General features: G+C 45.0%; 2 protein-coding genes, 2 non-coding genes and 2 pseudogenes across 6 annotated transcripts; 4 read left to right on the top strand and 2 right to left on the bottom strand.

Annotated features, from left to right (window-relative positions):
* The first annotated feature begins 2,568 nt into the window (after positions 1 to 2,568).
* On the top strand, positions 2,569 to 7,460 carry LOC129012377 (small ribosomal subunit protein uS2-like; annotated as a pseudogene).
* A 6,822-nt stretch (positions 7,461 to 14,282) lies between these two features.
* Positions 14,283 to 14,385, top strand: LOC129013461 (small nucleolar RNA U13). Its single transcript, XR_008493934.2, has one exon. It is a non-coding gene; the product is annotated as a small nucleolar RNA U13 (small nucleolar RNA).
* An 8,845-nt stretch (positions 14,386 to 23,230) lies between these two features.
* Positions 23,231 to 23,816, top strand: LOC129013045 (high mobility group protein B3-like; annotated as a pseudogene).
* A 22,934-nt stretch (positions 23,817 to 46,750) lies between these two features.
* On the bottom strand, positions 46,751 to 56,775 carry EIF5 (eukaryotic translation initiation factor 5). Of its 3 annotated transcripts, XR_010123636.1 has the most exons (13): positions 55,676 to 56,775; positions 55,329 to 55,537; positions 53,996 to 54,275; positions 53,811 to 53,892; positions 53,076 to 53,248; positions 52,701 to 52,812; positions 51,451 to 51,596; positions 51,031 to 51,189; positions 50,590 to 50,751; positions 50,120 to 50,284; positions 49,360 to 49,494; positions 48,801 to 48,963; positions 46,751 to 47,759 (listed from the first exon to the last, which is right to left on the bottom strand). XR_010123636.1 is itself a non-coding variant. In XM_054449368.2 (12 exons), exons 3-12 carry the CDS (start codon positions 54,065 to 54,067, stop codon positions 48,874 to 48,876), a joined length of 1,296 nt encoding a protein of 431 aa, XP_054305343.1. In that variant the 5' UTR covers positions 54,068 to 54,275; positions 55,329 to 55,537; positions 55,676 to 56,775; the 3' UTR covers positions 46,751 to 48,873. The 3 variants fall into 3 exon arrangements, 2 of the variants coding, with proteins under 2 accessions (XP_054305343.1, XP_054305342.1); XM_054449368.2 differs by having other exon boundaries at positions 46,751 to 48,963; XM_054449367.2 differs by lacking the exons at positions 55,329 to 55,537; positions 55,676 to 56,775 and adding an exon at positions 54,742 to 55,117 and having other exon boundaries at positions 46,751 to 48,963.
* LOC129013439 (small nucleolar RNA SNORA28) lies at positions 51,957 to 52,082 on the bottom strand. Its single transcript, XR_008493915.2, has one exon. It is a non-coding gene; the product is annotated as a small nucleolar RNA SNORA28 (small nucleolar RNA).
* LOC129012376 (serine/arginine repetitive matrix protein 3-like) lies at positions 54,880 to 57,933 on the top strand. Its single transcript, XM_054447998.2, has 2 exons — positions 54,880 to 55,043; positions 55,117 to 57,933. Exons 1-2 carry the CDS (start codon positions 54,880 to 54,882, stop codon positions 56,693 to 56,695), a joined length of 1,743 nt encoding a protein of 580 aa, XP_054303973.2. The 3' UTR covers positions 56,696 to 57,933.
* Positions 57,934 to 60,948: the final 3,015 nt, after the last annotated feature.

Genomic DNA, 60,948 nt, shown 5'->3' with positions numbered 1-60,948 from the left:
AGAGGTGACATGTGCCACCTCTTAGCCATTAGGATAGCTACCAAAAAAACAGAAAATAACACATTTTGGCAAGAACGTGGAGAAATTGGAAACTGTGCACTGCTGGTGGGGATGTAAAATGGTGCAGCTTCTATGGAAAACAGTATTATGCTTCTTGAAAAAAATTAGAAATAGAATTACCATATGATCTAGTAATCCCACTTCCAGGTAGATACCCAAAAGAATTGAAAACACAGTCTCAAGGAAATATCTGCAGACTCATGCTCATGGCAGCATTATTCACAATAGTTAAAATGTGAAAGCAAACAAAGTGTCCATCCATAGATGAATGGCTAAACAAAATGTGGTATGTCCATACAATGGAATATTATTCAACCTTAAAAAGAGGGGAAATTCTGACATTAGCTACAACATAGATGAACCTTGAGGACATTATGATGAGTGAAATAAGCCAAACACAAGAGGACAAATTCTGTATGATCCCTCTTCTATGAGCTACCTGGAGCAGTCAAATGTATTGAGACAGAAACCAGAATGGTGGTGCCAGTGGGGAGGAGGAAATAAAGAGTTCCTGCTTAACAGGCAGAGTTTCCGTCTGGAAAGAAAAGAGACATGAGGACGGATTGCACAACAGTGTGAATGTACTCAATGCCACTAAACTGTACACTTAAAAATGGTTAAGATGGTTAAGATGGTTTTATGTTATATGTTTTTACCACAATTTTATGTATTCATTTTTGAGATAGGGACTTACTTCATCATCCAGGCTGGAGTGCAGTGGCACAATCACAGCTCACTGCAGCCTCAACCTTCGGGGCTCAAGTGGTCCTCCTGCCTTAGTTTCCCAAGTAGCTGGGTCCACAGGCATGTACCACCATGCCTGGCTAATTTTTTGTACATATTTTTTTTATACAGACGAGGGTTTGCCATTTTGCCCAGGCCGGTCTCGAACTCCTGGCCTCAAGCAATGCTTCCACCTCAGCCTCCCAAAGTGCTGGGATTACAGGCAGGAGCCACTATACTCAGCCTGCAATTTTAAAAACAAATAAAGAAATGCAGTGAAAGCTTCAGAAGCTTTGTCTGAAGCTGCACAACTAGTTAGAACAGAGCCAGAATGGGGGCCCAAATCTCCCAAGCTCCGGCAGACGCCCCCCATATACACTATCACCAGAAAGTATCTGGGTCCCCGATGGCAGCTTCAAGTACCTGCACTAGCAGTGAGATTGCCATCCTCCTGACTTCTTATGCAAAAAAATAAGCACCTGCTTTTTGCACCCACTACAGTTGGGTTGTGTGTTACTCGCCACCCAGCTTGATCCTAACCAGTACCATCATGCTAAGTGTCACATCTGCTGATCCACAGGCCCGTGCTCTCTGCACCACATCTAGTTTGGACGTGGAAAGGCTGCTGCAGTCTCGTCATCCCATCACAGCCCTCACAAACACAACTCCTCTACCAGAGAGTGGGAACTACTGGGACCCGGGAGCCATTCCTCAGTGTGTGTGTGTGTGTGTGTGTGTGTACGCAGATATGTTGCAGACCAAGAGCCGAACACTGAGAGTATGTAAAGCCACAGAGATGGAGAAAAGCAGAGTGTGATAATTATGAGACATTGCGGTCATCATGCTTGGTGGCAGGGGAAAGAGGAGGAGCCGGGCTGTAGGTGTTCCTGGGACACTCCAGGTAGGCCCCAGATGCTTTGAGTCTTTGGGAAATATGAGGTCCATTTGGATTCCATGCCAGGCTGCTCCCCCCACATCGGGGATGAGGGCAGACAAGCTGCTATTCTTTTAATTTACCTCTCCAGTCCCTTTCTTCACTCCAGCGGGATCCTGTTGCCCTCTGTGAGCCCTGCTTCAAGGCCCAGAAGGCACCCCAGGAATTCTCACTTCCAAGATTGTGTTCCTGCCATTCACCCACCTGCAAAGGCTCCCCTGCCTGCCCAAAGCCTCCCTGCTGTTATGCAGCCATCCTCTCATCCTGTCCTCATGCTGGGTCCTTGTCCTCGTCCTCGCTTCTTCCCTAAAGACTCTGCAGACCAGCCCCCGGTGTGGCCCACCCCTCCTTGGCTTTTCCTGCCTGAGGTCACAGTACATTTATTGAGCTCCAGCTGTGTACCTGGCACAAGACACCTATGCTAGGACCCCCTAACTCTCCAACAGCCTGTGAGATGTCAATGGGCACGTGAGAGGTGACTGACTGAGACTCAGGAGGGGCTGTAACTCTTCCAACGTCAGGAGCAAGCAAAGGGAGAGCCAGGACTGGGCTCCAAGGCCGAAACTCTGCAGTTGATCCTTTCATTCCTGGTCAGTGGAGAGCCCTCAAACCTCCCGTGCTTAGGTCAATGTGGGGCCCAGTTGAAAACTCAGTAGAGCTGCATCAGTGATTCTCCACCTTCTGGCTTCCAGTACCCCAGCCTTTCCAGATAGCTCTGGATGGAATGCCTCTCGAGAAGAACATGGGCGCCCCCGCCTTCCTAAACACACTATCCTGAAAAATCGTGTCAGCTTTTCCCACAGCTCAAAGGTGTCCTTTTACCATGTTCCATGCTTCACCGCAGTGTAGAGATGGCCCTGGAGGATGCAGGAGAGAAAGAGCCTTTTGCCCCTGCAGTAATTCACCAGCTCTCGGATCTGCTGAAGATGATTGATCCCCATCTATTTCTAGATCGGTCAGTTCCCATCTAGATCGGTCAGTCGCCTCTCACGCACACATACACAGTTGTCATTACCAGATTCTGGTAGCATAGCCCTCTGGAGCCTGCCCTGTCCCATGACCCACTCTGCTCTGAGCTGGGAAAACCCACTGTCTGGAACTATATCTAAAGGTCTAGGGAGACCACAGTGGTGAGGGAGAGGCAAGGGCTGTGGAGTTTGAACTCTGGCTATGACCCTGAATGCTGGGGGACCTTGGGCAAGTGACTTCATGTCTCTGAGGCACGGTTTCTGAACCAGTCAAATGGGAATGGTAATAGCTACCACTCACAGTTGCTCTGGAGGTCCATGGAGAAAATTCCCAGAGAGCACCAGCACAGCAGGTGCAGAGTCCACCCTTCCAAAGCTCAGAGGACTCACCACCTCCTGGGGGGCTGCCCTTTCCACCTCTCCACCCGAGAGGAGCACAGAGCTCAGAGTCTGTAGAACACAGATCAAGGCTTATTAGGCCACACAGGGTGGGGAGTTAGAGACTCACTCCTCCTCCCCGCTTTCCTCCTCCAGTTTTGCCTACCTCACTGAGTACTGAGCTCACGATAGGAGATGTAGAAGCCCTTGGTAAGGGATCCTGCAACACCAGATAAGGTGTTAGTGTTTTTATCATTGCCTCTGCTTTGCAGGCAAGGACTTGGAGATTCAGAAGGGCAAGAGGCTTTCTCAAGCTCACGGACAGAAAGCAGTGCCCTTAGACTCCAGTCTGCTGGCTCTGACACCCACTGGCTGCAAGGCAGGTGGGTAAAAAAGGATAGAGAGAAGGAATAAGTGGGTGAATAGACTACCCCGGCACTCCTGGAGCCTCATACCTACCCATTATTGCAGGGTTGACCTATTAAAGTAAGCACATCTCCCAAATACAAACAGATTTTTCCAAGACAATAAAGTCTAAGCCCTGCTTGAGGAAAGACCGTTTCCTCCATTCTTCAGGCTGCTGCCCTACCCTTGGAGCCATTTGGGCCTCATTGGGTGGAGCCATGAAAAGCCACATCGGCCTTCAGTGGCTGCCCCCCTAGTCCTCTCTCCTTCCTTTGTTCCTTCCATCCACAGTGTTTATTGAGCACCTACTTTGGGCAAAGCTATGTTTGAAGCATTGAGGACATAGCTGTGAACAGAGAAAGTTCTTGCCCACTCGCAGGTCACAGGACACACGTAGCAGAACTCATGCATAATATAATTTCAGGACGGGAGAACTGTAATTTAAAAATTTAATCAGGGGAGGGTGATACAGACTAAGCTCTTTGGCTTTAATTCAAATTTCTTTCTTTCTTTCTTTCTTTTTTTGAGATGGAGTCTCGCTCTGTCACCCAGGCTGGAGTACAGTGGTGTGATCTCGGCTCACCGCAATCTCTACCTCCCAGGTTCACGCCATTCTCCTGCCTCAGACTCCCGAGTAGCTGGGACTATATGTGTCCACCACCATGCCCAGCTAATTTTTTGTATTTTAGTAGAGACGGGGTTTCACCGTGTTAGCCAGGATGGTCTCGATTTCCTGACCTTGTGATCTGCCTGCCTTGGCCTCCCAAAGTGCTGGGATTACAGGCATGAGCCACCACGTCTGGCCTCAAATTTCATTTTTTCCTTTTGGTCATCAGTACACATAGTGCAAAATAAAAAGCTGCAAAGGAATACACAGTTAAAGCTTTTAACAGTTTATGTTTTTCAAACACACCATAAAGAGGGTAAAAATGCAAGCCTCAAACTGGGAGAAGTTATAACTGATAAGAATTTAAATCCGTACCATATAAGAAATGTCTATAATTGGCTGGCCACGGTGGCTCACACCTGTAATCCCAGCACTTTGGGAGGCCAGATCACCTGAGGTCAGGAGTTTGAGACCAGCCTGCCCGACATGGTGAAACCCCAACTCTACTAAAAATACAAAATTAGCCAGGTGTGGTGGTGCGCACCTGTAATCCCAGCTACTTGGGAGGCTAAGGCAGGAGAATCACTTGAATCCGGCAGGCAGAGGTTGTAGTGAGCTGAGATCGTGCCATTGCACTCCAGCCTGGGAAAAAGAGCAAAACTCCATCACAAAGAAAGAAAGAAAGAAAGGAGAGAAAGAGAGAGAGAGAAAGAAAGAAAGAAAGATCCATAATTTAATAAGATCAACAACCCAATAGAAATATAGGCAAAAGACAACAACAGGCACTTGGGGGTTGATAAATAATAAGAACAAATACTTAAAGTCATCTGTTACTGCAAATGCAAGCTATCTCAGTCCATTTTGGATGCTATAACAAACTACCATAGACTGGGTGGCTTAAAAACAGCAAAAATTTATTCTCCACCATTCTGGAGGCTGGGAAATCCAAGATCAAGGCCCTGGCAGACATGGTGTCTGGTGAGGGCTGGCTTTGTGCTCACAGATGGATAGCCATCATCTCACTGTGTCCTCACGTGGCAGAAGGGGCGAATGAGCTCTCTGGGGCTCTTTTCTAGGAGGGATCCACCCCCATGACCTCATTACCTTCCAAAGGCCTCACCTCCCAATACCATCAAACACTGGGGTTTAGTTTTCTTTTTTCGAGACAGAGTCTCACCCTGTCGCTGGAGTACAGTGGGGCTATCATGGATCACTGCAGCCTCAATCTCCCAGGCTCAGGTGATCCTCCCACCCCAGCCTCCCAGGCAGCTAGAACTACAGGCACTCACCACCATGCCCAGCAAATTTTTTTGTATTTTTTGTAGAGACGGGTTTCCACCATGTTGCCCAGGCTGGTCTTGAACTCCTGGGCTCAAGTGATCCTCCAATCTGAGCATCCCAGTGCTGGGTTTACAGGCCTGAGCCACTGTGCCCAGCTGGGGTTTAGTTTTCAACATATGAATTTGGGTGGACACAAATAATCTATAGCGCAAAGACCATAATAAGTTACCGTGTCCTGGCCACCAGATTGGCAAAAATGAAAAAGTCTGACAATATCAAGTGCTGCTGAGAATATGGAACAATGGGAACTTTTTGTTGTCTTCTAGAGGCAAGGTCTCACTCTGTTACCCAGGCTGGAGTGCAATGGCATGATCATAGCTCACTGCAGCCTCAAACTCCTAGGCTCCAGCAATCTTCCTGTCTCAACCTTCAAGTAACTAGCACTATGGGCATGAGCCATCATACCTGGCTAATTTTTTTAAAATTATTTTTTGTAGAGACGAGATCTCACTATGTTTCCCAGGCTGGTCTCAAACTCCTGGGCTCGAGCAATCCTCAGCCTCAGCCTCCCAAAGTGTTGGCATTACAGGCATGAGTTGCTGCCCCTGGCTTCAATGGGAACTCTTAGACCCTGCTTGGGAGTGTAAGTTCAAGGTAAGAGCAGAAAATAATGAAGCACAATGCAAAGATCACATAATCAACAAAGCCAAAACTTAGTTCTTTGGCAAAAGCCAGTAAAACTGACATTTTGGAGAACAACCTGACATTAGCAATTAAAGTTGAAGTTGTGTGGCCCCTACAACTGAGCAATTCCACCCAAAATATTTGCCCTAAAGAAACCCTCGGCTGGGCGCAGTGGCTCACGCCTGTAACCTCAGCACTTTGGGAGGCCGAGGCGGTGGATGACCTGAGGTCAGGAGCTCAAGACCAGCCTGGCCAACATGGTGAAACCCTTTCCCTACTAAAAATACAAAAAAATTAGCTGGGCATGGTGGCCCACGCCTGTAATCCCAGCTTCTCGAGAGGCTGAGGCAGAATCACTTGAACCTCAGAGGCGGAGGCTGTGGTGAGCCGAGATGGCGCCACTGCACTCCAGCCTGGGTGACAGAGTAAGATTCCATATCAAAAAAAAGAAAAGAAACTCCCGCTTTCCACGCTACCCATAGAGGGGTCCATACGGCGTTGTTCTGGATTCTCATTGTAACTTAAAGGGAAACTTTCACAAGGTCCGAGAGTTTGATGTCCTGCAAATGCAGGAGGAGCACGTCCTTAAGTTCCTTGCGGCAGGAACCCACTTAGGTGGCACCAATCTTGACTTCCAGATGGAACAGTACATCTGTAAAAGGAAAAGTGATGGCATCTACACAATAAATCTGAAGAGGACCTGGGAGAAGTTTCTGCTGGCAGCTCGTGCCATTGTTGCCATTGAAAACCCTGCTGATGTTAGTGCCATATCATCCAGGAATACTGGCCAGACGGCCGTGCTGAAGTTTGCTGCTGCCACTGGAGCCACTCCAATTGCTGGCCGCTTCACTCCTGGAAGCTTCACTAACCAGATCCAGGCAGCCTTCCGGGAGCCACGGCTTCTTGTGGTTACTGACCCTAGGGCTGACCACCGGCCGCTCATGGAGGCATCTTATGTTAACCTACCTACCATTGCTCGTAACACAGATTCTCCTCTGCACTATGGGGACATTACCATCCCATGCAACAACAAGGGAGCTCCCTCATTGGGTTTGATGTGGTGGACGCTGGCTCGGGAAGTTCTGCGCATGTGTGGCACCATTTCCCATGAACACCTGTGGGAGGTCATGCCTGATCTCTACTTCTATAGAGATCCTGAAGAGATTAAAAAAGAAGAGCAGGCTGCTGCTGAAAAGGCTGAGACCAAAGAGGAATTTCAGGGTGAATGGACTGCTCCAGCTCCTGAGCTGCTACTCAGCCTGAGGTTGCAGACTGGTCTGATGGCGTGCAGGTGCCCTCTGTGCCTATTCAGCAGTTCCCTACTGAAGACTGGAGGGCTCAGCCTGCCACGGAAGACTGGTCTGCAGCTCCCACTGCTCAGGCCCCTGAAGGGGTAGGAGCAACCACTGAACAGTCTTAAGCTTTTTTGCACGAGCTCTTCAGCAACATGGAAATAAGGTTGATGGAAAATAAACATCAGTTTCTAAAAAAAAAAACAAACTCTCAAACATATGCACGGGAACATGTTTAAGAATAGTCATAGCACTACAGTTTGTTATAGAAACACACTGGAAACAATTCAAATGTCCATTATCTGTATGAACACAGAAAATGGCATATTAGCACAAAGAAATAGTATATAACAGAGAGAATAATTTTTACAGCTACACACAATGTGAATGCATCTCAGTGTCATAATCTTGAGATATTATTTAAAAAACCAGAGCAATTCTTAGAATACACATAGCATGATTCAGAAATGAAAACGTGCAAAACCAAACAACATATTGTTTAAAGATGCAAACGTATAGAATGAAACTATTGAAAAAAACACAAGGGGATGAAAAACACAAAAATCAGGGTAGTGATGGCTGGGCACAGTGGCTTACACCTGTAATCCCAACACTTTGGGAGGCTGAGGAGGGCAGATCGCTTGAGCCCAGGAGTTTGAGACCAGCCTGGGCAACATGGTGAAACCCCGTCTCTACTAAAAATACAAAAATTAGCAGGGTGTGGTGGCACATGCCTGTAATCCTAGCTACTCGGGAGGCTGAGGCCCAAGAATGGCTTGAGCTGGGGAGGCAGAGGTTGCAGTGAGCCGAGATGATGCTACTGCACGCCAGCCTGGGTGACAGAGTGAGACTCCATCTCAAATAAATAAATAAATAATCCTTACTCCCTTCTCCCCTGTGGATCTGGTTTTACCTGGGAGTCAGTGCACCAGGGCATAGCTAACAGCAGACTCTCCACTGTCCTGGCCCTCATTATGGATTCCATACAGGAGGCTGATGGAGGATGGTCACCAGGAGATGGAGATTCTACCGTGACTTTGCATTTGGCTGCCACGTGGTCTTGCCTATAGCCTTCCTTCCCACCTTGAACTTGAGCTTCCTCATCTGAGGATCACAATGGTTCTGACTGTCCATCATTTTCCCCAGCACACATCAGCTGTCATCAATTTTTTTTTTTTTTATGCTGCTAGTATAATTTCAGGGCAAGGACAAGAGCAGAGTTGAAAGAGCAAAACCCTCAAAGGTCTAGCCCTTCATCTTGACAAATCCCTGACCTCACATGGACAGCTCAGCATGGCAAGGCAGCATGGAGCCTGGGAAGTTGTTAGAACAAGATTCTGTTCACTCAGCTCTGCTGCCTCCTCTCCCTCGGCTGTGACCTCAGACATGAGCTGGCCAAGGCTGGCCCTCTGAGTCAGCCCTGAGTCCCAACTATACGCCTTCCCCGTGGGGCTGCTGGCCTCAAAGCCTCCTTTAACAAAGAGGGCAGGAGGATGGATGACTCGGCATGTGTAATATACCCAAGTGCAGATGAATAATTGATGTGTTTGAGTATTAATAAGCAGGAACTGGCTATTTTAGCCAGTAAAGCCAAAAAGATATTCTGTTAAAGCAAATCCTCCAATCTACACCTAAGGCAAAAACACAAAAAACAAAAACAAACAAACAAAAAAACCCATAAACAACACCACCCTCAAACTTCCTAAAACCCCTGTTTTTAACAGAAACCTACTTGGAAAAGATTCTATTTTCATAAGCATGTTATTTTAAAAATTACAGTTTTAGGGTTGAAATGGAAAAAGGACTTAGTGTGTGAGTGTATGTCTGTATGTGCGTGTGTGTGTTTGTGTGTGTGTGTGATGGTGCCACTGTCTTCCACTCCTCAGGCCTGGCCCTGAGAAGCACACTGTCATTCCTGACTTTGTTTTTTGTTTGTTTGTTTTGTTTTGAGACGGAGTTTCGCTCTTGTTACCCAGGCTGGGGTGTAGTGGCTCAATCTCGGCTCACTGCAACCTTCACCTCCTGGGTTCAAGTGATTCTCCTGCCTCAGCCTCCTGAGTAACTGGGATTACAGGCACCCGCCACCACACCTGGCTAACTTTTTGTATTTTTAGTAGAGATGGGGTTTCACCATTTGGCCACGCTGATCTCAAACTCCTGACCTCAGGTGATCTGCCCACCTCAGCCTCCCAAAGTGCTGAGATTACAAGTGTGAACCACCGCGCCCAGCCAAAAACAATATAATCATATCAATAGGCACAGAAAAAGCATTTGACAAAATGCAACACCTTTTTTTTTTTGAGACGGAGTTTTTCGCTCTTGTTGCCCAGGCTGGAGTGCAGCAGCGGGATTGGCGGGATCCCGGTTCACTGCAACTTCCGCCTGCCAGGTTCAAGCAATTCTCATGCCTCAGCTTCTCAAGCAGCTGCGATTACAGGCACATGGCATCACGACTGGCTAATTTTTGTATTTTTAGTAGAAACGGGGTTTCACCATGTTACCCAGGTTGATCTCGAACTCCTGGCATCAGGTGATCTGCCTGCCTTGGCCTCTCAAAGTGCTGGGATTACAGGCATGAGCCACCATGCCCGGCCATGCAACACCTTTTTTTAGAGACAGGGACTAGCTCTGTTGCCCAGACTATAGTGCAGTGGCACAGGCATACCTCACTGTAGCCTCGAACTCCTGGGTTCAAGCAACCCTCTTGCTTCAGCTTCCTGAGTAGCTAGGAATACAGCCATGCGCCACCACACCTGGATCATTCTTTAAAAACAATTTTTTTAAAATTAGAAATGGGGCCTTGCTATGTTACCCAGGCTGGTCTTGAACTCCGGGCCTCAAGTGATTCTCCAATCTTGGCTTCCCAAAATGCTGAGATTATAGGTGTGAGCCACCATACCTGGCCCCAAGACAATTTCATGATAAAAAACAAAAAACCACTCTTAACAAACCAGGAATAGAAAGGAACTTTGCATAAAGGGCATCTATGGGCCAGGCGAGGTGGCTCACGCCTGTAATCCCAGCACTTTGGGAGGCTGAGGTAGGTGGATCACCTGAGGTCAGGAGTTCGAAACCAACCTGGCCAACATGGCAAAACCCTGTCTCTACTGAAAATACAAAAATTAGCTGGGCGTGGTAGCGCCCACCTATAATCCCAGTTACTCAGGAGGCTGAGGCATGAGAATCACTTGAACTGGGGAGGCAAAGGTTGCAGTGAGCCAAGATCATGCCACTGCACTCCAGCCTGGGTGACAGAGTGAGACTCAGTCTCAAGAAAAAAAAAAAAAAAGGGCAAGAAAAGACTGAATGCTTTCTTCCTAAGATCATGAGCAAGACAAGGATGTCTGCTCTCGATGTTTCTACTCAACATTGTACTGGAGGTTCTAGCTAGGGCAATTAGGCAAGAAAATAAAAGGCATTCAGATTGTAAAGGAAAACTATCTCTATTTGCAGATGTCATGATCCTGCATAGCATTAGGAGATATACCTAATGTAAATGACGAGTTAATGGGTGCAGCACACCAACATGGCACATATATACATATGTAACAAACCTGCACATTGTTGTGCACACGTACCCTAGAACTTAAAGTATAATAATAAAAAAAAAAGAATCAAAGAACATGCCCAGGAAAAAAAAAAAAAAGAAAATACTAAGAAATCCGGCCAGGCACGGTGGCTAATGCCTGTAATCCCTGCACTTTGGGGGGCAGAGGTGGGTGGATCACCCAAGGTCAGGAGTTGGAGACCAGCCTGGCCAACATGGCAAAACCCCATTTCTACTAAAAATACAAAAAAAAATTAGCCGGGCATGGTGGTGTGCACCTGTAGTCCCAGCTACTTGGGAGGCTGAGACAGGAGAATCGCTTGAACCTGGGAGGCAGAGGTTGCAGTGAGCCAAGATTGCACCATTGCACTCCAGCCTGGGCAGCAGATCAAGACTCCGTCTCACAAAAAAAAAAAAAAAAAAAGGGGGGAAATACTAAGATATCCACTAAAAAACTAAGAATTAATGAACAAATTCAGCAAGGTTGCAGGATACAAGATCAATATACAAAAATCAATTATATATATATACACACACAAATATATGTGTGTGTGTGTGTATATATATATATATATATATATATTTTTTTTTTAGATGGAGTCTTGCTCTGTTGCCCAGGCTGGAGCGCAGTGGTGCAATCTTGGTTCATTGCAACCGCCACCTCCCAGGTTCAAGCGATTCTCCTGCCTCAGCCTCCCGAGTAGCTGGGATTACAGGCACCTGCCACCACACCTGGCTATTTTTGTATTTCTACTAGAGTCAGGGTTTCACCATGTTGGCCAGGGTGGTTTTGATTCCTGACCTCAAGTGATCCACGCTCCTCGGCCTCCCAAAGTGCTGGGATTACAGGCGTGAGCCACCATACCTGGCCCAATTATATTTCTTTCTTTCTTTTTTTTTGGCGGCGGCGGGGATGGAGTCTCGCTCTGTAGCCCAGGCTGGAGGACAGTGGCATGAACTTGGTTCACCGCAACCTCCGCCCCTCAGGTTCAAGTGATCCTCATGCCTCAGCCTTCCGAGTAGCTGGGATTACAGGTGTGTGCCACCACAAGCGGCTAATTTTTGTATTTTTAGTAGAGACAGGGTTTCGCCACATTGGTCAGGCTGGTCTCAAACTCCTGGCCTCAAGTGATCCACCCATCTCGGCCTTCCGAAGTGCTGGGATTACAGGTGTGAGCCATCATGCCCAACTAAAAATCAATTATATTTCTATGTAGTGGCAATGAGCAAACTGAAAAAGAAATTTTAAAAAATTTATAAGATCATCAAAAGTAATAAAATACATAGAAATAAATGTAACAAAAGAAGTGTGCATTTATACTTTAAAACTACAAAATATTGTTGAAAAAATTAAAGACCTAAATATATGGAGAGACACCCGTGTTTATGGATCAGAAGGACTTAATATTGATAACATAGCAATGCTTCCTAAATTGATCTACACATTCAATGCAATCCTTATTAAAATCCCAGTTGACTTCTTTGTGGAAATTGACAAATTAATCCGAAAACTCGCATGGTAATTCAAGAGACTCAGAATAGCCAAAAGAACCTTGGGAAAAAAAAAAAGAACAGAGTTGGAGGATTCACACTTTCTGACTTCAAAACTTACTACCAAAGCTATAGTTATTAAGACCATGTGGTACCGGCAGAAGAATAGACATATAAATCCCTGAAATAGAATTGAGCCCAGACGTAAACCTTCACATTTGCAGTCAATTGATTTTAGAGAAGGTACCAAGGTAATTTTTTTGTTTGTTTGTATTGTTTTGTTTTGTTTTTTGTTGTTTTTGAGATAGAGTCTAGCTCTGTCGCCCAGGCTGGAGTGCAGTGGCATGATCTCAGCTTACTGCAACCTCTGCCTCCCAGGTTCAAGCAACTCTTCTGCCTCAGCCCCCCGAGTAGCTGGGATTACAGGAGCCCGCCACCATGCCTGGCTAATTTTTGTATTTTTAGTGGAGACGGGGTTTCATGGTGTTTGCCAGGCTGGTCTCGAACTCCTGACCTTGTGATCTGCTCACCTTGGGCTCCCAAAGTGCTGGGATTACAAGCATGAACCACCGTGCCCGGCCACCAGCGTAATTTAATGGGGGCAAAATGGTGCTGTGACAACTGAATATCCATGTTCAAAAGAATGAATTTGGACTCCTATCTCAAATCATATACAAAAATTAACTCAAAGTGGATCAAAGACCTAAATATGAGGCTTAAAATTATGAAACTCTCAGAAAAAAAGTAGGTGGAGGTCTTCACGACCTTGCATTAGGCAATAGTTTCTTAGCTATGACATGATGCAGATACAGCAGCCACAACAAAGTAGATAAAGTGGACATCATCAGAATGAAAAACTTTTATGCTTCAAAGGAAACTACCAAGAAAGTAAAAAAAGAAGCCACAAAATGGAATAAAAATTTTGCAGATCATAGATCTGTTACGGGACTTCTATCTAGAATACATAAAGAACTCTTACAACTCAATAATAAAAAGACAAAAAAATTAAAAGTGGATGAAAAATCTGAACAGACATTTCTACAGAGAAGACATACAAATGGCCAATAAGCATATGAAAAGATGTTCAACATTATCAGCCATGAGGGAAATGCCATCTAAACCACAATGAGATCTCACTCCACACCCACGAGAATGTCTCTCATCAAAACACCAGATAATACTATATCGCTGTTGACTGAATATAGAGAAATACATTGCTGGTATGTTAAATGGTGCAGCCACTTGGGAAAACAGATTAATAGGAATTACAGAAAGAGAGAACAGAGAAAACAGAGGGAAGAAAATTATCAGAGAAATAATAAATAAGGCTTTTCCAAAGCTGAAAAATCATCTCCAGTGACCAAATCAATGAGTGAAATTTCTTTTTCTTTCTTTCTTTTTTTTTTTTTTGAGACAGAGTCTTGCTCTGTTGCCCAGGCTGGAGTGCTGTGGCACAATCTCAGCTCACTGCAACCTCTACCTCCCGGGTTCCAGCGATTCTCCTGCCTCAGCCTCCCGAGTAGCTGGGACTATAGGCGCATGCCACCGTGCCTGGCTAATTTTTGTATTTTTACTAGAGACGGGGTTTCATCGTGTTCGCCAGGTTGGTCTCCATCTCCTGACCTCGTGATCCGCCCACCTTGGCCTCCCAAAGTGCTGGGATTACAGGTGTGAGCCACCGCGCCCAGCCCCAGTGAGTGAAATTTCATGACATCAAGGACAAAGAGAAAGCTAGGAGCTCTGCTTTCTGCAAAGACAGCTTACTTGGCACTCTGAGTGGCAAGCAGTGTGATTAGACCCTGGGTAGAGTGTGCTCTCTGAGTAGTTTCTGGTCTCACAAGGGTTCTAAGAAAGGCCCTCCTTGTATTGTTGGGAAGGGAAGGTTAGGATTTTGCTTAAATTCAGAATTTTGATCCTTTTGTAGTTCATGAGAGTGCTGATTGGGTGTTCATGAACACGTGTGAGATGTGCCACTTTTAAACTTCGTTAGGATGTTGACACATTGCCTTCTGATGTGAAAAAAACTTTGCTAAATTAAATATGCATGGTAAAACTTCAAGGGCAACCATTAAAAGTATGGAAATAGAATGTATACATTCCAAAACAGACAAGAGAACAAACTAGAATGGGAAAATAAGCATACCATCAAATGAAATACCACCAATCAATCCCCCCAAGAAAGGCAGGAAAGGAGAAGAAACATAAAATTCAGAAAAAATAGAAATAACATTGTAAAAACTCAAATATTTAATAATTATAATAAAATTGAATAGAACTTATCAGTTAAAAGAGTAGGAAGCTGGGTGTAGTGGCTCACGCCTGTAATCCTAGCACTATGGGAGGCTGAGGTGATGGGATCACTTGAGCCCAGGAGTTTGAGACCAGCCTGGGCAACATAGTGAAACCCTGTCTCTATTTAAAATTAAAAAAAAAAGAAGACTAGGAGACTGATTATCTTATTGAATTTTTTAAAAAAATCAAAATCCAAGGTTGGGCATAATAGCTTATTCCTGTAATCCCAACACTTTGGAAAGCCAAGGTAGGGGAATCACTTGGGCCCAGGAGTTTAAGAGCAGTGTGAGCAACACGGTAAAAACCTGTCTCTACAAAAAATTAAATAATTAGCCAGGCACAGGGGCACATGCCTGTAGTCCCAGTTACTTGGGAGGCTGAGGTGAGAGGATCAATTGAGCCTGGGAGGTTGAGGCTGCAGTGGGCAATGTTCACACCACTGCCCTCCAGCCTGGGTGACAGAGTGAGATCCTGTCTCAAAAAACAAAACAAAATGGGCCAGGCATGGTGGCTCACACCTGTAATCCCAGCACTTTGGGAGGCCGAGGTGGGCGGGTCACAAGATCAGGAGTTTAAGACCAGCCTGGCCAACATAGTGAAACCCCGTCTCTACTAAAAATACAAAAATTAGCCGGGTGTGGTGGTGGGCACCTGAAGTCCCAGCTACTCGGGAGGCTGAGGCGGGAGAATCGCTTGAACCCAGGAGGCAGAGGTAGCAGTGAGCTGAGACGATGCCACTGAACTCCAGCCTGGGTGACAGAGTAAGACTCCGTCTCAAAAAAAAAACAAAAAAAAAAACCCGACAAATAAAAATAAAAATTCAGCTATATGCTGTTATAAGAGACACATTACGCCCCAAGGAAACAGAAAAGCTGAAATAAAAAGATGGAAAAGGATATGCCAAGCAAATGCTAATAAAAAGAAAACTGTTGTAACCATATTAATATCACACAAAATAGGTTTTAAGACAAAAGGCATTGTTAGAAATAAAGTGTGTCACTATATAATAATAAAATGTTTAATTTACCGGGGTGATATAATAACTTAAAACTTGTATGCATCTAATAAAATAGCTTCAAAATATATAAAGCAGGGGCCGGGTGTAATCCCAGCACTTTGGGAGGCCAAGGCAGGCAGATCACAAGGTTAAGAGATCGAGACCATCCTGGCCAACACGTTGAAACCCCATCTCTACTAAAAATAGAAAAATTAGCTGGGTGTATGGCACACACCTGTAACCCCAGCTACTCGGGAGGCTGAGGCAGGAGAATCGCTTGAACCCAGGAGGTCGAGGTTGCAGTGAACCGAGATTGTGCCACTGCACTCCAGCCTGGCGACAGAGCAAGACTCCATATCAAAAAAAAAAAAAAAAAAGAAAAAAGAAAAAATATATAGCAAACATTGCCAGAACTATGGAGGACATATTGACAAACATGAAAGATTTTAATAACTCCTTCAATTGTTGGGAAATCAAACATACAAAAATCATTAAAGATACTGATTATTTGAACAATGCCGTTTATAAGCTTGATGTAATGGACATATACATAACTCTTTTTTTTTTTGAGACAGAGTCTCACTCTGTTGCCCAGGCTGGAGCGAAGTGGCACGATCTCAGCTCACTGCAGGCTCTGCCCCCCCACGTTCATGCCATTCTCCTGCCTTAGCCTCCCGAGCAGCTGGGACTACAGGCGCCTGCCACCACACCCGGCTAATTTTTTTGTATTTTTAGTAACGACAGGGTTTCACAGTGTTCGCCAGGTTGGTCTCGATCTCCTGACCTCATGATCTGCCCACCTCGGCCTCCCAAAGTGCTGGGATTACAGGCGTGAGCCACTGCGCCCGGCCCATATACATAACTTTTGATCAACAATTAAGGACTACATATTTTTCTGAACCACACATGAAACATTTTGAAAAACGGGTCATGCCAGGCACAGTGGTGCATGCCTATAGTTCCAGCTACTGGGGAGGCTGAGGTGAGAATATTGCTTGAGCCCGGGAGTTTGAGATCAACCTGGGCAACATAGCAAGACCCCGTCTCTTAAAAAAAAAAAAAATCATGTATTGGGCCATGAAGAAAGTCTTAAACCACTTTCAGAACAGATATCATAAGGCCACATTCCCTGACCATAAAGCAATTAAAGAGTCAAAGATAATAAAAGAATCCCACAAATTTGAACACACACACACACACACACACACACACCACGCCAATAATTTACGGTCAAAGAAATCAAGAAGAAAATAACAGTTAGAAAAATAAAAAAAAATAATAAAAATTTTATTGTACACATTAAAACTTGTGGGATACAACAAACGCAGTATTTAGAGAGAAAATTATAGCCTTTATGCTTAAATAAGAAGAGAAGGGCTAAACATTAATAAGGTATGTGTTCATATTGTGTAGTTAGAAAAAGAACATACCCTGGCCCGGCGCGGTGGCTCACGCCTGTAATCCCAGCACTTTGGGAGGCTGAGGCGGGCGCATCACCAGGTTAGGAGATCGAGACCATCCTGGCTAACACAGTGAAACACTGTCTCTACTAAAAATACAAAAAAATTAGCCGGGCATGGTGGCGGGTGCCTGTAGTCCCAGCTACTCAGGAGGCTGAGGCAGGAGAATGGCGTGAACCCGGGAAGCAGAGCATATAGTGACCCGAGATCGTGCCACTGCACTCCAACCTGGGTGACAGAGCGAGACTCTGCCTCAAAAAAAAAAAAAAAGAAAAAAAAGAAAAAGAACACATCCTGAGATGTGACAGAGTTAAAAAAAAAAATAATAAAGAAAAAGAACGCAGGCTGGGAGCAGTGGCCCTTGCCTGTAATCCCAGCACTTTGGGAGGCCGAGGCGGGTGGATCACCTGAGGTCATGAGTTCGAGACCAGCCTGGCCAACAGGGTGAAACCCTGTCTCTACTAAAAATACAAAAATTAGCTAGGTGTAGTGGCACGCTTGTAATCCCAGCTACTCGAGAGGCTGAGGCAGGAGAATCACTTGAACCTAGGAGGCGGAGGTTGCAGTAAGCTGAGGTTGAGACATTGCACTCCAGCCTGGGTGAGAGAGGGAGACCCTGTCTCCCTCCAAAAAAAAAAATAAAATAAATAAATAAAAATAAATTTAAAAAAGAGGAACACAGTGTACCCAAAGAGAGTTAAAAGAACATAGTAAGCAGAAATTAATGAAATCCCAAAGATATAATTAGATCAATAAAGCCAAGAAACAGTTCTTTGTAAAAACTCATTAAAAAAAAGGCAAAACTCTAGCCTGGCTAACCAAGAATAAAACAGAGAAAGCATGGGTAAGCATTAGAAAACACAAAGGGAGACACAATTACAGATGTTCAGAAATTTAAAAAATAAGGAAATTCAGTGAACAAATTTGCATCAATAAATTTGAAAGCTTATGCAAAACCAATTAGTTCCTCGAAAACAGTATCATCATAACAACCCAAGAAGAAATAGAGCATGAATAGCTCTGTTACTTTTAAGGAAATCAAAGCAAATCCAAATAGTTTTCAGGTGAATTCTACCAAATTATCAAAGAAGACATTATTTCAGTCCTATACAAATTCTTTCAGACAGGAAGAAAAGCTGAAAATCCATGAACTATGCAAACATCTCAGGAAACTTGAAAAGGAACAGCAAACTAAATCCAAAGAAAGTGTAGGATAGGAACTAATAAAGAGGAAAAATAATGAAATAAAAAACAAACATATAATAGAATCAACAAAGCTAAAAGTCTCATCCCTGGTGAAACTGACCAAAGAGAAAGAGAAAATTGCAAAAAAAAAAAGTCAAGAGTGAGAAAAAGGCCAGGTGCAGGGACTCACACCTGTAATGCCAGCACTTTGGGAGGCTGAGGCGGGTGGATCACTTGAACCCAGGAATTCGAGACCAACCTGGGCAACATGGCAAGACCTCCATCTCTACAAAAATACAAAAATTAGGCTAGGCACAGTGGCTCACACCTGTAATCCCAGCACTTTGGGAGGCCAAGAGGGGCGGATCACGAGGTCAGGAGTTCGAGACCAGCCTGACCACATGGTGAAATCCTGTCTCTACTAAAAATACAAAAATTAGCCCGGCGTGGTGGCCCACTTTTTCAGTCCCAGCTACTCAGGAGGCTGAGGCAGGAGAATCGCTTGAACCCGGAAGGCGGTGGTTGCAGTGAGCCAAGATCGCACCACTGCACTCCAGCCTGGGCAACAGAGTGAGACCTTGTCTCAAATAAATAAATAAATAAATGTATATGGAAATACAAAAGAATGAGAATATCCAAAAACTCTCCTAAAGAAGGGGAACAGGGTGGGCGCAGTGGCTCACGCCTGTAATCCCAGCACTTTGGGAGGCTGAGGTGGGTGGATCATGAGGTCAGGAGATCGAGACCATCCTGGCTAACACGATGAAACTCCATCTCTACTAAAAATACAAAAAATTAGCCGGGTGTGGTGGCGGGCGCCTGTAATCCCAGCTACTTGGGAGGCTGAGGCAGGAGAATGGCGTGAACCTGGGAGGCGGAGCTTGAAATGAGCCAAGATCACGCCACTGCACTCCAGCCTGGGCTACGGAGTGAGACCTCGTTTCGAAAAAAAAAAAAAAAAAAGAAGAAGAAGAGGAACAAGGCAGGACACAATTACCTCACTGCCTGTCAAGGCTTATTATAAAGTATGGTAATTAAGGCAGTGTGATTAGTGCACAAATACAAAAATCATCCAGTGAACCAGCAGGAAAAACTCCGAAGCAGACCAACACACACGGATACCTGATTGATAACAGAGGGCATTGCAGAGCCTGGAGAACAGTCTTCTTTTTTTTTTCTTCTTTTTTTTCTTTAGATGGAGTTTCTCCATGTTGGCTAGACTTGTTTCAAACTCTTGAGCTCAAGCAATCCACCTGCCTCAGTCTCACAAAGTGCTGGGATTACTGGTGTGAACCACCATGCCCGGCGCGCCACTTGTATATTTTCTTTGGAAAAATGTGTATACAGACGCTTAGCCCAATTTTTAATTGAGCTGTCTTTATTATTGAGTTGTAAGAATTATTTCCATAGCAGTGATATCATGGAAGATGACACAGTAGAAAGTGCCAGGAATCTGTCGCCCCCATCTAGACAACAATCTGGCAGAATCTGTCTGATGCAACTATTTTGGAACTCTGGAGTCCATCTGAAGGCCTGCACTTTCCAGGGGAAGGCTTGTATCTTACTCCTTTTTGTGCTGCTACAACAGAATGCCACAGACTGGGTAATTTACAAGAAAATAAATCCATCGGCTCACAGTTTTGGAGGCTGGGAAGTCCAATATCAATGAGCTGGCATCTGATGAGGGTCTTCTTATGGCAGAAGGGCAAAGAGAAGAGAGAGAGAGAAAGAGAGAGCAAAAGGGGGGCCTAACTCTTCCCCCTTCTTTTTTTCTGAGACAGAGTCTCACTCTGTCACCCAGGCTGGAGTGCAGTGGCGTGATCATAGCTCACTGTGGCCTCAGTCTCCTGGGCTCAAGCAATCCTCCAACTTCAGCCTCCCCAGTAGCTGGGACTGCAGGCATGTGCCACCATGCCTGGCTAGTTTTATTATTTTTAGTAGAGACAGGATCTCACTATGTTGCCCAGGCTGGTCTTAAACTCCTGAGCTCAAGCGATCCTCCCACCTTGGACTCCCAATGTACTGGGATTACAGGTATGAGTCACTGTGCCCAGCCTTCTCTGTTTTATAATTAACCCACTCCCATAATAATAAATGCATTCCCAAGATAATGGCATTAATTAATTCACTCCACTCTCGTGGAATAATCATCTGTTATTTTTATTTTATTTTATTTTATTTATTTTTTGAGACATGGTTTTGCTCTGTTACCCAGGCTAGCATGCAGTGACATGATCATAGCTCCCTGCAGCCTTGAAATCCTGGGCTCAAGCAATCATCTCACTTCAGCCTCCTGAGTAGCTAGGACTGCAGGTGTGTGCCACCACATCTGGCTAATTTTTAAATTTTTTATTCTTTATTTTAAATTTTATTTTTAGAGTCAGGGTCTTGCTCTGTCTCCCAGGCTGGAGTGCAGTGGCATGATTACAGCTCACTGCAGCCTCCACCTCCAAGGCCCCAGTATCCTCCCACCTCAGCCTCCTGAGTAGCTGGCATGTGCCACCATGTCCTGCTAATTTATTTTATTTTATTTTTTGTAGCGAGGGGGATCTCCCTATGTTGCCTAGACTGGTCTTGAACTCCTAGGCCCAAGCAATTCTCCTGCCTCAGCCTCCCAAAGTGCTAAGATTACAGGTGTGACTCACCACACGTGGCCCTAATCATCTCTTAAACCTCCCAACTCGTAATACTGTTAAAATGGCAATCAAATTTCAACATGAGTTTGGAAAGGAGCAAATATCCAAACCGTAACAGCTTGAATGTAAATCCTGGTTAACTTCTGTCAGTGTCCTCTCTTTGCATGGTAGTGGCTACGCATTCCCCAGCCCCCTCAGCCCTACATGCAGTTATTCTTGGAATAGCTTGCAGCATCCAGGGTTAGCACATAACCTTGTCCTCCAAATACTGGAGATGTGTATTTTTTTTTTTCTCCCAAGATGAAGTCTTGCTCTGTCGCCCAGGCTGGAGTGCAGAGGTGCCATCTCGGCTCACTGCAACCTCCGCCTCCCGGGTTCAAGCAATTCTCCCACCTCAGTCTCCCGAGTAGCTGGGATTACAGGTGTGCGCCACCACTCCCGGCTCATTTTTGTATTTTTAGTAGAGACAGGGTTTCACCATGTCGGCCAGGCTGGTCTCGAACTCCTGACCTCAGGTGATCCGCCCGCCTCGGCCTCCCAAAGTGCTGGGATTACAGGCGTGAGCCACTGTGCCCAGCTGGGATGTGTATTCTCATCACTGGCTGTTGCTTCTGATTGCAGAGGTTCAGACACAGAGGTGACTGCCATTGTTACAACCCCACTGGCTAAAGCAGCTTCCAGGGCATTTAAAGAGATAGAGACTGGTTTTTGAGGGTTTTTTTTTTGTATTTTACTTATTTATTTATTTACTGAGACGGAGTCTCACTCTGTCGCCAGGCTGGAGTGCAGTGGTGCGATCTCGGCTCACTGCAATCTCTGCCTCCTGGGTTCAAGTGATTCTCCTGACTCGGCCTCCTGAGTAGCTGGGACTACAGGCACATGCCACCATGCCCAGCTAATTTTTGTATTTTTAATAGAGACGGGGTTTCACCATGTTGGCCAGGATGGTCTTGATCTCTTGACCTCATGATCTGCCCACCTCAGCCTCCCAAAGTGCTGGGATTACAGGCTCACGTCCGAGCTACCACACTCGGCCTGTTTTTTATTTTTTCACCCTTAATTTTTCCCTTTTCTCCTTTTAGTGGCCAAACAATTAAGGACTAGGACATTCAAAAGCAACCACATATACAGGAGAATTTGGAAAGTCACCGTTCATGCCTGGAAAGACAAAGCCTCAGAAAAGACCTGAGACAATCTCAAGTTTACACCTCGAGTTCATCCTCTGCACAGAGACACCTTACAACAATTTAAAAAGAAAAACAGGCTGGGCATGGCGGCTCACACCTGTAATCCCAGAACTTTGGGAGGCCGAGGCAGGTAGATTGCTTGAGCCCAGGAGTTTGAGACCAACCTAGGCAACATGGTGACAACCTGTCTCTACAAAAAAAAATGTTGGCTGGGTGGGAGGCTGAGATGAGAGGATTGCTTGAGCCCAGGAGGTAGAGGCTACAGTAAACCATGATAGTCCCACTGCACTGTAGCCTGGGCAATAGAGTGAGATTCTGTCTTGAAAGAAAGAAAGAAAGAGAGAAAGAGAGAGAAAGAAAGAAAGGAGGGAAAGAAAGAAAGAGAGAAAGAGAGAAAGAGAAAGAAAGAAAGGGGGGAAAGAAAGAAAAGAAAGAAAGGAAGAAAGAAAGAAAGGCAGGCAGGCATGGGTAAAGAAGAGAACCTGATTTCCAGAGTTACCATATTGCAACATTCAAAAGTCCTGTTTTCAACAAAAAAATCACAGGCATACAAAGAAACAGGAAAGTAGGGTTCATTCATAGGGAAAAAATACATAGAAACCATCTCTAAGGAAGAACCACATGGCAAACTTACTAGACAAAGACATTATAACAATGGCCTGAAACTTATTCAGCCTTTTCTGAGGCTTTGTTTTTGTTTTTATTGTTGTTGTTGTTGAGACAAAGTCTCACTCTGTTGCCCAGGCTGGAGTGCAGTCACATGATCTTGGCTCACTGCAACCTCTGCCTCCCGGGTTCAAGCGATTCTCCTGCCTCAGCCTCCTGAGTAGCTGAGATTACAGGCAACTGCCACAAGGTCTGGCTAATTTTTGTATTTTTAGTAGAGACAGGGTTTCACCATGTTGGCCAGGCTGGTCTCGAACTCCTGACCTGAAGTGATCTGCCCGCCTTGGCCTCCCAAAGTGCTGGGATTACAGATGTGAGCCACCGCACCCGGCTGGCTTTGTCTTTAATGCTTACTAGACAAAGCATTTTGTCTCATTAATAATGCTCAGAGAGCTAAAGAAAGATGCAGATAGAGACTAGCGAACAATACAGTCAGGATGGCTAAACGTGATCCCAAGAAACCAAAGGACAAGATGTCTGCTTATGCCTTCTTTGTGCAGATGTGCAGAGAAGGACATAGAAGAAAAACCCAGAGGTCCCTGTCAATTTTGCAGAATTTTCCAAGAAGTCCTCTGAGAGGTGCAAGACAATGGGAAAGAGAAGTCTAAATCTGATGAAATTGCAAAGGCAGATAAAGTATGCTATGATTGGGAAATGGAGGATAACAGACCAGCTAAGGGAGGCAAGAAGAAGTTTCCTAATGTCCCCAAAAGTCCATCCTCTGTATTATTCCTGTTCTGTTCAGAATTCCTCCCCAAGACCAAATCCACAAACCCTGGCATCTCTACTGGAGATGTGGCAAAAAGCTGGGTGAGATGTGGAATAACTTAAACGACAGTGAAAAGCAGCCTTACATCACTAAGGCGGCAAAGCTGAAGAAGAAGTATGAGAAGGATGTTGCTGACTTTAAGTCTAAAGGAAAGTTTGATGACGCAAAGGGTCCTGCTAAAGTTGCCTGGAAAAATGTGGAAGAGGAAGATGAAGAAGATGAGGAGGAAGAAGAAAGAGGAGGAGGATGAATAAAAAAAACTGTTTAACTGTCAAAAAAAAGAAAAGAAAGATGCAGACACAGCCAAGCAAATTATTTAGGGAAAAAATGGAAAGATCAATAAAAATATAGTGAACACAAGAAGGAACCAAAAGGAAATTCTGTAGCTGAAAAGTACAATAACATGAAAAATTCATGGAGCGATTCAGAAGCAGATTTGAACAGGCCGAAGAAGGAATCAACAAACTTGAAAATAAGACAACTGAAATGATTGAGTCTGAGGAACAAAAAGAAAGAGGACTGAAGAAGAGTAAACAGGGTCCAAGAAACCTGTGGGACACCATCAAGTAGAAGAACACACACTGTCAGGGTGCCAGAAATAGAACAGAGAGAGGGAAAGAGAAAATTAAATTGGCTGGGTGCAGTGGCTCACAACTGTCATCCCAGCATTTTGGTAGGCTGAGGTGGGCGGATCACTTGAGGTCAGGACTTCGAGAGCAGCCTGGCCAACATGGTGAAACCCTGTCTCTACTAAAAATACAAAAATTAGCTAGGAGTGGTGGCAGGTGTCTGCAATCCCAGCTGCTTGGGAGGCTGAGGCAGGAGAATCACTTGAACCCAGGAGGCAGAGATTGTAGTGAGCTGAGATTGTGCCACTGTACTCCAGCCTGGGCAACAGAGCAAGACTCCATCTCAAAAGAAAAAAGAAAATGAGATTATTATTGTTTTTAATCAATAAATAATAAGAGATTATTTGAAGAAATAATGGCTGAAAACATCTCAAATTTGGTGAAATACATGAATCTAAACATCCAAGAAGCTCAGTGAACTCCAGGTAGGATGAATTTAAAGAGGCCCTCACAGAGACACACTGTAATCAAACTGCCCAAACCACAGATAACAGAGAGAATCTTTAATTTTTTGATTAATTAGTTAGTTAATTAACTTATTAATCTTATGGAGATAGGATCTTGTTATATTGCCTAGGCTGGTCCCAAACTCCTGGACTCAAGCAGTCCTCCTGCCTTGGCTTCCCAAAGTATGGGGATTTGCAGGTGTGAGCCACTGCACCCAGCCACAGGTGTGAGCCAAGAGAGAATCTTGAAAGCAGTGAGAGAGAAACAAATTGTTACATACAAGGGATCTCCAGTAAGATTAACAGCAGATTTCTCAGCAGAAACATTGGCAGCAAGAAGGCAATGGGTTGGTACATTCGAAGAGATAAAAGAAAAAACTGTCAACCAAGAATCCTGCTGGACAAGTTAGCTCCTTCCTGTAATTCTAGCTACTTAGGAGGCTTGAGGTGGGAGAATCACTTGAGGTCAGGAGTTCAAGACCAGCCTGGGCAACATAGCAAGACCTCATCTCTAAAAAAAAAATTTTTTTAATTAGCCAGGCATGTTGGTGCACAACTGTAGTTGCAGCTTCTTAGGAGGCTGAGGCAGGGATGATCACTTGAGCTAAGGAGTTTGAGGATGCAGTGAGCTATGGTCATACCACTACACTCCATCCTGGGTGACATACCACTACACTCCATCCTGGGTGACAGAATGAGACTCTGTCTCTTAAAAAAGAAAACAAAACAAAACAAAAGTAATCCTACACCTGGCAAAACTGCCCTCAAAAAAGAAGAAATGAAGGTATTCCCAGATAAACAAAAGCAGAAAGAGTTTATTACCACTAGATCTGTCTTACAGAAAATGCTAAAGGGACTTCTGCAGATTGAAATTAAAGGACATTCTGCCATTACATAGGCAGTAGGAAGAAAGTAAAAATTAAAAAAAAATAAATAAGAACACTAGACAATAACTCAAAGTCCTATGAAGAAATAAAGATCTCCTATAAAGATAAATACGTGGACAATTACAGAAGCTAGTATTATTGTCATTTTGGGTTGTAACACCACTTTTCCTTTTATACATGATTTAAAAGACTAATTGTAAAAAGCCGGTGATAAGTCTATGTTTTTTGGCACCCAACGTATAAAGGTATAACTTCTGACATCATTAACTGAGAGGGTGGTGGCAGAGCTGTATAGCAGCAGAGTATGCTACAGTAGCCCCTCCTTACCCAAGGCTTTACTTTCTGTAGTTGCAGTTACTCATGGTCAACTGTGGCCCAAAAATATTAAATGGAAAATTCCAGAAGTAAACAATTCATAAGTTTTAAACTGTGCACCATTCTGAGTAGCATGATGCAATCTCTTGCTAGCTTGCTCCATCCTGCTTAGGATGTGACTCATCCCTTCGTCCAGCGTATCTACATTTTATATGCTACTTGCCCCATTAGTCACTCAGTAGCCATCTCTGATCAACTCTCACGGTATCACAGTGCTTGTGTTCAAGTACTCCTGTTTTAATTAATAACGGCCTCAAAGGGCAAGAGTAGTGATGCTGGCATTTTATCATCTCACATGATCATAAGAAGGGTGAATACAGTATAATAAGATATTTTGAGAGAGAGATAGACCACATTCACATAACTTTTATTACAGTAGGTTATTATAATTGTTCTACTTCATTGTTAGTTATTGTTGTTAATCTCTTACTGTGCCTAATTTATAAATTAAACTTCCTCATGGGTATGTAGGTATACAAAAAAAAAATACTATATACATAGTAATCAAGTCTTTTTTTTTTTTTTTTTGACCTCAGGTGATCTGCCTGCCTCAGCCTCCCAAAGTGCTGGGATTACAGGCATGAGCCACCTTGCCCAGCCGGACTGTATATATTCTTTAACATACATAAAACAGTACTTTGAGAAAGAAAGCAAAGAAAATTGTAAAAAGCAGGACAATTCTAAAAGCTCTCAGAGAGAGAGAAATTAACCTACTAAGGAATGAAAATCCAGTCACATCAAATTTATCAGCATCATTGGATACTTGAGGATCCTGGAGCAATGCCTTCAATGTTCTCAGTAAAAATAATCTGAAACTTGAAATTCTATACCTAGCTAATTTACCAATAAAATGTAAGGGCAGAATAAAGACTTTTTTTTTTTTTGAGATGGAGTCTCGCTCTGTTGCCCAGGCTGGAGTGCAGTGGCACAATATCAGCTCACTGTAACCTCCGCCTCCTGGGTTCAAGTGATTCTCCTGCCTCAGCCTCCCAAGTAGCTGGGATTACAGCTGCGTGCCACCATGCCCGGCTAATTTTTGTATTTTTAGTAGAGACAGGGTTTCACCATGTTGGCCAGGCTGGTCTTGAAGTCCTGACCTCAGGTGATCTGCCCGCCTCGGCCTCCCAAAGTGCTGGGATTACAGGTGTGAGCCACTGTGCCAGGCCTGGAATAAAGACATTTTTAGAACTACATGCTGTGGAAGATTCTATTATTACCTAGCAAATATTCACTCCTTTCCCCTGAGCTCTGTGGGAGGTGCCGACTTCCTTGCCACGTTGCTGTTGGGCTGAGCCATGTGACTTGCTTTGGCTAATCAGATGGAAGCAGATGTGACCCAGCAAGAAATATGCTTGCCGTGGGCCTGGGCTTGTGTCTTTCACCAAGAGAGACATCTGTCTGGTAGCTGCTGGTTCACGTGGGACAAAAGATGGTTGGAGCAGACTGGGAGCTGATCCGCAGTCCAGAGTCAAGCCCAGCCAGGCCCGGCCTGGACCCGCTGAACCACAGTTGAGCTGCAGATATGTAAGGAAGAAATAAATGGTTGTTTTGCCACTGTGCTTTGTGATAGTTTGTTATACAGCAAAACCTAAGACACATGGACTCAGAACAATTTCTGTCCCACACACCCTTTCTGGGGAAGTTCCTTGGGGATTTGCGATGGCAGAGAGGGGAACACATGGGATCCAGGAAACAGAAGATTCAACTCAGACAGCAATGAAGGAAGACCTGGAAGACAGTGGGTGCAGGCTCGGACTGGAGCAGGGCACGACAGCAGCAGGAGAGGGGCGTCCCGAAAACAAGGTGATTCCACAGATGCCAGAGCACCCTTGAGATTCCGGAAGAGCCTTAAGATGCAGTAAAGGAAGACAACGCAACACAGAAAGAAAAGCAACTTGCCATCGGGCTTGGTGGCTCACGCCTGTAATCTCTGCACTTTGGGAGGCCAAGGCAGGCAGATCGCTCGAGGTCAGGAGTTCAAGACCAGTCTGGCCAGCATGGTTAAACTCCATCTCTACTACAAATACAAAAAATTAGTAAGGCATGGTGGCGAGTGCCTGTAATCCCAGCTACTTGGGAGGTTGAGGCAGGCAAGAGAATTGCTTGAACCCAAAGGTGAAAGTTGCAGTGAGTAGAGATCGCGCCACTGCACTCCAGCCTGGGTGACAGAGCGAGACTCCATCTCAAAACAAAACAAAACAAAAAAGGCAACTTCCAACTCTAGGGAAAAAAGCAAAAGTTGATTAAAGAAAAATGTCGCACTGCACAACTTGGTTCTACAGTGATGACATTTTGTATTATCTTGTAAAGAAAAGTGTTGGCCGGGCACAGTGGCTCATGCCTGTAATCCCAGCACTTTGGGAGGCCGAGGTGGGCGGATCACGACATCAGGAGATCACCTGGCTAACACGGTGAAACCCTGTCTCTACTAAAAATACAAAAAATTAGCCGGGCATGGTGGCGGGCACCTGTAGTCCCAGCTACTCGGGAGGCCGAGGCAAGAGAATGGCGTTAACCCGGGAGGCGGAGCTTGCAGTGAGCCGAGATGGCACCACCTGCACTCCAGCCTGGGCAACAGAGCGAGACTCCGTCTCAAAAAAAAAAAAAAAAAGAAAAAAGAAAAGTGTTGCCCAATCTTCACCTTTAGAATCAACCTATAGGTAAAGGGACAGAAAGCTTTATTCTGGGCCAAGTGCAGTGGCTCACGACTGTAATCCCAACTCTTTAGGAGACTGAGGCAGGGGGATTGCTTGAGTCGAGGAGTTCAAGACCAGCCTGGGCAACATAATGAGATCCAATCTCTACAAAAAAACTTAAAAATTAGCCAGTTGTGGTGGCATTGACCTGTGGTTCCAGCCACTTGGGAGGCTGAGGTGGGAGGATCCCTTGAACCCAGGAGGTGGAGGCTGCAGTGAGCTGTGATGGCACCACTGCACTCCAGCCTGGGTGACAGAGTGAGACCCTGTCTCAAGAAAAACCCAACGACAACAACAACAACAACAAAAAACCAGTTTATTTTGATTGCAAGCAGATTATAAATACTATCAATTCTGACAGTATAAAAGTAATAGTGCAGATGACTTAAGTTGGGAGCTGGAAGGTGGAGGTTATAAAGCCAAGGTTAGAGAAACAAATATCTTCATCTTCCCTTGTTGGCAATCAAGAGAAGCCTCTGTGGACAGAAGAACCAGTAATAAAATTGCAAATATTATGTTTAAGCTTATAGAAGGAACCAATAGAGGGACTGAAAATAATAATAATGGCCAGGCGTGGTGGCTCACACCTGAAATCCCAGCGCTTTGGGAGGCCGAGGCAGGCAGATCACTTTAGGTCAGGAGTTCGAGACTAGCCTGGCCAACATGGTGAAAAACCATCTCTACTAAAAATACAACAACAACAACAAAAATTAGCTAGGCGTGGTTGCACATGCCTATAATTCCAGCTACTCGGGAGGCTGATGCAGGAGAATCGCTTGAACCTGGAAGGCGGAGGTTGCAGTGAGCTGGGATCATACCACTGCACTACAGCTTGGGCAACAGAGCAAGACTCCGTTTTTAAAAAAATGAAAATAATAATAGAAAATAGTAATAACTACATTGAGAGGAAGATGTGGGGGGATGGGGTGGTGAGTCACCTCTACAGGTGTCACCTGAGACCCCAATGGATAATGTCTCAAAATGACAGCAACTTATAGCTATGTACCCAGGTTATATAGTAGTTAGAGGTTAATCACTAGAAAAACCTCAAACAGAAAGTTCAGTTACTACAGGCCAATTCCAATTCCAAAGCTTGTATTTTTTTTTTTTTTTTTTTTTTTTTGGAGACAGACTCTGTCTCTGTCGCCCAGGCTGGAGTGCAGTGGCATGATCCCGGCTCACTGCAACCTCTGCCTCCCACGTTCAAGCGATTCTCCCGCCTCCATCTCGGTTCACCACAGCCTCTCCCCATCCTGGCTCAGGTGATTCTCCCACATCAGCCTCCAGAGTGGCTGAGACTACAGGCATCACAGACACGTCCTGCTCATTTTTGTATATTTTTTAGAGACGGTGCTCACTATATTGCCCAGGCTGGCCTCAAACTCCTGAGCTCAAAAGATCTGCCCGCCTTGGCCTCCCAAAGTGCTGGAAGGTGGGAGCTGCCAGGTGTGAGCCACCGTGCCTGGCCTCTTGCTGTTTCATTATCCATTAGATGTGCAGTGTTATTATCTTGGTTCTGTCTGCTCATGCCCTGTCTCTGAGTTGTTGCCTCACCACGTCACAGTCTTTTGAGCTCTTTTTTTTTTTTTTTTGAAGATGGAGTCTTGCTCCGTCGCCCAGGCTGGAGTACAGTGGCGCGATCTTGGCTCACCGCAACCTCCACCTCCCAGGTTCAAGCAATTCTCCTGTCTCAGCCTCCCAAGTAGCTGGGATTACAGGTGCCTGCCACCACGCCCGGCTAATTTTTGTATTTTTGTAGAGATGGGGTTTCACCGTGTTGGCCAGGCTGGTCTCGAACTCCTGACCTCAAGTGATCCACCTGCCTCGGCCTCCCAAAGTGCTGGGATTACAGACGTGAGCCACTGTTATGAGCTCTTTTATGGGGAGATGGATCTGGGGACACCGGCTTTTCTGCCTGGGATTGAATTTCACCATATCTGTTTTTATACTTGTCCTTGTTTGTTTTTTCCTTTGCAGGTTGAATAAAAAAATCAGACTCCAGCTGAGGATCACACATTGCATTTAGTAGAAATGTATCTTTAGTCTGCTTTAGTTGCCATCACAAAATACCATAGACTGATTGGCTTACACAACAGAGATTTATTTTCTTGTCCTTCTGGAGGCTGGAAAGTCCAAGATCGTGGGGTCAGCTCCTGGTGAGGGCTCTCTTCCTGCCTCTCTTCCTGCCTCTCTTCCTGCCTCTCTTCCTGCCTCTCTTCCTGGCTCTTCCTGCCTCTCTTCCTGCCTCTCTTCCTACCTCTTCCTGCCTCTCTTCCTGCCTCTCTTCCTGGCTCTTCCTGCCTCTCTTCCTGCCTCTTCCTGCCTCTCTTCCTGCCTCTCTTCCTGCGTCTCTTCCTGCCTCTTCCTGCCTCTCTTCCTGCCTCTCTTCCTGCCTCTCTTCCTGGCTTGCTGTCTTCTTCCTGTGACCCCCACAGGGGACAGAGAGAGAGAAGAGAAAGAAGAGAAGAGAGAGAAGAGAGAGAGAGAGACAGGAGAGAGAGAGAAGAGAAAGAAGAGAAGAGAGAGAAGAGAGAACAAACTCCAGAGTGCTTTCTGTGCTAAGTGTGGTGGCTCATACCTGTAATCCCTGCACTTTGGGAAGCTGAGGCAGGAGGACTGCTTGAATCCAGGAGTCAAGACCAGCCTGGGGAGCATAATGAGACGTTCTCTCTACAAAAAAATAAATAAATTAACACAATTAGCTGGGCATGGTGACACACGCCTGTAGTCCCAGCTACTTGGGAGGCTGAGGTGAGAGAATCACTTGAGCCCGGGAGGTCAAGGCTGCAGTGAGCTGAGATTGTACCACTGCACTCTAGCCTGGGCAATGGAGGAAGATCCTGTCTCAAAAAAGAAAAGAAAAACAAAAGTGCTTTCTGGTGTCTCTTATTATAAGAGTACTAATCCCCTCATGAAGGCCCCACCCTTTGACCTCATCTAACCCTGTCGCCTCCCAAAGGCTCTATCTCCAAACACCATCCCATCGGGAGTTTGGTCTGCAATATAGAAATTTTGGGAGGATACTATTTAGTCCACAGCAACCTTCTTTCTAGATTAAAGAAGACTTTTTAATTTTATTTATGTATTTATTTTTTTTTTGGTGCTTCATGACACTGACGTTTTTGCTTCCTTGTAGTGGCCCTGTGTATGCTTGCATATCTACCAAGCTGTTTACTTTCATCTTGCTCATGGTGTGTCCGGGCTGCTCTGGCTAGGCTATCTCTTCTGATGTCGAGTGGGAGATTTCTCTAACACTCACGTTGTTCTTGGGGGTATTTATCTTCCCCTATATACCAGCTTTGGCGAGTTTTGGCTGCATACATAAGAAAAAATATGCAAAACAAGGCAAATGTTTATTTCCCTCCTCTAAAAGAACCCTGAAGGGAATCAGCACAGCGTTGATATGACACTTTCAACAGCATCCGGGGCCAGCCTCTGATCTTTCTGCCCCGTTCAGACCCACTTACTTCTCACTGCCAGGTGGTCCTGACCAGGCACGACTTCTCCATGACTCTGGTTGGTCACACTTTCTGGGGACATTTACAAGACGAGAGTTAGTGGGAAGAACCACAGTCTGGCTGCTGCCAATGCCCTGAGGCTGTACTTGATACTCATCATCTTCCTCCACCCTGAACCATCTAGACATTCTGCAAAACAGCATGTTGGTCACCATATAGAGGGCGTCACGTTAATCAGAGCAGATGCCGTGGTAAGACACATGCCATCCAGAGGATTGGAGATAAAGCCTACGAAGAATCAGGAGCCTCCACATGGATAGTTTAACCCATTCATCAGGTCACATGGAAGACTGCTAGTTTTGCATTGGGCCAGGAGCAGAAAGAGCTCTCCAGCAGCCCAGGCTGCCACAAGAGCAGCTTCCTGCATGCACCCATGACTCAGCAGGTGCAATGGAACTAGAGGGGGCTGTGGTTGGGAAAGATGCTACTTCCCAGTACAGACCCCTTGGGTTCTGGAGAAAGTCTGTGCCTTAAACAACAGAGAACTACAAACCATTCAAAAAGCAGCCCTGATGCGCTCCTGGACCCTGCTAGAAACTGTCCGATGGCTAGAACTTCTCAAGATGAGTTCATTCTGGCTGGGCGCAGTGGCTCACGCCTGTAATCCCAACACCTTGGGAGGCCGAGGCAGGTGAATCACTGAAGGTCAGTGGTCAGTGACCACTGAAGGTGGATCACTGAAGGCTCACCAGCCTGGCCAAGATGGTGAAACCCCATCTCTACTAAACATGCAAAAATTAGCCAGGTGTGGTGGCAAGGTGCCTGTAATCCCAGCTACTTGGGAGGCTGAGACAGGAGAATCGCTTGAACCCAGGAGGAGGAGGTTGCAGTGAGCTGAGATCACGCCACTGCACTCTGGCCTGGGTGACAGAGCAAGACTCCGTCAGCTCCAATAATAAAAGAGCTGATTCTGCTGGACCCACCAAGTCTTCAGGTCAGGTGGACCCAACAGTAACCCACAGTGAGATGGAAGTGGTACAGCTGCAGTACAGCATGGCAGGACCAGGGGGCGCAATGGGCTGCATAGCAGGTGGCTCAGACACCCGAGTCATCTGCCACTATTGCACCAACACCTCTCCCTCAGCTACACCTATGGCCTCATAGCGGGAGGAGGGAGATGAGGAGTATCACATCCAGCCTTAGGACATCTGCAGCGGCCAGGGTTCAGGTCTTGAATTATATTGTGACAGAGAGCTGCACGATTCACATTGCTGTTGGGAAGACCATGAATGGATGCTGCTGTGACCCCGGGGCACCACAGGTGAAAGTTTTAGCCACTGCAGGGCTGGGGCACTTCAGGGACTGTCAATATTCCACCTGCTGGGTCCTCACTACCATTCAGCCAGTGAGTCATCCTTAAGGAATCCCATCCTTGCGGTCTCCTTCATGGGATGGCTCTGGTTCCAGCTGTCCTAGGTCAAGTTCCTATAAGCAGCACCTGCAATGGGGATTCTTGTAAAAGTAATTTATTACAGTGTGCATGCATTAAGCCGTTTCTTACACTGCTATAAAGAAATACCCGAGGCTGGGTAATTTATAAGAAAAGAGGCTGATTTGTCTCCTAGTTCTGCAGGCTGTACAGGAAACATAGTGCCAGCATCTTCTTCTGGTGAGGCCTTAGGAAGCAAAAGCGGAAGGTAAAGCGGGATCAGGTGTTTCACCAGGCAGGACTGGGAGCAAGAGAGTGGGCGGAAGGTGCCACACACTTTTAAACATCCAGATCTTGTGAGAACTCATGCACTATCATGAGAACAGCACCAAGAGGATGATGCTAAACTAGTTCATGAGAAATCCACCTCCATGATCCAGTCACCTCCCACCAGGACCCACCTCCAACACTTGAGATACATTTCAACATATTTGGGTGGGACAAATATCCAAACTATATCAGCACTCTAAGGAGAAGAGAGTGAGGAAAATCGGAGCAGGCAAAGGAAAAAGGGTAAGCACGGCTGTGGTCTCAGGTGGAGTCTGTCTGGCTTCAGTCTAGTCCCATGGAAAGCTTGGAGCAAGAATTGCATCTGGGTTCATCCCATCTCAAAGCAAGGGATGGGCATTTTACATTGTCAGTCTGTCATTGGCTGCTGACTTATCAGACAAGGCAGTATCTATTCTTCCAAGGCAATTGGCTGGAGAGAAGGGGGGCAGTGAACTCTGGCAGTCAACACTCACGGGGCTCATGATTCTTAGACAATCAGGAGATGTGTGCAGAGACAGAGAACAGCACTGTGTCAAGATGCCAATTGTGATGGTAAAATGGATCATAGAAAAGAAATCTCTGGCCGGGCACAGTGGCTCATGCCTGTAATCCCAGCACTTTAGGAGGCTGAGGCAGGCAGATCACCCGAGGTCAGGAGTTTGAGACCAGCTTAGCCAACATGGTGAAACCTCGTCTCTACTAAAAACACAAAAATTAGCCAGACATGGTGGCACGTGCCTGTAATCCCAGCTACTCGGGAGGCTGAAGCAGGAGAATCACTTGAACTTGGGAGGTGGAGGTTGCAGTGAGCCGAGATCGTGCCATTGGACTCCAGCCTGGGTAACAGAGCAAAACTCCAACTAAAACAAAACAAAAAAAAAACAAAAAAACAAAAAACTCCATGACTCTTCAGATGACCATACCCTAGATGAGTTTTCTTAAATCCAAGCATCAATGAGTGAACAATATGCATCTAAGGACAAAAAAGAAATCTGGATCTTGCTCCTGTTGCCCAGGCTGAAGTGCAGTGGAGTGATCTTGGCTTGCTGCAGCCTTGATTTCCCAGGCTCAAGCAGTCCCATCCCAACTTCCTAATAGCTGGGACTACAGGCTCGAGCCACCATGCCCAGCTACTTTTTGTATTTTTTGTAGAGGCGGAGTTTTGTCATGTTGCCCAGTCTGGTCTCAAACTCCTGGGCTCAAGTGATCCACCCACCTGGGTCTCCCAAAGTGTTGGGATTACAGGCATGAGCCACTGCACCTGGCTGAATTATGGATTCTCATATCCATATTCAGTCCTTCAACAGGGAGAACTAGCAACACAACGTTTTGTGACAAGAAATGGGATAGAGTTTGTTAAAAGGATGCATGATAATATTTCTTCATCTTTTATGATGTTTGTATACACATTTTACTTGATACATTCAGTAAGTGGATGATTGATAAAGTTGGATACACAGGGGTGATTGGAAGGAAATAGATGATGAAGAAATAAAAACAATTCATTCGATTGACCATTTAATTGGGGTTTATAAATCTAACCATGACAATATTTCATGATCATGGAACAAAGAAGATGGCCATCCTCTCAACAAAATTATGAATGTCAAAGTTTTCAAAAGTATTGGGTTTTGCAGATTCAAAGAGAAGAGAAGTGATGATAAGCTAAAACCTACTAAGGATATAGTTGAAATCTGGAAGCAGTTTTTACAAGATGGATATGTTCTAGATTCAACATACAAGACAGGGCATGAGCAGTAAGTGGCAAGCAAAGGACATTGCCTAGTCTTTTTTTTTTTTTTAAACAGAGACAGGGTCTCGCTATGTTGCCTGGGCTGGTCTTGAACTCCTGGGCTCAAGCAGTCCTTCCACCTTGCCCTCCCAAAGTGCTGGGATTACAGATGTGAGTCACTGTATGCAGTCCATTCTTGGTATATATACTTTCTTTTTTGAGACAGAGTTTTGCTCTTGTTGCCTAGGCTAGAGTGCAATGGTGCGATCTTGACTCACTGCAACCTCTGCCTCCTGGGTTCAAGCAATTCTCCTGCTTCAGCCTCCCAAGTAGCTGGGATTACAGGTGCCCACCACCACACCCAGCTACTTTTTATTTTTAGTAGAGATGGGGTTTCACTGTGTTGGCCAGGCTGGTCTCAAACTCCTGACCTCAGATGATCCACCTGCCTCGGCCTCCCAAACTGCTAGGATTATAGGTGTGAGCCACCGCTCCTGGCCTCTTTCTTTTTCTTTTCTTTTCTCTTTTCTCTTCTCTTCTTTCTTTTTCTTTCTTTTCTTTTTTTTTTCTTTTCTTTTTTTTTTCTTTTCTCTTCTCTTCTCTTCTTTCCCTCCCTCCCTCCCTTCCTTCTTTCCTTCTTTCTTTCCTTTCTTTCTTTTTGACGGAGTTTCACTTTTGTCACCCAGGGTGGAATGCAATGGCAGAATCTTGGCTCACCACAACCTCTGCCTCCCGGGTTCAAGCGATTCTACTGCCTCAGCCTCCCAAGTAACTGGGATTACAGGCAACCACCACCACGCCCGGCTAATTTTTGTATTTTTAGTAGAGACAGGGTTTCACCACGTTGGCCAGGCTAGTCTCTAACTCCTGACTTCAGGTGATCTGCCCGCCTCAGCCTCCCAAAGTCCTGGGATTACAGGCGTGAGCCACCGCACCCAGCCACCTCTTTTTTTTAAGACAGCATTTCATTCTGTCACCCAGGCTGGAGTGCAGTGGCTCGATCTCAGCTCACCGCAAACCTCTGCCTCTTGGGCTCAAGTGATCCTCTCACCTCAGCCCCCCAAGTATCTGGGACTACCGGAATGCACCATCACGCCCAGCTATTTTTTTTGTTTTGTTTTGTTTGTAGAGATGGGGTTTTGCCACGTTGCCCAGGCTGGCCTCGAACTCCTGACCTCAAGGGATCCACCCACCTCGGCCTCCAAAGTGCTGGGATTACAAGTGTGAGCCACCGTGTCCAGCCCTTTCTTGGTATATATACTTTCAAAACAGGAAAATTTGGGATTGAAATTTGGGTTTCCTACACTTACATTCTTATTATAATTTCTAATAAGGTTGTTTGTTATGATCCCTTTATTCTTCTGTAAATTATTATAAGGCTACTTAAAATATAAATAAAATTAAAAGGGTCCTTTGGACCCGAGGTAAATTATTATATAATTCTTTTTCCCAGTATACTGAAGGTTAACCCAGTATTGTTTGTAATAACAAAAGATTGGAAACTTCTCAAAGGTCCATCAATAGGGCACTGGTTAAATAAATAAATATTGCTACCTTCTAGCAATGGAATATTATTTTGCTATAAAAACTGATTAGGAAAATATACATGTACTGCTATGGAATAATTTCCAAAATATAGAGCGAAAGAAACAAGGTTCAGAACAGGATGTAAAACACACAATCGTTTGTGTTATAAAAAAGGAGAAAAAGTATGATTGCGCTTGAATATGCATAAACTGTTTCTGATAACATTGACTTTTTTCTGTAGAGGGCATCTGGGTGGCTAGTCACAGGCATGACAAAGAAATGTTTCAGCAAAAATCCCTTTTACATACTGACACAGACGGACATAGACTCACATAGACTAGCATAGACTAACGTAGACTGACATAGACTGACATAGACTGACATGGACGGACATAGACTCACATAGACTAGCATAGACTAATGTAGACTGACATAGACTGACATAGACTAACGTAGACTGACATAGACTGACATGGACGGACATAGACTGACATAGACTGACATGGACTGACATAGACTGACATAGACTAACATAGACTAATGTGGACTGACATAGACGGACATAGACTGACATAGACTAACATAGACTAATGTAGACTGACATAGACTAACATAGACTAATGTAGACTGACATAGACTGACATAGACTGACATGGACTGACATAGACGGACATAGACTGACATAGACTAACACAGACTAATGTAGACTGACACAGACTGACACAGACTAACATAGACTAATGTAGACTGACATAGACCGACATAGACCAATGTAGACTGACATAGACTGACATGGACTGACATAGACTAACATAGACTGACTGACGTAGACTGATGTAGACTGACATGGACTGACGTACACTGATGTAGACTGAAGTGGACTGACGTAGACTGATGTAGACTGACATGGACTAATGTAGACTGAAATGGACTGACATAGACTAACATGGACTGACATAGACTAACATGGACTGACATAGACTGATGCAGACTGACGTAGACTGAAAGGAGAACTTAGAAAAGGATATGCTCAGCGTCGGGCACACCTCAGTCAAGGAGGCTCTGCTGACCACACTGTCCCTGTCTCAGTGACTTCCTACAACAAAGGTGATTTCTCACTGATGTTCCAGCTCCCTTGAGGGTCCACTGGGGGCTCTGCTCCACCCATTCTGGGACCCATGCTGACACCGCAGCTGCCATCTTGAGAGACACTGGTTGCCATGGCCACTCTGAGAATCTTAGACATGTAATGAAATACATAATTTCATATTTTATATATTTTAATTGAAATATGTGTATATACAATATATATCTTGTATATCTATTTTATCTATTTTTTTTTGAGACAGGGTCTTACTCTGTCCCCCAGGCTCAAGTGCAGTGGCATGATCATGGTTCACTGCAGTCTCAACCTCCCAGGCTTAAGCGAGCTCCCCATCTCAGCCTCCTGAGTAGCTATGACTACAGACATGCGCCACCACATACAGCTACTTTTTTGTACTTTGTTTTATTTTTTGAGACAGAGTTTTGCTCTTGTCGCCCAGACTGGAGTGCAATGGCCGATCTCGGCTCACTGTAACCTCTGCCTCCTGGGTTCAAGCGATTCTCCTGCCTCAGCCTCCTGAGTAGCTGGGATTACAGATGCCTGCCACCACACCCAGCTAATGTTTGTATTTTTAGTACAGACAGGGTTTCACCATGTTGGCCAGGCTGGCTCGAACTCCTGACCTCAGGTGATCTGGCCGCCTGTGCCTCCCAAAGTGCTGGGATTACAGACATAAGCCACCGTGCCCGGCCTAAGGTAAAATTTACATGCAATGAAATGAACAAATTTGGGACAAATGCATATACCCATACACCTATGTAACCCAAACTTCTATCAAGATATAAAACATTGCTGTCACCATGGAAGGTTCCCCTGTGCCCTTTCCCATGAATTCCCACCCCACACCATCCACAGAAGCAATCACTGTCTTGATTTCTTCACTACAGATTAGTGTAGCCTGTTTTAGAACTTCATATAAATGGAACCATACGTAAGTATTCTTTGTAAGGCTTCTTTTATTTAGCACATTTTTGAGATTCATAACTTTTGTTGTGCACATTAGTAATTCATTCCTTTTTATTGTCAATATCCAATTTTGAGCATATAGTACAGTTTGTTTATCCATTCTCCTGTTAATGGGTCCTTGTGATGTGTACAGTTTGGGATTATTATGAAAAAAAGCTGCAATGGCCATTCTCATAAGTGTTTTCAGGAACATTTGCTTTCATTTTTATTTATTTATTTATTTATTGCATCGAAGTCTCGCTCTTTCGCCAGGCTGGAGTGCAGTGGCACGATCTCGGCTCACTGCAAGCTCTGCCTCCTGGGTTCAAGTGATTCTCCTGCCTCAGCCTCTCGAGTAGCTGGGACTACAGGCGTGCACCACCATGCCCAGCTAATTTTTGTATTTTTAGTAGAGACAGGGTTTCACCATGTTGGCCAGGATGGTCTGGATCTATTGACCTCGTGATTCACCTCCCTCAACCTCCCAAAGTGCTGGGATTACAGGCGTGAGCCACAGCGCCTGGCCTCATTTCTATTAAGTGTGGAGTTCTCTAGGAGTGGAATTGTGGGTTTAGAAGGCAGGTGTATGTTCAGTTTTTGTAAGAAACTGTTAGAACTTTTCCTAAAGTGTTGGTACCATATTACATACCAACCCACAGAGTTCCAGCAGCCCCACTTCCTCACTCACCATCTATTTGGTGTTGTCAAGTTTCAAATTTCAGCTGTTCTGGTGGGTGTGTAGTGGTATTTTACTACGGCTCTTTCGTAAACTTTTGCTTTATATATTTTGAGAGTATTTCATCAGGTGCATTCAATGATAGAACTGTTATTTCTTTTTCTTTTTTTTTTTTTTGAGACAGAGTCTTGCTCTGTCGCCCTGGCTGGAGTGCAGTGGTGCGATCTCAGCTTACTGCAATCTCTGCTTCCCAGGGTTCAAGCAATTCTCCTGCCTCAGCCTACTGAGTAGCTGGGACTACAGGCACTCACCTTCATGCCTGGCTAATTTTTGTATTTTTTAGTAGTGGCCAGGCTGGTCTCGAACTCCTGACCTCAGGTGACCCACCTGCCTCGGCCTCCCAAAGTGCTCGGATTACAGGCGTGAGCCACCGTGCCTGGTCAGAACTTTTATTTCTGATGTGTTGAATTGTTTATCACATTGTGCCGATTCTCTTTATTCCTCATGACTTTTCTTGGTTTGTCAACAAAATAAACAGAGAGAGGCTCTCTCAAAGAAAAAGCTATCTGCGAATAGGGCATTGCAATGGGAATATGCATATCATAGTGAGCTATGTGTGTACTTTAGGGAGGTAAAGGGAGAGAATAGCTTTTAAAGGAAAAGTGAGGAGGATTACATAATTGTTTTGAGATAATCAGCCTTGGCCATGAAGGTCAATAGCAAGGCCGATGCTTGTCCAAGGTTGGACAGGCAGTTGCTGGGTAGATGTCCTTGCAGAAGTGTTATTTGTGGAAGGTTGTAACGGCCTTTGTGCAGGTTGTGGTTTTTGCAGTCTTTTGTGATTGTTTAGTTGATAGTCGTGATAGGACAAACAAGCATGAGAATGCTCTCTTCACAGCCTCACCTGGCTCTGTTTCTCAGGGTTTTTTTTTTGTTTGGCGTTTGCCTTTTAAAATACAAATGACTCCATTCTCATTCTGACAGCCTTCACATTTCCCCCTTCTGGTCAACATCTTTCTCTGAAAGCATCACTGGTCAATCATCCTGTGGTTAGGTTTTGATTGTCCCTTGATACCAGGATGGATCTGTCCTGGTTGCCAGTCTTGTCCCACACTGCAGGGAGTGATTGGTGACTAGGAGCCAGTGTCAAAACCTTCTAGCCACCTGTGAACAACAAGGGAAGTTTGAAGGGAGTGGCTGTCAGCTAAGTCTACCTAGAGTCCATTATTGAGTTCAATTTTGTCTGCGCCAGTTTTTTTGCGATCATTTCAAAGCGCCAGGCCAGCATTATTCTGTTAGGAGTTGTACTTCTGTAAAATTTTTTTTTTTGAGACAGGGTCTTGCTCTGTCACCCAGGCTGGACTGCAGTGGTACGATCATAGCTCTCTGCAACCTTAAACTCTTGGGCTCAAGGGATCCTCCTACCTTAGCCTCTTGAGTAGCTGGGACTACAAGTGCAGGCCACTGTGCCCAGCTAAATTTTTTCAGTTTTTTTGTAGAGACAGGGTATCACTTTGTTGCCCAGGCTGGTCTCAAGTGATCCTCCTACCTCAGCCTCCCAAAATGTTGGGGTTACAGGCATGAGCCACTCTGCCCTGCCATTCTGCAAAAAATTTTTTTTTTTTTTTTTTTTTTTTTTGAGACAGGGTCTCAATCTGTCGCCCAGGCTGGAATACAGTGGCACGATCTCAGCTTACTGCAACCTCCACCTCCCAGGCTCAAGCAATCCTCCTTCCTCAGCCTCCTGAGTAACTGGGACTACAGGTGCATCCACCACATCTGGCTAATTTTTTGCATTTTTAGTAAAGATGGGGTTCCACCATGTTGCCCTGGCTGGTCTTGAACTCCTGGGCTCAAGTGACCTGCTCACCTTGGCCTCCCACAGTGCTGGGATTACAGGTGTGAGCTACTGTATCAGGCTTTGCAAAAATTTTAACATAACAGTATGAAGTTTTTTGTTTTTTTGTTTTGTTTTTTGAGATGGAGTTTCACTTTTGTTGCCCAGGCTACAGTGCAATGGCGCGGTCTCGGCTCACTGCAACCTTCACCTTCCGGGTGAAGCGATTCTCCTGCCTCAGCCTCCTGAGTAGCTGGGATTACAGGCACATGCTGCCACACCCAGTTAATTTTTGTATTTCTTAAAAATGAAAACAGGGTTTCACCATGTTGGCCAGGCTGGTCTCAAACTCCAGACCTCAGGTGAGCCACCCGTCTCGGCCTCCCAAAGTGCTGGAATTATAGGTGTGAGCCACCGCGCCCCGGCCTACGGTGATATTTTATGTTATTGCTCTGAGCTGAAGATTCTGGCCCATTTAATCTGAGAGCCTAACCTTCATAAATATTTATCTGGCTCTTTTCTTTTAGACTGTTAATCTTTCAATTAACTGTTCCTTCACCCTAAGCAATTATTAGTCAAGCAAATTTAAATTTACATTTCCAAAAGGTGTCTAGGTTGTTGGTTACCATGCGCTTTTGTCATTTATAAGCCATTAATTTGAAAGCCCTTTAAGACTCAAAAAAAAAAAAATCTTGGCTAGAATGCCATAAGCAGTCAGTTTTTTCCCAATACCAATAGAAAAGCCAGCAGAGAGAAAAAGAGAGAGACAACTTAGTAGGCTTTACATTAACTCTAGTTTTTTTTTTTTTTTTTGATACGGAGTCTTGTTTTGTCGCCCAGGCTGGAGTGCAGTGGCGCAATCTCGGCTCACTGCAGCCTCTGCCTCCTGGGTTCAAGTGATTCTCATGCCTCAGCCTCTCGAGTAGCCAGAATTACAGGTGTGAGCCACCACGCCCAGGTAATTTTTGTATTTTTTGTAGAGATGGGGTTTCACTATGTTAGTCAGGCTGGTCTTGAATTCCTGACCTCAAGTGTTCCACCCACCTCGGCCTCCCAAAGTGCTGGGATTACAGGCGTGAGCCACTGTGCCCGGCCTACTTTAACTCTATAGTTGCAGTGTTTTGGGTTTTTCTTTTCTTTTTTTTTTTTGAAAGTTCAAGCAATGACCATTTGAACTCTGATTTTTCCTTGATATAATTTGCCCATCATTTAAAAAATGTTCACAAGAATGGGCTATCATATGTAACTGGCTGGAGTCCCAGAAAGCCTAGCAGCATGTTATAATGGTTGAGAATCCCATTCTGCTTTTTATTAATCTCTCAAGAGCAAAGAATTTCTTTTTTTTTTTTTTTGAGACAGAGTTCGCTCTTGTTGCCCAAGCTGGAGTGCAATGGCACAATCTCGGCTCACTGCAACCTCCGCCTCCCGGGTTCAAGCGATTCTCCTGCCTCAGCCTCCTGAGTAGCTGGAATTACAGGCATGTGCCACCACACCTGGCTGATTTTGTATTTTTTAGTAGAGACAGGGTTTCTCCATGTTGGTCAGGCTGATCTGGAATTCCCGACCTCAGGTGATCCGCCCGCCTCGGCCTCCCAAAGTGTTGGGATTACAGGCGTGAGCCACTGTGCCCGGCCAGAATACCTTTTTTATCCTGAGAGAGAATGTCAGGAGTTTGGATTGGTGTTTTAGATGGTGGCAACTGCCCTAGCGGCTTTTAATTAGACATCCTGAGCCCACTATTTAAAACGCAGAAGATTTTTAGAAAAAAATCCAGGGAAACGAGTGAAACCAAATCACGGGACACCAAGAGATGAGTGTTCACAAAATTTTAACCCAGGCATGCAGATCAAACAAAATATTACACGCTCAGACCAAAAGTGAATTCACCAGAAATGACATGCCTCACAGATAGAATGTGAATTCAATAGAAACCGGAATACTCAAGCCAGAGACCTCTGTCTTTATACCAGAAAGGACTTACCAGAAAAGATAAGTCTTTATCATCTCAGGAGGGATGTAAGGTTCTTTATTAAGGTGGCCTTATAACCAAACCAGATCTTGAATATCAAAAAGCCTCTACCAAAAAAAAAAAAAAAAAAAAAAAGCCGGGTACAGTGGCTCACGCCTGTAATCCCAGCACTTTGGGAGGCCAAGGCGGGTGGATCATGAAATCAGGAGATCGAGACCATCCTGGCTAACATGGTGAAACCCTCGTGTCTTCTAAAAATAAAAAAAATTAGCCGGGAGTGGCAGCGTGCACCTGTCGTCCCAGCTACTTGGGAGGCTGAGGCAGGAGAATGGCGTGAACCCAGGAGACGGAGCTTGCAGTGAGCCAGGATCGCACCACTGCACTCCAGCCTGGGCGACAGAGCAAGACTCTATCTCAAACAAACAAACAAAAAAAAAAAAAAAAAAGAAAAACAAAGCCTCCACCAAAAACAGGGAGGGCTGGCCTGAAAGAAGACTCACTAGGGCCAAAAATTTGAGTCATGGAAGCCTACAGCGCAAAGGGCTCATATGCATACTGGCCAAAAAGAGTAATTTTTTCTGATAGTCATCTTTCTTTAGGTCTCATTTCTGACCCCATTTATGTCAATTAAGTGAGAGAGAGAGGCTCTCTAAAAGATACATATTCAGGAATAGGGCATTGCAATGGGAATACACATGTCATTATGAGCTATGTGTGTACTTCAGGAAGGTAAAGGGAGAGGTTTTTTTTTTTTTTTGAGACAGAGTCTCACTCTGTCGCCCAGGCTGGAGCACAGTAGCAGGATCTCGTCTCACTGCAACCTCCACCTCCCAGGTTCAAGCGATTCTCCTACCTCAGCCGAGTAGCTGGGATTACAGGCATGCACCACCCCACCCAGCTAAGTTTTTGTATTTTTAGTAGAGACGGGGTCTCGCCACGTTGGTCAGGCTGGTCTTGAACTCCCAACCTCAGGTGATCCGCCCACCTCAGCCTCCCAAAGGGCTGGTATTACAGGCGAGCCACCATGCGTGGCCGGGAGAATGGTTTTTAAAGGATAAATGAAGACTATGTTGACTGTTTTGAGATTACCACCTGTGGCTACAAAGATCCATAACAAGGGTGACGAAGTCCACAGCTGGACAGGCTGTTGCCGGGTAGATGTCCTTGAAGTACTTTTTGTATAAGGCCGTGATGTTTTTGTGCAAGGCTGTGGTTTTGGCAATCTTTTGTGTTAATTTTGTTATTGGGCATACCAGCACGAGACCCTTCACTATCACAAAAGACTGCAAAACCCTACTCTATTTGTTCAGGTTGTTTTGTGTTTCTTGAACACAAGTGACTCTGCCTTGATTCTGACAACTTGCACACTTTATTAAAATCTTTTGAGATTCAAAGAGCTACATTTTCGGTTAGTGTATGTCTACTATACCTTTTTTCATCCTTTCAACATCTTTAGTCACATTTTAGGTGATGCTCTTGTAAACGGTGTATTGCTAGACTTAAAAATCCAAGCTTGCAACTTGTCCTTTACCTGATAGATTCCATTTACTTTCATTTGGATTTTTAAAAAATGTTAACTTAATACATCTCTTTCAGATTTCCCTGCTTTTCAGTTGTGTTTTCTACTCTCCTAAAAGACTCGTTTTTATCTTTTAGTTAATTGACCATTTTTAAAAAGAGCTTTTAGGCTCACAGCAAAATTGGGTGGAATTTCCCCTACTGTCCCAGCCAGGCATTGCTTCTGACTGCATTAGGCTTCCAGTGGGATTCTGAGTGCTGCACACAAGGGTCTCCACCCCCACCACATATGGAAAGGCAGTCCCCTAGTTTTACAGTAAGGCCCAGGACAGAATCCAGATTTGATCCCAACACCCAAGTGAATCCTCTTCCTCTTAAAAAGAAATAATTGACTGCATAACCGAACGGCAGGGTCAGCTCAGATCCTCCCATTCTCCTGGAGGTCCTGACATTGCACCTCCCAGACTAGGTCCTAAGAAAAGAACTCTGTAGCTTCTATTCTCACATCCCAGCACACACAAGTCCTTAAATTTCTGGCCATAAAAACCAAAGAAATTTGATTCCCAGAAAAAAACTGTTTGGCTAGACCAGACAGGTGGACATAAATCCTGAGCTCCCAACCTATTAACAAAGGCTCACAGGGTCACTCTGGTGCACAAACCTACAATGAGACTACTGGCAAGTCATCTGCTGTCACCCCACTTATGGAATGTCATTATGGGGTCACACAGCACATGCTAGGAAGTAGACAAAAGTGCAGCACTGTTTCTGGTACTAAGACTGCTCAGGCTTTGGAGTAGTCAGGGAGGCTGAAATTTGAACCATCAAAAAGACGATGCAGGAACAAGGTCAACTTTGCATTTGCTGGTTACTCCAGAATACTGGTAGGTCAAGCTACAGCAATTAAGAAAATAGTTGGTTAGATAAGGATTGTCTACAGACTTGTCAGAGAAATTTAAAATACATGAAGGGTTGGTTATTTTGTTAGATAAGTGACCTTGGTACAACAGTACCTATGCCTCAGGACCATGATGAGAACTGACTAACAAAATGCAAAAGGTTCAAATTCACTTATCTGCTTTTTGCAGATGGCCAGCTTTCACTTCTGCCATCTCCAGGCCAAAGGCATAAAGTCAGTGCTTGGTACACTGGAACAAACAGCTTGGGGCTCAATTTTGATACCCCTCCCTTCTCAAGTGGGAAGCAGTGGATTAGAGACCTTCTTGCCAATCTCTAAACTTTAGGACCCACACTAAAAATTTAAGTCAACTTCAGAATATACTTGTTTAGAAAGCAAACCTCCCCATTCCCTCATTCTTAACTAGAGATATATACAATTATTCAGTTACATAGCTGTATATTTGAAGTCTGAGTTCTCTATTAAGTACCTGCCAAGATTTCAAGAAATAAAATTGAGGCAGATTCTCAGTTCACAGACCACAAGACTAGCAAATAAAGCCAGTGACCCAATGAAATGAACAACTTTTGTGAGTGGGGCTGGCAAGTGTAACTGCAGGATACATCCAACACAAACCCAAAGCAACAGCTACAAAACAGGGCAGATTCCAATGCTTTGATCTCATTATAAAACGAAAACAAGTTAATTTTAATATTAAAGCAGAGACAAAATACAATTTTATCATTTTAATCAAGTAACTTAGCTGTTTAAACAAATCCTTAAGACAGTTCAATAGAGCAAAGTGAAGAATTACTCTATTAGGATAACCTGTGAACAAAGTTCAGATTATGTGAATTTGTATTCTATTGGAAGTTTGGCACCAGACTGAACACTGGTTTAAGCCAAATTTTTTAGTGTTCTAGAAGCCCTGAACATGTTTTCCCTCAGATTAAAAGTAGAAGCTTTATAACAGAACCTCATTAGCTTGACACTGAGTATGTTGAGTGCAACTTAGCTTAGGTCACCAGTATCTCCTACAGAATTCCAGTTAATGAAAGCAAATCAGCCTTGTGGCAAAGAATTTGAAACCTAGGCAACATACAAGTTTGAAGAAAAAAAAATCCTCTTTGGTGTGACAAAGCACATTCCCCCTCCAGGTATATGGCTCCTGCTCCACTTGCACCCGAATCTATCAAAGGCAGCTGGAGACCAATTCTTGTCTCTCCAGTAAAATTGCTAGGTTTCAATTCCTTAAAATATCAAGCCAACAAGGTTTTATTACATCATGTTTGTATCATTTCAATGTGAAAATTTTTTATGCCTATTTGTTATTAAGGTCTCATTATCTGTGAAGTCAGTCACAAAAAAACAGGTGAATGGTATAAGCTACTGCTCCAAAATTAACCCTATTGATTCTCGATTCCCACTGTGCACTTTGTGAAAAGGGGTAACTGCCAACAGGTTTAACCTTGAAGATGATTACTCAAACACAGTCAGAACCCATAATATGAGTTTATATCAGGCAAGGAGTTCACGAGGAAGTTATCGACTCTTGTGTGTCCAAATCTAAAGCCCTGCATGGGCTCTGTCAGGTCCTTGTCACCTGCACTCAGGTGGCCATCAGACTTCTTGGGTGCCTGGCTATATTCAATGTGAAGTAAAAAATATCCCAAGTCTTACACCAAAATAGAGGCTCTGACTTAGAAGTATACTTTTAGCTTTCTTTGTAAATAAGACATTCTGGAAGAAAAAAAAAAAAAGAAAAAAGAAAATCAAGTTTGAAACACAGTTAACACTTATTTTGGCAAGAAAGCAACCAAAATCTAAAAAGCATAAACTATGTGTCCAAATGTAAAAGGCATTACAGAACAAACCATAAGAGGGGACGATTAAAGCCACACTGAACAAAAAGATACAGCATGTCTAACATTTTGGAATTGTAATTTAAACCCTAAGGGCAAAAGCTGAAAAATCATGCTTAGGCTGCTAGTTAAGTGCACCCTTCCCTGTTTCTCCCAAATAAAATCAGTTTATTGTTTAATTGCACCCCAAAGCAAGTTCTCTCAGTACAAAGTAACTACTACGTACACACAAAATGCTTGTTAATGTAATAATTTCCCTGACTCATCCAACGTGCAATGCACACGACTTCAAAGACAATTTGGGGCAAGTGTACATGAAATGAGAAAACAGCTCTCCAAGTTTCAACTCCTGCTCTTACATTATTTATAGGACACTCAGGTCATATTTACTTCTTGGTAAGATGTTGCATTGTCATTTGCTTATCAAAGTCTACCTCACAATGTACATTACCAGATGCCAATTTGAGGAACTATAGAGATAAAACTTTAGTACTTTATTTCTTAATAGGCTGAATAAATTAATTACAATTAAGTTTCCTTTACATCCTGTTGAAGACCTCTTTACAGCCCCAGGACCTAACAATATCTGGCAGGCTCCAAGAATGCTCATCAGGTGAAATGATGGCACAACATTTAAAATAAGGAGCCAGTTACTTCAGCTTAAGTCATTCAGAGCCAAACATCTGAAGAACGACCAAAATCAAATCTTTATTTTTATAACTGTATAAATGTGATCCAAATGTGTCCACCACTAGTTTTTCAAAAAGAAACATGCTATAAATAAGCAAACTACATCTGCTCACTGATGTGTATGGACTCCCTAGATGTCTCATTGGGCTTAATTACAGACCACTCACAGTAATAGATTTTTAGTGTAAAGTGTAGCATGATGTTAAGCCATTTTAGCTTTTGCACATACATGTTGCACTTCTGGCTGATAATGGAGAAAAATTTGCAGCATTATACTGTTAAGCTAGGTTGCATCCATCCCTTTAAATGGCATCAATATCGATGTCGTCATCCTTGTTGTCTGACTTTACAGTTTCAACTTTCGGTACACTGGCAGTCTTCGAATACACCACCTGATAAGAGGAATGGTTTTATTCAACGTAAGTTAATAAATCTGTTTATAAAACATATCAATGTAAACTGTGGTCACAGAGGAAGAAAACTGCCTAATGCAGCTATTTCTTCTTCACGGAACAGTTTTGTTACGCAAACACTGCAAGTTCTCTTACACAAGGCTCCAGTCTAAGAGCATTTTTAAAGTTTTTTATAGACTATAATGTGTAGGACTAGGAACAGTTTCCATCACCCTATTATTTTCCAAATTATTGAGAGGCTGTATTTTATTGCATCTTAAATTCAACTTGAAATTACCTCAAACTGCCATTTTATCACTCCTCACAAACCTTTTTAAATATCAAACACCCATCGCCAGCACTGTATCCAATACCCTCTCCTCCCCCAATGTTTACCTCAATGTTCTCATCTTCGTCTTCTTCTTCACCACCAGAAGATTCTTCCTCTGCCTCCTTCAACCATTTTATAAATGGTTCTGCTTTGACACGAATCTCTTTGGCAAGTTCTTTGGAGACATATTTCTTAGAGGCCTAAAAAATGTGAGTACAAGTCTCTCAGTTGAGGACTTTTAACAACTTTTGGTTATTTATACAATCCCCCTTACTGAGCTGAGGGGACTGGCTCCTAACAAGTCTGAAACCTCAAACAGAATCAATGTACTCGGTGAACACATTAGTCTCAGCAGTCTGTTATGACTACAAAGCTGACATGGTGTGAATCACAATCTACAGCACAGGGACTGAACTTTAGCTATAGGTATTAGATATTTCTTCTTCATCTCAAAACCCTGTCTCAATACTTGTGAACAGCTGGGCGCAGTGGCTCACACCTGTAACCTCAGCACTTTGGGAGACCAGTGGATCATCTGAGGTCAGGAGTTCGAGACCAACCTGGCCAACATGGTAAAACCCCATCTACTAAAAATACAAAAATTAGCTGGGCATGACCGCAGGTGCCTGTAATCCCAGCTACTCGGGAGGCTGAGGCAGAAGAATCACCTGAAGCCAGGAGGCGGAGGTTTCACGGAGCCGAGATCATACCACTGTACTCCTGCCTGGGCAACAAGAGTGAGACTCCGTCTCCAAAAACAACCAACCAACCAAAAAAAACCCCCAAAACTTGTGAACTTGAAGAGCCCACCTATGTATTCCCCACCTTTTCCGACCAGCTGATGATGACTTCTTCTTCTAAAAGGTCTGCATCGTACATCTCCTTCAAGATATGTGGAATCTTGGAGATAAGCTGAGCTTGATGCATTGCTACCACACACTCCAAACCATGAAGAAGGTACCGTTGAGCTTTTTTGTTGTTGTGACAAAACTGCAAATAGACACCTTGGTGTTAACAAGCTTTTTTATATGTTTTAAGTTGACAACTCCACTACCCAAGTAAGAGTGTCTGCAAGTGCACGGTCCATATCATAGTGGTTCTAAAAGGTCAATGCATAAATATCCCTATTACTCTGCAAGGTCCTAGGTAAGGCGCTTTCAGATACTCAGAGGCTTGTAAGGTGGGTCAATTCCCCCACTTTCAAGCATGACAGGACGAGCAAAAGTGGTTAAAATGACCATCTCGAAAGCCACACAGCTGTAATCTCATTTATGAATCCAGAGCAATTTGCTTACTCGTAAGAAATGGCGCCTGTATTTCTTAATCTGTTCTCTGATCTTCTCATTAAAAAGAACTTCAGTCAGAACAAGAGGGCCCATGGCTTTTACATCCAGTCTTTCTGCTTCAGCAACAATTTCTTTGTCAGATGAATCAATAACACCCTCTTCTTTCTTTTTCTGCAAATAAAAGGAAAACAATTCAGTGCAATGGAGGCACACTTTGCCAGGCTCAAGATACCCGCCAGTCCCTGCTCTGATGGACATATTTTTCCTACCTAATTTGGCAGTTGTGACACATTGTGCCTAAAATCACGCGCAAAAAAATATTTAAATGAACAAGAGTTCTAAAAAGTCGTACATTAGAGTAATCCTAATTACACTGCTAAAGTATCATGTATCTAAAGGCACAAACAAGGCTGGGTTGAAGCTGATTTACAGACCAAGCAAACGTTTTACCTTAACAAAATCAAACAGGATATTGACCCGCTCCTCAATTGTTCTTTCCAAATCATCACTGAGTGTCAGAACTTTTGCATGGTCACTGATTTCATCCATTCGACGCCTTTGAGCTTCCTCAGTTGTATCTTCTCCCCAGTCATCATCCTCCTCTTCTTCCTGTTTACGAAAACAGAGCTACTTGATCAAAGACCTTAAAAACAACAAAAAAAGTTTCAGATTTTTCCAAGTTAATGGCATCAAGTCCATCTCCCACCAAAACTGTGTTCACCTTAATTCAAACAACCAACAGTACTTGGAATCCAAAATATTAGTGTATTACACACTGAAGGCTAGTTTCAACATTTCCACCCACCTCAACCAAATGCCATATACTTTACACATCTTTAGTGCCCACTAGGCCATCAACCCTGCACTCACCATTGTATGTGGAGGAGGACTAATTTCATTTGGTGGTGGTGGTGGTGGTGGTGTCTCACTGCTGGATACGGAACCATTTTCCTTGTCTTTGCCCTTTCTATTTTTCTTTTCTTTTTCTTTCTTTCCTGTACCACTGTCACTATTCTCTACAGAAAAAAAAAAGAAATAAAAATTTAACCCCATAACTTACATTACCTCATTGCCCATCATTAACATTTAAAACCCTGCCCTTATTTTCCTATGGATCCCCTCAGAAAAACCACACAGCACACACAATGCTACCTAAGAGGCTTCACAGATGAAATTCATCATGTACTTCATACATAAGAATGTCAGTCTAAGAATGGAGTTACACAAAACATTAGGGGTATTGTAACTGCTAGGTAAGATTAAGATGATGATGCCTCCACTAGGGAGTGAGTGAGAGGTGGCCCTAAGGATCCCTCTCTGTCATCCCTCATGAACAAAGTCATTAACTCAACCCAGCTTTAGCCAACAGGTAGAACACTGTTTAAGTCTATATAACGGCTTATCTCATGGGAGAGAGAACACCGGAATAGGTTAGACTTTCTTGATATAGCAAGCTCAAATTGTGTCAGACAGTTTTGATCATCTGCCACAGAGTGTTGCTTGCAATACTCAAGTTTAATGAAGCGGACCCTCTTTACCAAACAATGCCAGTAAAAGATCCTTTGCTGGGTTTCCAGCAGAATTTTAGTCATTACTTCATCTACCCTCAGATAATCTGTCTTAACTGATATGGCACAGTTTAATTGGCAGCCTATTTTTCACTTTTAATTGTAATTAACAAGACACTTTTGAAAGATGTCTTAGATTTGATAAAACATAGTACAAGGACTAAAAAGTTCCTTATATTGTTTTTTTGAGAGAGTCGCTGTTGCCCAAGCTGGAGTGCAAGTGGCACGATCTCAGCTCAGTGCAACCTCTGCCTCGGACGTTCAAGCGACGCTCATGCCTCAGCCACCCAAGCAGCTGGGATTACAGTAGCACACCACTACGCTAAGCTAATTTTTGTGTTTTTACTAGACGGGTTTCACTACGTTGGCCTGGCTGGTCTTGAACTCCTGGCCTCAAGTGATGTGGCCGCCCTGGCCTCCCAAAATGCGGGGAATGCATGAGCCACCGTGCCCAGTCTCCCTTACATTCCTATTACAAAAAAATCTTCTATTTTGTTCCCAACAGTTAGTCACTTATCTTAGGATCTTAGGAGTTCATCATGGAAGACTCACCAGGTGGGTTTTTGAGAATGAATGTGCAGAGTTTATGATGTGTGTCAAGCATGCCTCGATAGCCACAGGCTTTACAAGAATTACCTATTGTTTGCTTCTTTGGATTGACATGCTGCCAAAAAAATAACAAACGTTATCCATAATATAACATGAAAATATCTAATCAGAAGACATCTAAACCACAGACAGCTTCACATGCAAAGAAAACTTTTTTCACACAGTGACCTACTTTAAAAAAAATGGAAATATCTCCAAAACTGGAGTTTTGTGTTTGATTTAAAATTACATTTGCTCTGCCTTCTCAGAAAGGTGACTTAGTGGTATCACAAAAATAAGTATACGGCTTTTTCTTTTGACAACCACAAAAGCACTTACCAAATCTGTTTCAGGATTCTCACATTCAGGACAGAGAACAAATTTTTTAATGAATCCATCCAACATGTCTTGCAGCTTATTCGCCTCATGAGATCCATTGACAATGTAACGGTCATTCTTAACATCAAACTGGGTCTGTGCTCCCAGCTCACAACCAAAATATTTGGTGGGATCTATTTGAATGAAAGAGGAGTTTGGATCATTACAGTTAACTAAATCTTTGGCTACTCACTCACATTTGTATGACCACTTTTTTTTTTTTTTTTGAGAGACAGTCTCACTCTGTCACCCAGGCTGGAGTGCAACAGCGTGGTCTCAGCTCACTGCAACCTCCGTTTCCGGGGTTCAAGCGATTCTCCCGCCTCAGCCTCCCAAGTAGCTGGGACTAGAGGCGCATGCCACGACGCCTGGCTAATTTTTGTATTATTAGTAGATTCAGGGTTTCACTATGTTGGCTAGGCTGGTCTAGAACTCCTGACCTCGTGATCTGCCCACCTCAGCCTTCCAAAGTGCTGGGGGTTACAGGTGTGAGCTATCGCGCCCGGCCATCCACTCTTTAATTAAATGTGTTCCCCTGGTAGTTTTGTAAACTCATGGCAACCAATAAACCACGATTCCTCACTTAACTTGTAAGCTAATTAGCTAGCATACAATTAGAACAAGTTTTGCAGCTCAAAGACTTTGAAGACTCTATCCATAATATGCCCTTTATGGACTTTTCCAAGCTTTACTTACACGTTGGAGGCCGATTAAGCGCCTTTGCAACGTCAACCATGTTGACTATGACTGTCTTGATTCCATTTCCTTTGCCCTCAACCTAAAGGAAATAAGAATTTTAGTTGTGCAGTTTCCCCCGACAAATGCAAACTTCAAAATTCTACAAAAAGAGCGATCAACTAAATTGAAGAGCAATTTATTACCTTGGCAATCAGACGGGGCATCTTGTAGCGATAGAACTGGTCTGACACGCTGCGGTTGACATTGACAGACATTTTGGCTTATTAGTGGCTTTATCAATAAGATGAAGAGATCTTTGATTGCAACTTTTTGGTATCTTCTGTCTGGAGAAGAAGGGATGACATAAACGACTGCAAGAGTTCTCGGTCTCTGACATGAAAAAATTTTCGCCACTGAGGCTGTAAGCTTCTTGCTTGTATGCTATGTTTCCCCAATACAGGTACCAATGGCTGCGCAACAGCTCTGAAAGAGAAAGGGAAAGAACACACAAAAATCCCCCCAGGTTTAACACCATCGCTGGATGGAAACGCCTCCTTTTACACCCTAGTTATGCTTCTGCTTAATTCTACCTTAAAAAGCATCTGAGATCACATGCAAACAGCTATTCTCATGTAACAGTACAATCTGCGGGAACATAAAAAGGCCTCCATTTCGACTAAGGTGTGACTCCGGTAGGGAAATGCCTGACAAGAAAACACAAGCTGTGCTGCCTCAGCCGCCGTGAGTTTCCATCCGACCGAGGGCAATCAGCAGGTTTGCCTCTGCGGCCATCCTGGAAGTGCTGAAGAACGAAGCCGAGCCCTCTCCGCCGCCCATCCCGCCTGGATAAGCAAACTTCTCAGGCACACCCCCGTTCGTTATCATTTTTAAGGGGAAACTAGACAACTGCTCTCTACAACTAATTGTTGCTTCGGCAACCACGGCTTACTTCAAAGCAGCACTTCCTTAAACGCAGCGCTCGCCCAGAAGTGCCATTAAGCAAGAGAGCGCGAGCGAACGCCAGGCTCGGCCCGGCCTCCCTTTTCCTCGCTATTCAAACACTCGGTTAACCTTCGCCCTGGTCCCCATGGCTACCGCGCTCCGAGGCGTTTCCGCGGGGGCTGGCGAGCCGGACAGCTCCGCGAAGGAGAGCGGCGCGCGACCGGGGCGTCTGGCCCCATCCCCAGCGCGTCCTCCGAGAGCCGGCGGCCCCGGAGAGTGCACAGCCGGGAAGCGATACACTACCGAGGGGTGCCGGGATCGGGCCGCCCCCGCCCCGGAGCGCGCGATGACTCACAAATGCAGCAGCTGAAGCCTGAGTCAGCCCGAGCGGCGGGCACGCGCGGCGCGCTCCCGCAGGGCCGGGGAGGGGGCGAGGCCGGGCCGGGGAGCGCGCGGGGAGGGGGCGGCCGGTGCCCGGGCCCGCGCCCGCCCGCCGTCCGCCCAAACTGCGCCACACGCCGCGGCGGGGTCACGCGGCGGCCGCCGCCATCTTGTGCGGCCGCCATCTCCTGGCCCGCCGCGCCCGCGACTCACCGTTTTCGTCAAATAAAGACATAAACCCAACGCTGCTCGCCCGGGACTGGGATGAAGTGAGGCGCGATGTAAACCCGAGTCCGAGTCCGAGGAGGCGGAGGCGAAGCGCAGCGAGGAGCGGCCGGGCCAGGTGCCGCCGCCGAGCAGCGGGGAGGGGCTGTCCCAGCGACGTCCGCGGTCCACACCCGTCAGCGCCGGAGCTTGGCGACCTGGCGCGGAGAGACTGCGCCGTGAGCCGCGGGCGGTCGGGGGGTGCGCCTTCCCCGCCAGCCAGCGGCCCGCGGGGTCGAGGGGGCGGGAAGCACCGGGCAGGGGGCGCGGGGCCGCCGCCCCTCCACCCGACTCACCTCTGGAATGTTCTCGCTCTGACTGAACAACGCCGCCGCCGCGCTCAAGCTACCCTCGGCCCCAGCGTCCGCCCCCCGCGTCAGGCCTCACTGCCCATTGGCTGGAGGCCTGCCACAGCTCTCTCGTCATTGGTTCGCTTGCGACGTCAATCGCGTCTTTCCGCGCCCCTTCTGCTTCCTGAGGCTCCACTCGCGGCCTCGGCCCGCCTCCAGCCCCGGCCCTGCTTCCTTCCTCTCCCCTCCCCCCGCCTTTCCCAGAGGTCTTCGCGGCGCAGCCCTTGGGTCTCGCGAGACCCGGAGTGGCCCTGGTGGTGGGGCTACGGCACCGGGGGCAGTGCTTTGTCGGTTTGGGCTTTGCGGGCAAGATGGCGGTTGGTCCCCTCCCTTCCCGGGTTTGGGCCAGGCCGCGGCGTCGCGGCGACTCCTGGGACGCAGGAGCCATCGTCCTCGAAACTGCTTTCGAGGCCGTGTTTTTGCGGCCGCTACCTTCGGGGAGAGGAACCCGACCGCGTTCTCCCCGCAGCGGGCGCTCGTCTGCCTTTCCCGTCCTCCCGGGACGCCCGTCTCCGGGCCTCGAGGAATGAGTTGTTTTTCCACCTTAAGCCCCAGGCCTGGGTCTTTCATCCCAGGGCCATCTTCTGTTTCGGACTCGGAGTGGATTGGCCGCTGGCGGAACGAGCCCGTGACTCGCCAGTGACCGCCCAGGGCGGTCGCGAGGCCGCGCCGCCTCGGTGCCGGCCCGCAACCGAGCCTGCGCGCTTAGCTCAGCGCGTCGCCTCCAGTTTTCCGAAGAGGAGGCCCTTAGTTGGTTTGGAATCCCGGGGCCTCCTGAAGGCGCTTCGTGGTGGGTTCCCACCTTCTGGTGAAGGCCTCCCTGTGCTCCCAGGGTTGAAAAGCGCTGTCCTTCGTGCTTCTCTTGTCACCTTGCTCCTAGTGGGCATCACGTCGAGTCCACCGCTCCAGTTTATGACTTGTGAATTTCTTGACAGGCAAATCGTAGCCCAGAGCAGGCGTTTATAATGAGATTCCAATGTATTCCGTTGAAAATTATTATTATGTAGGCCGGTCGCGGTGGCTCACGTCTGTAATCCCAGCACTTTGGGAGGCTGAGGTGGGTGGATCACCTGAGGTCAGGGATTTGAGACCAGCCTGGCCAATATGGTGGAACCCTGTCTCTACTAAAGATACAAAAAATTAGCTGGGCGTGGTGGCTCGCTTGTAATCCCAGCTACTCGGGAGGCCGAGGCAGGAGAAACCTTGAACCTGGGAGGCACAGGTTGCAGTGAGCCGAGATCACACCACTGCACTCCAGCCTGGACAACAGAGTGAGACTGTCTCAAAAAAAAAGAAAAAGAAAAAGAAAATTATTATTATTTAGAGAGAGGCTCTCATATTTTAGTTCTGTTGCAACTCTCCCATTCTTTCTGAAACTTGGATTTTTTTGTGAAAACTTGAGTCTTAAAAACACATCCATAGTTCACCCTGAAGTTTGAAGACCTCACTTGACTGATGGAGCGAGAGCCCCGCTAACCTGCACTCTGGTCTCTAAGGTGCAGTCATCGAGAAGTCCTGAGCGGCCGTGCAGGTTTCCCGATCTGGAAAAGAGCAATGTTGCTGAGGACAGGATGAGGTAGATCAGGGGCTGCCCTTTGTTTTAGACCAGTTGCATTTGCACTGAGGTTAGAATTGGCAGCTATGTTGATTTTTATCAAAATCCAAGATCGCACTTCCATAACTAAAAGCTTTATAAACAACTTAAAAATTGGCAGTGTTGGTAGGAAGAAATAAAGGCACGATCCAGAATTGAGAGGTGATCTGTGTCCCTTAGGGCAAGGACTTTTATAATCCCGCAGTGTGTACCTTGGTGTATAGTTGTTAAGCCAAATGCACAGTGCCTTATGAGTACCAGGGTTCCCATCAGACAAACTAGAAAAGGGGATCCCAGAGATGCTGCTGCTGTGTCACTGTGGAGCATGACTTAGCACTATTGAAACAGATCTGACTTTTTGCTTGGCAGCACAAAAATGATGTTATTTTAGAAACTCTGTGGAAAGTATAGGCATGAAACTAGTCTGAGGTGGGAGGCCTTCCTTTTCAGAAAAGTTTTAATAATGAAACACTAATTAGCTTTTTCGTATGTTTAGTGGCACAATTTTTAATTTCATTGAAGTTTGTAATAATTTTAACTGCTTTTTAATATGTGTACCACTCATTTGTATGCAACCATGGACAACTTTAAAAAATAATACTTTTGTGTTCTTTTTCTCCCTTTTATTTTTAGTTAATACATAATAACATTTGTGGGATACAAAGCGATATTTCTGTACATGTATACAATGTGTAATGATCAAAGCACAGTAATCAGCCTATCCACCTCAGATATTTATCATTTCTTTGTGTTGGGAACATTCAGAATTCTCTTTTATAGCTTTTTGAAAATATACAATAGATTGTTGTTAAGTATATTCATCCTGAAATACTACAGAGCACTAGAACTTATTGAGCTGCAATTTTGTATCAACCTCTCCCTCTTCTCTCCTCCCACTAGCCTTCCCGGCTTCTAATAAACCACAATTCAACTCTCTACCTCCATGAACTCAAATTTTTTTTCAGCTCCCACATATGAATGAGAATATGTGGTATTTATCTTTCTGTGCCTGACTTATTTCACTTAATATGATATTGTCCTCCAGTCTCAGCCATGTTGCTTCAGATAAAAGGATTTCATTATTTTTTTATGACTGAATAGTATTCCAGTATATGTAAAACTTTTTTTTTTTTTGAGACGGAGTCTCACTGTGTCACCCAGGCTGGAGTGCAAGTGGCCTGATCTCAGCTCACTGCAACCTCCGGCTCCCGGGTTCAAGCGATTCTCCTGCCTCAGCCTCCCAAGTAGCTGGGACAACAGGTGCGTGCCATCACGTGCGGCTAATTTTTGTATTTTTTTAGTAAAGACGGGGTTTCACCATATTGGACAGGCTGGTCTTGAACTCCTGACTGTGTGATCCACCCGCCTTGGCCTCCCAAAGTCCTGGGATTACAGGCGTGAGCCACCGCGCCCAGCCTATAACACATTTTCTTTATCTTTTTTTTTTTTTTTTTTAAATAATAAGATGGCGGGGGGAATCTCACTATGTTGCCCAGGCTGGTCTCGAACTCTTGGCCTCAAGCAATCCTCCCACCTTGGCATCCTGAAGTGCTGGGATTACAGGCATGAGTCACTGCAACCAGCCTATCCATTCATTTGTTGGTGGATACTTAAGTTGATTCCATATCTTTTGCTATTGTGACTGGTGCTGCAATAAACATGGGGGTGCAGATATCTCTTTGATAATATTGATTTGATTTCCTTTGGATAAATACCTAGTAGTGGGATTGCTGGATCATATGGAAGATCTATTTTTAGTTTTTTGAGAAACCTCCATGCTATTTTCCATAATGGCTGTACTAATTTACCTTCCCACCAACAGTGCATCAGAGTTCCCTTTTCTCTGCACCCTTGCCAGCATTTGTTATTTTTTGTCTTTGTGGTTTTGATTTGCGTTTCCCTGTTGATTAGTGACATTGAGCATTTTTTCATACATGTGTTGGCCACTTGTATGTCTTTCTTGGAGAAATATCAATTGAGATCCTTTGTCTATTTAAAAATCAGATTTATTTATTTTTTGTCACTGAGTTGTTTGAGTTCCTTGTTTATTCTGAATATTGGCACCTAAAAATTACTCTTAATCATACCATTTGTTAAATGTTTATCATATCCTAGGAGTTTTCTAAGTCCTTCGAATACATTATCTTATTTCCCAGACCCTATGAGGAATTTGTATTTCCATTTTACAAATGAGCGAACCAAGGCTTAGTGGAAAAAAATTAAGCAACTTACCCAAATCATGTACCTAGTAAGTGGCAGAGCTGGGATTTAAAGACAGATCTGTCTGATCCCAAAGCCTGTTCCCTTAAAAATTATGTGGCATAGCCTCTCCAGATAAATACAAAAACAAACAAAACTAGGCATTTTACATATGTAATCCCATTCTTTAATAATCATGTAAGGAGATGTTGTTATACCCATTTTACAGGTGAGGAAAGAGACTCAGGAAGGTTAAGCAATTTTCCCCAAAGTCGCCTCCCTAATAAATGATGGACAGCGTTTGAGCTCCAGCTTGTGTGACGCCAAGCTCATTGCACAATTCTGCTTCCCCTTTCTGGATCTCTACCTCATTTGGCTGCATTATTTTCCCCAGTCAGGTGCTCACAGTCCATGAACTAATGGACACTTGGTGCTTGTGAAAACCTTGTTGAATGAGTGCATGAATTGCACACCTCAGTGCATGCCCTGATGACAGGAACAGCTGCTGGAAAGGTAGATTGGTAAACTGGCCTTCTGGTTGTTTACACATTGGCTGTGACTCTGTTGAACGTGAATGAGTGTCCCCTCCCTCCCACCCCCCACCAAGATCAACTCTGCATGGACTGAGAGCCTTGTGTTTCTGAGCTGTGGGCTCTCAAATGGACTCAGGTATTGTACACTGTGAGGGGCAGTCTGGCTGGCCAGCTGGTCCCCCTCTGTGACACCCACCTCTCAACTTTTTTTTTTTTTTTGAGACGGAGTCTCGCTCTGTTGCCAGGCTGGAATGCAATGGCACGATCTCAGCTCTTGCAACCTCTGCCTCCTGGGTTCAAGTGATTCTCGTACCTCAGCCTCCTCAGTAGCTGGGATTACAGGCACCTGCTGCCACACCCGGCTAGTTTTGTATTTTTAGTAAGAGACGGGGTTTCTCCATGTTGGTCAGGCTGGTCTCGAACTCCCAACCTCAGGTGATCTGCCCGTCTCAGCCTCCGAAAGTGCTGGCATTAGAGGTGTGAGCCACCGCGCCCGACCTCTCAACTTTTAAAGCCGCACACTGTTAACTTAAGTTCTTGTCCCCCCTACTTCAGGACAAGCTACAGGGTATATGCATAATTTTTCTTCTAGCGCCAGCCAGTCACAGGGGTGTTCATAGAGCAAACATTTGAAGCCGCTGGAAGGGAACCGAAGGTTATCTGGTGAGTACAGAGGCATCGGCCGACTTGAGGGCTGGTGTCCTAAACCATGGTAATCTAGTGCATCCCTATCAATACATAATTCTGTGCTAGGCAGTGAGGGTGCAGGCCCACCTACATCACAGACCCTGCCCAGGAGGTCACATGTAAACAAGTGGAGGCAAATATCTGCTTGCTGGACACCCCACTGAAGCTTGCCCTTCGTGAGATCTCTGACCCTCTGAACAGCGTGT

This window comes from Pongo pygmaeus, chromosome 15 (genome assembly GCF_028885625.2).
Source record: "Pongo pygmaeus isolate AG05252 chromosome 15, NHGRI_mPonPyg2-v2.0_pri, whole genome shotgun sequence".
NCBI classification, from domain to species: domain Eukaryota; kingdom Metazoa; phylum Chordata; class Mammalia; order Primates; family Hominidae; genus Pongo; species Pongo pygmaeus.
Note: the sequence above shows the minus strand (reverse complement) of the source record. Positions and strands in the feature narration are given on the sequence as shown.

Excerpts from the sequence above, each read along its gene's own strand:
- EIF5 (XM_054449368.2), bottom strand. The coding sequence starts at position 54,067 with ATGTCTGTCAATGTCAACCGCAGCGTGTCAGACCAGTTCTATCGCTAC. Across the intron at positions 50,285-50,589 it reads ACAGGCGCCATTTCTTACGA|TTTTGTCACAACAACAAAAA; the intron begins GTAAGCAAATTG and ends GTCTATTTGCAG. Across the intron at positions 48,964-49,359 it reads ACGAAGATGAGAACATTGAG|GTGGTGTATTCGAAGACTGC; the intron begins GTAAACATTGGG and ends TCCTCTTATCAG.
- LOC129012376 (XM_054447998.2), top strand. The coding sequence starts at position 54,880 with ATGGCTACCGCGCTCCGAGGCGTTTCCGCGGGGGCTGGCGAGCCGGAC. Across the intron at positions 55,044-55,116 it reads AAGCGATACACTACCGAGGG|CCCGAGCGGCGGGCACGCGC; the intron begins GTGCCGGGATCG and ends AGCCTGAGTCAG.